The sequence below is a fragment of the Arachis hypogaea genome, chromosome 2 (genome assembly GCF_003086295.3).
Source record: "Arachis hypogaea cultivar Tifrunner chromosome 2, arahy.Tifrunner.gnm2.J5K5, whole genome shotgun sequence".
Taxonomy (NCBI): domain Eukaryota; kingdom Viridiplantae; phylum Streptophyta; class Magnoliopsida; order Fabales; family Fabaceae; genus Arachis; species Arachis hypogaea.
Window position 1 is genome coordinate 76886287 of NC_092037.1, and position 72089 is coordinate 76958375.

At 36.4% G+C, this 72089-nt stretch overlaps 2 protein-coding genes and 1 non-coding gene across 11 annotated transcripts; 2 read left to right on the top strand and 1 right to left on the bottom strand.

The window, feature by feature from the left end:
• Nucleotides 1-18517: 18517 nt before the first annotated feature.
• Nucleotides 18518-18621, top strand: LOC112765485 (small nucleolar RNA R71). Its single transcript, XR_003183795.1, has one exon. It is a non-coding gene; the product is annotated as a small nucleolar RNA R71 (small nucleolar RNA).
• A 1969-nt stretch (nucleotides 18622-20590) lies between these two features.
• LOC112743081 (uncharacterized) lies at nucleotides 20591-24867 on the bottom strand. Of its 9 annotated transcripts, none has more exons than XR_011873366.1 (7): nucleotides 24453-24763; nucleotides 23646-23696; nucleotides 23484-23526; nucleotides 22198-22317; nucleotides 21826-21888; nucleotides 21305-21394; nucleotides 20591-21041 (listed from the first exon to the last, which is right to left on the bottom strand). XR_011873366.1 is itself a non-coding variant. In XM_025792312.3 (7 exons), exons 2-6 carry the CDS (start codon nucleotides 23674-23676, stop codon nucleotides 21350-21352), a joined length of 312 nt encoding a protein of 103 aa, XP_025648097.1. In that variant the 5' UTR covers nucleotides 23677-23696; nucleotides 24453-24767; the 3' UTR covers nucleotides 20591-21041; nucleotides 21305-21349. The 9 variants fall into 9 exon arrangements, 6 of the variants coding, with proteins under 6 accessions (XP_025648097.1, XP_029147722.1, XP_025648094.1 ...); XR_011873365.1 differs by having other exon boundaries at nucleotides 23646-23712; XM_025792312.3 differs by having other exon boundaries at nucleotides 21816-21888; nucleotides 24453-24767.
• Nucleotides 24868-37962: 13095 nt separating this feature from the next.
• On the top strand, nucleotides 37963-48759 carry LOC112743099 (pre-mRNA-processing factor 19). Its single transcript, XM_025792325.3, has 18 exons — nucleotides 37963-38232; nucleotides 38354-38439; nucleotides 39893-39964; nucleotides 40110-40172; nucleotides 40446-40532; nucleotides 41575-41719; nucleotides 42589-42710; nucleotides 42904-43020; nucleotides 43133-43228; nucleotides 43304-43363; nucleotides 43872-43946; nucleotides 46279-46383; nucleotides 47039-47158; nucleotides 47242-47319; nucleotides 47397-47493; nucleotides 47580-47631; nucleotides 48130-48200; nucleotides 48295-48759. The coding sequence occupies exons 1-18, from the start codon at nucleotides 38220-38222 to the stop codon at nucleotides 48408-48410; spliced, it is 1575 nt and encodes a 524-aa protein (XP_025648110.1). The 5' UTR covers nucleotides 37963-38219; the 3' UTR covers nucleotides 48411-48759.
• The last annotated feature ends 23330 nt before the right edge of the window (nucleotides 48760-72089 follow it).

Here is a 72089-nt window from a genome sequence, read left to right on the forward strand (position 1 = left end):
AAATTCACATTTCTGGACTTTACTATGAGTTTGTGTGTTTTTCTGTGATTTCAGGTAATTTCTGGCTGAAATTGAGGGACTTGAACAAATCTCTGAAAAAAGGCTGACAAAAGGACTGCTGATGCTGTTCGAATCTGACCTCCCTGCACTCGAAATCGATTTTCTGGAGCTACAGAACTTCAATTGGCGCGCTCTCAACGGCGTTAGAAAGTAGACATCCAGAGCTTTCCAGCAATATATAATAGTCCATACCTTATTCGGAAATTGACGACGTAACTTGGCGTTGAACGCCAAGTACATGCTGTTGTCTGGAGTTAAACAGTTAAACGCCAGATTAACGTCATGATCCGGAGTTGAACGCCCAAAACACGTCATAACTCGGAGTTCAACTCCAAGAGAAGCCTCAGCTCGTGGATAGATCAAGCTCAGCCCAAGCATACACCAAGTGGGCCCTGGAAGTGGATTTATGCATCAAATACTTACTCATGTAAACCCTAGTAGCTAGTCTAGTATAAATAGGATGAGTTACTATGGTATTAGACATCTTTGGTCTCAGTTTTGTTTTATTCTTCATCTTAGGAGACTATTGATCACATTCAAGGGGGCTGGCCATTCGGCCATGCCTGAACCTTTTACTTATGTATTTTCAACGGTAGAGTTTCTGCACACCATAGATTAAGGGTGTGGAGCTCTACTGTACCTCAAGTATTAATGCAATTCTATTTTCTTTTATTCAAATCTCTCTTACTCTTATTCCAAGATATTCATTCGTACCCAAGAACATGATGAATGTGATGATTATGTGACGCTCATTATCATTCTCACTTATGAACGCACGTGATTGACAACCACTTCCGTTCTACATGCAACAGAGCTTGAATGTGTATCTCTTAGATTCCCCAACAGAATTTTCGTGGTATAAGCTAGATAGATGGCGGCATTTATGAGGATCCAGAAAGTCTCACCTTGTCTGTGGTATTCCGAGTAGGATCCTGGGAATCCAGAAAGTCTAAACTTGTCTGTGGTATTCCGAGTAGGATTCCGGTAATGAATGACTGTGACGTGCTTCAGACTCGCAAGTGCTGGGCGTTAGTGACAGACGCAAAAGAATCAAGGGATTCTATTCCAGTAGGAGCGGGAACCAACCAGTGATTAGCCGTGCTGTGACAGAGCGCGTGAGCGTAGTTTTCACTGCGAGGATGGGATGTAGCCTTCGGCCAGTGTGATGCCTCCAGACGATTAGCCATGCGAGTGACAGCCGCAGAGGACCATTTTCCCGAGAGGATTCAAAGTAGCCATCGTCGAATGGTGAACCCCTATACACAGCTTGCCATGGAAAGGAGTAAGAAGGATTGAGTTGAAGCAGTAGGAAAGTAGGCGTCCGTGAGCCATACAGTATCTCCATATGCTTATCTGAAATTCCCACCAATGAATCTGCATAAGTATCCCTTTTATTATTTCCTTTTATTATTTGATTTTCTAAATTCCATAATTTTATCTACCTAACTGAGATTTACAAGGTGACCATAGCTTGCTTCATACCAACAATCTCTGTGGGATCGACCCTTACTCGCGTAAGGTTTATTACTTGGACGACCCAGTACACTTGCTGGTTAGTTGAACGGAGTTGTGTCCACTCGTGCCAATTTCAAATTCCATAAAAGTACAACTTAAAGAATAGTGATCACAATTTCGTCCACCAGTATACATATGCAAAAATTAAGAAAATGCAAGTAAAAATCCTAAAATCTTAAAATGAAATGCAAAAGTGTTGGGATTAGAATTTTGTCACCCAAAATCGCCGACCGGTCAGACGACCTCCCCACACTTAAAAGTTTGCACCGTCCTCGGTGCACTCAAAGATGAGTAAGGGGGTAAGGCGACTCTCCAAGTTGCTGTGTGTTCTTAGTCTTGATTCCATGTTTGCTTGTGGTGCATTGTTCATGAAAAACAAAAATATAACACCATAAGATGAGAAGATATAAAAACAAGGAAGCATACATTGTTGGAATGAGGAACTAAAATGAGTGAGTGGATTAGTGTGACATGAATGACAAATAAGTGTGTGAATTCTAAATTGTGCGGTTTAGAACACACATTAGCCTAAAAGTTATGTCACAAAAGAAGCATGCACTTCACTTATCCTAGTGTGCTTGAGATGCTTTAAGTAAACTTGTAAGGTAAAACAAGCATTAAAGAAGCATGGAAGCATTCAAGCTAAAACATATGGATGCATATGATCATGAAATACAATGCATTAAGGTAAATGCATAACATCATCCATCAAGAGGTTGCCTAATCACAGAATAAGGCTCAAATCATATGGTGGCCAAATCATGCAATTCAAAAAGAGTTACAAGCTCGAAGGCAATTCTCATCACTTGGTATTCTTAAAAGGTAAGCATGAAAAACTCAAAACCAAGTAGTAAAATATAACCTCAATTAAATAGTCCAACAAAGATTATCAAAAAACATTCATGCTAAAATAGCATTTAGGCAATAAGAGGCAACAATGTGTAGTAAACAAAGTCAATAATCCAACACTTGTAATGAAAAGAGAGAAAATAAAATGAAAACTAAACTAAAGCTATCTAACAAACTAACTAACTAACTAATTATCTAACTAAAATAAATGGTTATCCATGGTGTTTGGAAGTGTTGGATGAGGGGTAGAAGAACGGAAGAAGAAAGGAGAAGGAAAGAAATGGAAAGAGGAGAAGAAGAGAAATGGATGGAAGAAAGGACATCCACGCGTATGCACGCATGGCGCGCGCGCGTCGATGGCTTATTTCGAGAGTGGCGCATACGCGTCATGTGCGCGTGCGCGCAAGTGGTGTTTGTGCCAGAGGCACAACGTTGGCGCGGCGCAAGCACAACTCTCTGTAAAATGTATAGAGGGTGGAACTTCTCAATCCACGCGTACGCACACATGGCGCGCGCGCGTGGATGGTCAAAAATGCTTGATGCACGCGTACGCGTACAGTGCACGTACGCATGGGTGGTGCTCTGTTTTTTTTTTTTTTTTTAATTTTCTCTATGTTTTTGCACCAATCCAAGCATTCCAAACTTTCAAGCAACTACCAAAACACCCTAAAACCTTATTTAACATGATAAAATACTAATTAAACTCAACCAACTAATCTAAACATGAAATTAAACTAGTTCTACCAATATGTACAAAAGAGAAAATGAAAGGATTTTACCATGGTAGGGTGTCTCCCACCTAGCACTTTTGTTTATTATCCTTAAGTTAGACTTATGGAGAGCTCCTCATCAAGGTGGCTTGTGCTTGTATTCATCTTGGAACTCCCACCAATGCTTGGTTCTCCATTGTGCCCCAAGATTCTTCATGGATTGAGCCAAGTCTTGATGGAGTTCTTCACAAGCTTGGGGCTCCCAAAGTTGATCCTCTTCTTGTAATCCGGGATCCCACACTTTGTTTTCACACCCGTCTTGAGATTGATTATCATTATTAGTACATCCGGGTGGTAAGTAAGGTGAATTCTCTATATAGTGGCCAACAATCCTCCTAGACCCATCTATTTGAGCACTACTCCAACCTTTATATCTCATGTTTGATGCATCAACCATAATGAGCCTTGATTTGTAACGCCCACCACAAAACCTTTTCTGCTTACGCTTCATCCCACAAACTTTCCTAAGTTGGCCATCCGTTTCAAGCAAACCATATTCAAGTGGGATAATAAAGCTAATAGAAATGAATTTCACCCACTCAAATGAAGGTGTAGATGGCAACCTAGGCAAAGATGCTTCCAAAGATCTTGACAAAGCATAACCGACCCTCGTTCTTCTATTTCTAGGGACTTCCACCTCTTCACAAGATCTCTTAATCTCAATCCTTTGTTCAACAATTTTATCTAAACCTTTTCCTTTACTCAAATCATAATAGGGAGGGTGAGAAAAATTTACCTCCTCAACGCTTTCAAATCCAACGGGAGAAGGTTCTTCATGCTCAAAGGATTCTTCACTACTAAGACTTGATGCTTGATCTTCATCACCAAGGAAACTCAATTCTTGTTCTATCACATCCAAGTCTTCATATGGAATATGCCCTGGAGGTTGTGCACATCCCTCCCTAGCATTAATTTCAATCATCTTGGAAGAGTTTTCTTCAACTCTATGTTCCCATGGAAGCTCCGCCTCTCCTAAGTCTTCTACCATTTCTTCCTTGTCTTCAACAATTAAAGCTTCCTCCAATTGTTCCAATACAAAGCAACTTCCCTCATTTCCCACCGGAGTTTCCAATCTCTCCTTCATGCTATGTTCTTCATTTGATTCTCCACATGTAGCCATGGGAGTTCCTTGAGCGTTCAAGCATTGGGAGGCCAATTGAGTTGTTACCACATCCAAGGTGCCCATGAAATTTTGCACATCCCTTTTCATCTCTTCTTGCCCTTGAACAAGAACACCAAGGATGTCATCCATTGGAGGTTGGGGTGGATGGAAGGATTCATCATTTTGGGGGAAGGGTTCATAGTAGGAAGATGGTTCTTCTTGGTAGAGTTGTGGTGGTTCAATATTCTCCACTCTTTCCACTTGTTGCACAACACACTCCATGGTTGCTTGAAATTAATCCAATGCTTCCTTGAGACGATCCCTTGACTCTTGTTCCGCTTGGATATCATGATAGGGATCATATGGGTCTTGGATCGATGGACATGAATATTCTTCCATGTGAGGTTGTGGTGGAAGGTAGAATTCATCTTGTGGTTGAAAACTTTCATATATTGGGGGTGGTTCATCTTGGTAATAATGTGGAGGGGGTGGCTCTTGAAAATGTTGGTGTTGGAATTGTGGTGGCTCTATATGTGGTTCATATGGCTCATATGGTGGTTGGTAGGATGGATATGGATTAGGGTCATATGAAGGTGGTTGGTAAGAAGGGGCTTGTGAGTATGGTTGGGAGTTATGTTGAGGGTATGGATCATAGGCATATGGTGGTGGTTCTTGAAAGTCACAAGGAGATTCACCATAGCCATTGGGTTGATATGCATCATAGAATGGCTCTTCTTCATAGTGCGTTGGTGGAGGTTGTTGCCATGAGGATTGATCATATGCATATGGCTCCTCCCACCTTTGATTGTTCCATCCTTGATACACATCTTCATTGTAATCTCCACTTCCTACAACATAGTTGTAATCACACTCATAGCCAAAATGAGAATTCATGGTGAAAAGAGAAAATAAAAACAAAACTACTAATAAATAATGAAAAAAGTCCTACTAGCAAGCAATCCAAAAAAAATCAAGCTATTCACAATATTCACATATATACAATAACCAATAACATAACACCATTGCAATTCCCCAGCAACGGCGCCATTTTGATGATTGGATTTTTGACGGTTTAGAATTTCACTAATGAAGTCTCGTTGTAAAGTATAGTTCCTAAACCAAACAATAATCCTTTCATACAAAGAGTTGTTTGTCACTAGTACAAACCCCTAAAATTTATAAACCGAAGTATTCAAACCTCGGGTCGTTCTCCCTAGGAATTACAATAAAGTGTCTTGTTATTGGTTAGAAATGTGTTTTGGGGTTTTTGGATAAGAAGCATGAAAAGTAAATGGCAATGAGAATAAACTAACAACTATAAAAGGCTCTTCGCAAGGTATGAAAATTAGAAGTCCTATCCTAGTTATCCTTCTCAATTGTGATGAGAATTGTTCATTGCTACCACTTAGTTAACCCTTACTAAATAAAGGAAGGTCAAGTGGATGAATTGACTTGAGCCACAAGTCCTAGCCAACTCCCAAGAAAAGACTAGCTTTAGTGCACTCCAAACCAATTAGCAATATCTCCAATTACCAATCAACAAAGGAATTAGATAACTCAAGTGTCATTAATTACTCTACCTAGGCCAAGAGGAACAAAATCTATACTATATCTAGAAGAGGCATTTCAACAAACACATAAAAGGAAATAAAAGTAAACAACATAAATTGCAAGAATTAAAGAGAGATCTAACTACAAAGGCAAGAGATCAAACAATAGAAAAGCAAAGAAGAACAATTATTATGAATTACCTCTTATTGAATTGAAAGAAAATGGAAGGAACAATAGTACATCTATAATAAAGTATAAGAACAACATAAAGAAAATTACAATAAAAGAATGGAAGAAGAATGAATGTAACAACAAGGAATTGAGAAGATAGAAGTAGAAGAAGATGAATTAAAATCTAGATCTAAGAACTAAACCTAATCCTAATCCTAATCCTAGAGAGAAGTGAGAGCTTCTCTCTCTAGAAACTACTTCTAAAACTAAACTATGACTAATGGTCAAAAGTATGTTGATTCCCCTTCAATCCTTGGCTTAAATAGCATCAGAAATGAGTTGGATTGGGCCCACAAGGCTTGTAAATTTGCTAGCCACGAGTTTGCATGAAGTGAATCACGTGCACCAACGGTGCGTACATGTACAGTGCGCGTACACGTCCTTATACATATAGCAACTATGGCAAATCTTATATCGTTTTGAAGCCCCGGATGTTAGCTTTCCAACCCAACTGAAACCACATCATTTGGACCTCTGTAGCTCAAGTTATGGTCGATTAAGTGCAAAGAGGTCGGCTTGACAGCTTTTGCGTTTCCTTTATTTCTTCATGAGTTCTCCATTTCTACATGCTTTCCTCTTCACTCCTTTGATCCATTCCTAACCTTTCCAATCTGAAATCACTAACAAACATATCAAGGCATCTAATGGAATCAAGGAGAATTAGATTTAGCTATTTTAAGTCCTAAAAAGCATGTTTTCACTCTTAAGCGCAATTAAAGGAGAAGTTATAAAACCATGCTATTTCAATGGATAAATGTGGGTAAAAGGTTATAAAATCCCCTAAATCAAGCACAAGATAAACCCTACAAATGGGGTTTATCAATACTCCATCACTACAGACAATGGTACCCAGTTCACAGATGCAGGCTTCAGAAAACTAGCAGCCGACCTGAATATAAAACAACAATTCATCTCTGTTGAGCATCCCCAAGCCAACGGGCAAGCCGAAGCTGCTAACAAAGTTATATTTGCAGGGATAAAATGGAGATTGCAGGATGCAAAGGGAGCCTGGGCTGAGGAGCTCCCACAAGTCCTATGGGCATATCGCACGACTCCACATTCCACGACAGGGGAATTACCTTTCCGATTAGCTTACGGAATTGAGGCAATGATCCTAGTAGAGATTGAAGAAAGATCCCCCAGAGTGATCTACTATAGTGAAGGCGCCAATTCCCAGCTTCAAAGGGAAGAGCTCGAATTACTCCCAGAAGTCCGAGAAAGAGCTCGGATAAGGGAAGAAGCATTGAAGCGACGAATGACTTCCAGATACAATCAAAAAGTAATACAGTGGACCTTCATAGAGAATGACCTCATTCTAATCCGAAATGACATTGGAACAACTCGACCTGGAGAAGGAATGCTGGCTGCAAATTGGAAAGGACCCTACCGAGTCATGGAAGTACTAAGGAAGGGCTACTACAGGCTTTCCGAACTCGACGGGAGAGAGCTGCCAAGGTCATGGCACGCCTGCAACTTAAGAAGGTACTATAGCTAAGGAGGATAAGGGATCTTGGGACAAGGCACACTCTTTTTCCTGAAAAGGTTTTTTAACGAGGTGCCAGGCCCAAGACATACAAACTAACCCCGCATGTATATATTTGTATTTCTCTTAATGAAATTTTTTCAGATTTTTCTACAAATGTTCAAGTTGTATTATTCTAAAAACAATCATCGCCCGATTATAAAGCTACAGATCGACAGAAAGTGAAAAAACCAGATTCACTGTGCGATCATGATAAAAACGAGGGTTAAAACCCAAATTCTACAAAATCGGCAAAGATGAAAATAGAATAATACAAGAAGCTATAGAAAGTGATCCATAGAAAGGACCTGACGAGGTCCTAAAAAAATGGATTGCTATAAAATAGCTTAAAGGCTGGCCGACACCTAAAGTCGGACCAGCCCCAACAAACCAAGTTATAAGTAAAGCCCTAGAAAGAGGTCTGGCCAACCCTATAAAAGAGGATTACTATAACTTTGAAGAGCCCGACAGGACGAAGTCGGACTCCTACAAAAGTTACAAAAGATAATCCCTGAAAGAGACCTAAATAAAGGTCCAAGAAAGAGGATTATCAAGTAACACGACAGGGTCCGACGTAACAAAGTCGGCCCGGGAAGATAAAGTTACAAAAAGGTGATCCCTAAAAGAGACCCGAACCAGGTCCAAGAAAGAGGATTACCAAGTAACTCGACAGAATCCGACATGACAGAGTCGGTCCAAGATGTAAAGCTACAAAAGATAAATCCCTGAAAAAGACCTAAACAAAGGTCCAAGAAAGAGGATTATCAAGTAGCGCGACAGGGTTTGACGTAACAAAGTCGGCCCGGGAAGATAAAAGTTACAAAAAGGTGATCCCTGAAAGAGACCCGAACCAGGTCCAATAAAGAGGATTACTAAGTAACTCGACAGGATCCGATATAACAGAGTCGGTCCAAGATGTAAAACTACAAAAGATAATCCCTGAATAAGACCTAAACAAAGGTCCAAGAAAGAGGATTATCAAGTAGCGCGACAGGGTCCGACGTAACAAAGTCGGCCCAGGAAGATAAAAGTTACGAAAAGGTGATCCCTGAAAGAGACCCGAACCAGGTCCAATAAAGAGGATTACCAAGTAACTCGACAGGATCCGACATGACAGAGCTGGTCCAAGATGTAAAGTTACCGAGATAAATCCCCGAAAGAGACATTAACGAGGTCCAAAAGATGATTATCAAGTAACTCGACCAAAAGTCCGACATGACAAAGTCGGCCCAAGACACAAAACCACGAAGGTAATCCTTGAAAGAAAGAGCTTATTACGATAAACGACAGTTTAAGATCGATGAGAGCAACGTCAGGCCAAAGGATCAAGTTAATCATGTCAGATAGAAACTTACGAAGGCGCCAAGACAAGTGCAAACAGACATAATATAGAAACTACCGAGTTATGATAATAAGCTCCATAGGCCATTGGTGCACGAAATTGCAATCACACTTTTGCAATCCGCACAACTAACCAGCAAGGGCACTGGGTCGTCTAAGTAATACCTTACGTGAGTAAGGGTCGAATCCCATAGAGATTGTTGGTTTGAAGCAAACTATGTTTATTTTATTATTCTTAGTCAGGAGATCAATTATAATTATCAGTTTGAATTACTAAAAAAATAAAAGAGCGTGAAATAATTACTTGTTGTGCAATAATGGAGAATATGTTGGAGTTTTGGAGATGCTTTGTCTTCTAAATTCCTGTAATATAATATTCAACTCATGCAAAAGTGCAAAGATCCTTCCATGGCAAGCTCTATGTAGGGTGTCACCGTTGTCAATGGCTACTTCCCATCCTCTCAATGAAAATAGTCCAAATGCTCTGTCACAGCATGGCTAATCAACTGTTGGTTCTCGATCATGTCGGAATAGAATCCATTGATTCTTTTGCGTTTGTCATCACGCCCAACACTCGCGAGTTTGAAGCTCGTCACAGTCATCTAATCCCAGAATCCTACTCGGAATACCACAGACAAGGTTTAGACTTTCCAAATTCTCATGAATGCCGCCATCAATTCTAGCTTATACCACAAAGATTCTGGTTAAGGAATCTAAGAGATACTTATTCAATCTGATATAGAACGGAGGTGGTTGTCAGACACACGTTCATGGATTGAGGAAGGTGATGAGTGTCACGGATCACCACCTTCTCCATAGTTAAGCGCGAATGAACATCTTAGATAGGAACACGCATGTTTGAATGGAAAAACATAAATAATTGCATTAATTCATCGAGACGCTGCAGAGCTCCTCACCCCCAACAATGGAGTTTAGAGACTCATGCCATCAAAGAGTATAAAATTCAGATCTAAAAATGTCATGAGGTACAAAAAAAAGTCTCTAAAAGTTGTTTAAATACTAAACTAGTAACCTAGGTTTACAGAAAATGAGTAAACTAAGATGGATAGTGCAGAAATCCACTTCTGGGGCCCACTTGGTGTGTGCTGGGGCTGAGACTTAAGCTTCTCACGTGCTTGGGCTATTTCTGGAGTTGAACGCCAGGTTGTAACATGTTTTTGGCGTTGAACTCCAACTTGTAACCTATTTTTGGTGCTGGACGCCAGACTACAACATGGAACTGGCGTTGAACGCCAGTTTATGTCATCTATCTTCGCAAAAAGTATGGACTATTATTTATTTCTGAAAAGCCCTGGATGTCTACTTTCCAACCCAATTGAGAGAGCGCCAATTGGACTCCTGTAGCTCCAAAAAATCCATTCCGAGTGCAGGGAGGTCAGAATCCAACAGCATCAGTAGTCCTTTTTCAACCTAAATCAGATTTTTGCTCAGCTCCCTCAATTTCAGCCAGAAAATATATGAAATCACAGAAAAACACACAAACTCATAGTAAAGTCCATAAATATGATTTTTGCTTAAAAACTAATAAAATTCTATTAAAAACTAATAAAAACATGCTAAAATCTATATGAAATTACCCCCAAAAAGCGTATAAAATATCCGCTCATCAGCCATCAAGGACCAGCCTAGGAAGCTCAAAAGCCAGTTTGTTTTTTCAAAAAACAAGTTGCTAAACAAGCAACGGAAGTATCAATAGTCAAACAAAATACCCTTTACAAAATAAAAAGAGTTCAAAGCCCACAAGCCGAGCTATACACAAATACATCAGAAATCAAAGAGGATCCAAAGGTTTCCCAGTAGCAGCATCTTGGGGAGAAAGAGGGCGAGTCTGGAGAGGTACCACATCCACTGTTCCGTCGCCTCGATTCAAGATCTGACAATCAGGATCTGGCTCAACCACGGTCGAGGGGGCTGAAGAAACTGGCATAGCAGAAGCTTTAAGAGAAGGCGCAGGAGGAGGTTCAATGTCATCATCGAGATCATCCGGGACAATCTTGCCATCCTTTACTACGTTATCAAGACTAACAAGAGTCAAATCGGCATCAGGGGCAACAATCCGGAACTGCTCCACCAGATTCTCATAAGCAGCAGTTACACTGCCTATAAGATGACCTTGGAGCTCGGCATAATCAGCTCAGACAGACTCCAACTCCTCCCTAAGACCCATCAGCTCCTTATAAGTGGTAACATAGCTATCCTCATGTTTTAGTGCCGTATCTTCGGCCAGTTGCGCAGCAGCCGCTAGACCAACAAACCGGGCCTTCTCCCCCTTCAGCTCCTTTTCCAGCTCGAACACCTTCACCTCGAGCTCCTCCTTCAAATCCTTGATTTGATCAAACTCTGACTTCGCCTCCTCCATAAAAGCCTTGGTAGCATGAATAGGAAGATATTGAGCAGTTCGGTATAGAGCTGCTCCCATATGTGCCAGCGTAATACCGCTCCGGGTAATATAATCCAAATGACAAAGAATGGATACATCGTCAGTAGACATGACACCATAGGGAGCAATCTGTTGATCCACAAATCCAACGGCATCAAAGTCAGGAGCACCAAGATTAAATGGCTCGACAGTCCGAGGTCTTTTTGGAGGAGGAGCGACTGAAGGAGCAGAGGTACCAACTGAAGTTTGAGGCGGATCAACCAAACGAACCCGAGGGGTCGGGATCATCCTCCTCGGCCCAGGAGAGCTCGGGACAGACGGCTTCGATAAAGCCTGGGAAGACCCTTTCCCGACCACCTTGGCTGGGACGCTCTGAGCCGCGGTAGCTTTCCTCGCCTTCTTAAAGGCCTTCAGTGAGTCATTATTCTTTGACATCTCTGAAAAACAAAGAAAAATACAAACAACTTATGAATACCCAGAAAAGAAAGCAAGAAAACAAAGACAGGAGAGCATAGTCTATAAAATACCCAGCACAGCACGAATCAAAGACGGATTCCCCGGAAATTTCTTGGTCTCAAGATGAGGAGGTTCCCCCCAAATATCCTCCAAAGCAACAACAAAAGGCCTGCTCGACCTCATCTAGCATCTCCCAGGTATACCTAGACACAACTACATTTCTCTGCCACTCTAAGGGAAAACGAGGCTCGTCATTCTCATCCAGGAAGAAAGGGCGAGCTCCTTCAATAGCTCGGATCTTGAAAAAGTAATTCTTAAAATCACGGAAAGACTCATCATACATGGAGAAGACTTTATGCCCCTGGGCCGACCTAAAAGAAATCCAAGAAGCTTTCTTCTTGGTAGTCCCAAGTTTGGTCAACACAAACAAATACAGAAAAAGAGTCAAAAAGGGCTTAATGTCGAATTCATGACAAACCATCTGAAAAATATTAATAAAACCCCGAGAATTCGGGTGAAGCTGAGATGGGGCCACATTACAAGACCACAACAACTCGGTCTCAAAGGAAGAAAAAGGAAGAGTAATATCCATCTGGCTAAAAAAGAAATCATATGCATAGAAGAAATGACGCTCCCCCTGGGTCAAAGTAGGAAAGCAGACCCGGTCATCAGAGTCAGGTGCTACCAACTCATAATTGCATTCTTGATTCTCACTACTACATATCTGATGGTGTTTTCTAAGTGCCGCACAGAACTCCGAATTAGCCAAAGATACACATAATAGCACAAGGGAGCCCAACCAGTCAGACATTCCCTTGGGGACTTTAGAAGATGCCTCGACAATATTTTTGCGAGAAGACATAGTTAACTAGTCCTACAAGAAGAAAAGAAAATTGGATTACGCAAAAAACACCTCGGACACTAATTGAACAACTCGGGCATAAACGGAGGCAACAAACGGAGAAAACTCGCAAAACTAAAACATATAGGTGACAGAGAAACCAGGAAAAGTAAGAAAAGGAAACCCCAGGACCCAACCCAAAAGGTTCCAGGGGCATCCTTTGGAGGCAGAAAGAAGATTCAGGGAAGCCAACAAAGCCTACATCCTTTCACATCCCAACAAAAGTCAAAAGAAAGTCATCAAAAACCATCATCTCTATTGAAGAGCAGTCATCAACCAGTATAGCAAAATCATCAATGAAGCAAACAAGTTATCAAAAGAGCAACCTTTTTTAAAACAGTAGTACGGAAATCAACCCTAAAAAGAAGCCAGAACCAGGAAAATCACCCAAAGCATACATAAGGACGAAAGAAGACCAGGAAACAGGCATCACAGCAATAAACCAAGCACATAAACAAGAAAAAGGTTCAAACTTTCTAAACGTACAAAATTAGAGCGTCATCAAATCAAAAACAAAAGTAGAAGAAATAAAAAGGTGAAGAGAAAAGCAAAGCCAACCTGGAAGAAGGAAGAAAACTTTGAAAAAGAGCAAGCGGAGATTCGACCACAAAGCGAAAGTACCAAGCGAATGCCAAAGCATCACAAGAGAGAAAACGAGAAATACAGGATAGGAAACGGCGAAAAAGAAGGGAAGTTACAGGGAAAGGAAAACCGTCTCTTGGATAAAAAATTTGAATAAAGGAAAACAAGAGAAATGGGGCATTAAAACCAATTAATGAGAGCATTAAAACCCTCGCACATTCCAAGACTAGGGCACTAAACGCAGAAGCGCGCGCTTTCAGAAGAAACGAAACAGAAACGTTCCGCATTCAAAAGAAGGAGAACTCTACAAAAAGAAATCGACAAAATGCTCGAGTTCGGCTTCACCAAAGAATGATCGAAGTCCTAAAACTAAAGACTCGACCTCAAAGAGAAGACCGAGCTCGAGCAGGGACACTGTTCATACCCTGGGTCGAGGTGTCCGACCCGGGACGTTCTATAGACAAAGCGACCGACCTCTTCCGGTCAGGATGACCCGACCTCTTCTTAAAGAGCTCGGCCAAGGCACAGGAAAGCCCAATAAAAGGGCCCAAGCAAAAGAACACGACCCGAATCCCAGGGTGGCCCAAGCCTATAGAGATAAAGGCAGTTCCCTTAAAGATAAGATGACCTCACTCGAAGATAAAGATAAGATACGATAACTAACTTATCTTATCTAAGAAGGTCACTCTACACCATTATAAATACACTGGAGCACCTAGGTATAACTCATACTCTAATTCTACTCAATACCTGCTTAACACCTTTGCTAACTTAAGCATCGGAGTCCCTTGCAGGTACCCCCACCCTCCGGGGACGAAGGAATCAGCACCGCCACCAAATCCAAGAAAGTCGGACACAGCAACTCTGACCGTTACAGAAGATCTCATCCGAGATCGACCTATAGTTTCAGGTAACCCTCGGAACAATTATGCTGAAGCAAGGTGGAAGTATGCCTTTGGCTCAAAATTGTTCCACGCGACTGCGTGCCCCACGCGATCGCGTCATTTGCGGAAAATACTTCCCACGCGTCCGCATCACTCACGCGAATAAACACTGAGTGACTAGAGAATAAACACAAAATCCAGTGAGGGTTCAATGGCTCATCACCATATATCTCTACTTCTATTGTTAATTGCCTTGCAAGTTTGAAAAATATATTATTTACCCATCTCAATTGTAAAAATGCTTTAATATTATCTAAGGTTGGTTATGCGTATATGATTCCTTGAGAATGTGAATTAATTTAACTACGTGTAAAGCTTTATATATAGGTGAATAATAACTAGATTTGCATGACTCATTTAGGTAGTTGCATCTAGGATAGATTGCATTGCATGAGATCCCACTATTTCACCTTCACTCTTTTCTCTTGGATTTAGCATGAGGACATGCTATTGTTTAAGTGTGGGGAGGTTGATAAACCCATATTTTATGACATATTTTGTGCTGAATTTAAGTGATTTATTCAATCCTTCACCCACTTATGCATGTGAAATTGCATGGTTTTACTTTCCCTTCTTATTATGTGATGTATGTGAAAAACATGTTTCCTAGACTTTAAAAATATTAATTTTAATTACCTTGTATTGCCATTCGATGCCGTGATTTGTGTGTTAAGTATTTTCAGATCTTCTAAGGTAGGAATGATTTAAAGGATGGAAAGGAGACATACAAAAATGGAAGGAAAGCATAAAATTGAGTTTTTGAAGAAACTGGCAGTGACGCGTCCGCATGGACGACGCGGATTAGTGTTGAGAAGTGTTGAGTTGTTCCCAATAGTTATGAGGAGGAAAATGCATCCCTTGAGGTATCTTAGGAATTTCTTGATGAGGGACTTCCTCATGCGTTTGTTGAGGTCCACGAGTGGGCTCTCTTGTTTCCTTCATCCTCTTTTTAGTGATGGGCTTGTCCTCTTCAATGAGGATATCTTCTTCTATGACAATTCCAGCTAAACTGCATAGGTGACAAATGAGATGAAGAAAGGCTAACCTTGCTAAAGTGGAGGGCTTGTCAGCCACTTTGTACAATTCTAAAGGTATGATCTGATGAACTTCCACTTTCTCTCCAATCATGATGCTATGGATCATGATTGCCCGATCCACAATTACTTCGGATCGGTTGCTAGTAGGAATGATAGAGCGTTGGATGAACTCCAATCATCCTCTAGCCACAGGCTTAAGGTCAAGCCTTCTTAGTTGAACCGGCTTGCCTTTGGAGTCTCTCTTCCATTGGACTCCTTCCATACAGATGTCCATGATGACTTGGTCCAACCTTTGATCAAAGTTGACCCTTCTTGTGAAAGGATGAAGATCTCCTTGCATCATTGGCAAGTTGAACGCCAACCTCATATTTTCCGGACTGAAATCTAAGTATTTCCCTCCGAACCATTGTGAGCCAATTCTTTGGGTTCGGGTTCATACTTTGATCATGGTTCTTGGTGATCCATGCATTAACATAGGACTCTTGAACCATTAAGATTCCGACTTGTTGAATGGGATTGGTGAGAGCTTCTCATCCTCTTCTCCTAATCTCATGTCGGATCTCTGGAAATTCGCTTCTTTTGAGCTTGAAGGGGACCTTGGGATCACCTTCTTCTTGGCCACTACTTCATAGAGGTAGTCTTGATGGACTTTTGAGATGAACCTCTCTATCTCCCATGACTCAGAGGTGGAAGCAATTGTCTTCCCATTCCTCTTTCTAGAGGTTTCTCCGGCCTTAGGTGCCATTAATAGTTATTGAAAACAAAAAGCAATGCTTTTTCCAACACCAAACTTAAGAAGTTTGCTTGTCTTCAAGCAAAAGAAGAAAGAAGAGAGTAGAAGAAGAAGAGAAGTGGGAGATGGAGGCTTTACAGGGTTCGGCCAAGGGGGTTTTAAGTGTGTGTGATGTGTGAAAATGAAAGAGGGATGAGGGGTTTATATAGGAGTGGAGATAGGGGTAGGGTTTGGGAGGGAAAGGATGTGAATTTGAATGTTGAGGTAGGTGGGGTTTTTGGGAAAGAGTGGGTGGATGTGAGTGGTGAAGAGGTGAGAGAGTGAGTTGAGGTAGGTGGGGAACCTATGGGGTCCACAGATCCTGAGGTGTCAAGGATTTCTCATCCCTGCACCATTCTAGCATGTAAACACCCTCTGAGTGCTAATCCTAGCGTTTAAACACCAGGCTGATGCCCTTTTCTGGCGTTTAAACGCCAGTCTGCTGCCCTTTTCTGGCATTTAAATGCCTAGAAAGGTGCCGGACTGGGCGTTAAACGCCTATTTTTATACCTTTACTGGCATTTAAACGCCAGTTTACCTGCCAGTTCTGGCATTTAAACACCAGACAGCTGCCCATTTCTGGCGTTTAAACGCCCAGAATAGTGCCAGGCTGGGTGTTAAACACCCATTTTGGTATCCTTACTGGCGTTTAAACGCTAGTATGCTCTTCTTTCAAGGTGTGCTATTTTTGATGTTGTTTTTTATTTTACTTTAATTTTTGCAGTTTTTTTTTTGTGACTCCACATGATCATGATCCTAAAGAAAACATAAAATAACATAGATAAATAAAATAAAATTGGGTTGCCTCTCAATAAGCGCTTCTTTAATGTCAATAGCTTGACAGTGAGCTCCTTTCAGAGCTTCATAGATGCTCAGAGCATGCTTGTGGCCTCCCAACACCAAACTTAGAGTTTGAGTGTGGAGGCTTTGTCTGACTCTGTATTGAGAGAAGCTTTTCATGCTTCTTCTCCATGTTTACAAAAGAAGATCCTTGAGCCTTAAACACAAGGTAGTCTTCATTCAATTGAAGGACTAACTCTCCTCTGTCCACATCAATCACAGCCCTTGCTGTGGCTAGGAAGGGTCTTCCAAAGATGATGGATTCATCCTCATCCTTCCTAGTATCTAGGATTATGAAGTCAGCAGGGATGTGAAGGCCTTCAACCTTCACTAGGACATCCTCTACAAGTCCATAAGCCTTTTTCAATGATTTGTCTGCCATCTCTAGTGAGATTCTTGCAGCTTATACTTCAAAGATCCCTAGTTTCTCCATTACAGAGAGTGGCATGAGATTGATACTTCATCCTAGGTCACACAGAGCCTTTTCAAAGGTCAGGGTGTCTATGGTGCAAGGTATCAAGAACCTTCCGGGATCCGGTTTTTTTTGAGGTAATGTCTGCTGAATCTATGTATTCAGTTCATTCATGAGCAATGGAGGTTCATCTTCCCAAGTCTCATTACCAAATAACTTGGCATTCAGCTTCATGATTGCTCCTAGATATTGAGCAATTTGCCCTTCAGTAGTAACTTCATCTTCTTCAGAAGAAGAATATTCTTCAGAGCTCATGAATTGTAATAAGAAGTTCAGTGGAATCTCTATGGTCTCTATATGAGACTCAGATTTCTTTGGTTCCCCATTAGAGAACTTCTTATTATTGGTTAGTGGACGTCCATTGAGGTATTCCTCAATAGAAATCACGCCATTCTCCTCCTCTATAGGTTCGGCCATTTTGGTCATATTAATGGCCTTGGACTCTCTCTTTGGATTCTCTTCTGTATTGCTTAGGAGAGTACTAGGAGGAGTTTTAGTAACTCTTTTACTTAGTTGACCCACTTATGCCTCCAAATTTCTGATGGAGGACCTTGTTTCATTCATGAAACTGAGAGTGGCTTTAGATAGATCAGAGACTATGTTTGCTAAGCCAGAGAGGCTTTGCTCAGAATTCTCTGTCTGTTGCTGAGAAGATGATGGAAAAGGTCTGCTATTGCCAAACCTATTTCTCCCACCATTACTATTATTGAAACCTTGTTGAGGCTTCTGTTGATCCTTCTATGAGAAATTTGGATGATTCCTCCATGAAGGATTATAGGTGTTTCCATAGGATTCTCCCATGTAATTCACCTCTTCCATTGCAGGATTCTCAGGGTCATAAGCTTCTCCTTCAGAGGAGGCGTCTTTAGCTTGCGATCCAGTCAGACTCTGAGAAATCATATTGACTTGTTGAGTCAATATTTTGTTCTGAGCAAATATGACATTCAGAGTGTCAATCTCAAGAACTCCTTTCTTCTGAGTCACCCCGTTATTCATAGGATTTCTCTCAGAAATATACATGAACTGGTTATTTGCAACCCTTTCAATGAGTTCTTGGGCTTCTGCAGGCATTTTCAGATGAAGATATTCACCTGCAAAGTGGTCCAATGACATCTTGGATAACTTAGACAAACCATCATAAAATATACATATGATGCTCCATTTTGGAAACATGTCAGAAGGACACCTTTTGGTTAATTGCTTGTATCTTTCCCAAGCTTCATAGAGGGTTTCACCTTCCTTCTGTCTGAAGGTTTGGACATCCACTCTGAGCTTACTCATCTTTTGAGGTAGAAAGAATTTGGTCAAGAAAGCATTGACCAGCTTTTTCCAAGAGTTCAGGCTTTCTCTAGGTTGTGAGTCCAACCATGTCCTAGCTCTGTCTCTCACAGCAAAAGGGAAAAGCATAAGTCTGCAGACCTCGGGATCAACCCCATTGTTCTTAACAGTATCACAGATCTGCAAGAATTCAGATAAGAACTGATGAGAATCTTCTGATGGAAGTCCATAAAACTTGCAGTTCTGCTGCATTAGAGAAACTAATTGAGGCTTAAGCTCAAAGTTGTTTGCTCCAATGGCAGGAATTGAGATACTTCTTCCATAGAAGTTGGAAGTTGGTGCAGCATAGTCACCAAGCATCTTCCTTGCATTGTTGTTATTATTTTTGGCTGCCATGTCTTCCTCTTTTTCGAAAATATTTGTCAGGTCCTCTCTAGAGAGTTGTGCTTTAGCTTCTCTTAGCTTCCTCTTCAGAGTCCTTTCAGGTTCAGGATTGGCTTCAACAAGAATATCCTTATCCTTGTTCCTGCTTATGTGAAAAAGAAGAAAACAGAAAAGAGGAGGAATCTTCTATGTCACAGTATAGAGATTCCTTTGTGTGAGTAGAAGAAGAGAAGAAGAGAAGAATGAGGTAGAGAGAAAATAAAGAGAATTCGAACATAGAGAGGGAGAGAGGGTTTGAATTTTAAGAAGGAGAGAAGTGTTATTAAATAAATAAATAAATAGAAAGAGATGAGAAAGAGGGAATTCGAATATTGAATAAAAGAAAAGGAAAAATATTTTTGTTTTTATTTTAAATATTGGTTAGTATACGAAAATTAAGAAAGGAATAAAACAAAATTAGAGTTTAAAACAATTAGTTAATTAAAAAGATTTTTGAAAAAGTTGTTAGTGGTTTTCGAAAATTGGAGAGAGAAAAGTAGTTAGGTGGTTTTGAAAAAGATAAGAAATAGAAATTTTTAAAATCAAACAAAAGGTCAAGTAGTTAATTGAAAAAGATTTGAAAATCAATTTTGAAAAGATAGGAAGTTATAAAAGATTTTGAAATTGAATTTTGAAAAAGATATGATTGAAATCTATTTTGAAAAAGATTTGAAAAAGAAATTTAAAAAGATTTGATTTTGAAAATTGAAGTTGATGACTTGACTAACAAGAAACTAAAAGACATGATTCTAGAATTTAAAGATTGAACCTTTTTTAACAAGAAAGTAACAAACTTGAAATTTTTTGAATCAAATCCTTAATTGTTAGCAAGGTTTTCAAAAATATGAAATGAAAATAAGAAAAAGGTTTTGAAAATCAATTTTTAAAATTTTCGAAAAACATGAAATAAAAATGAAAAAGATTTGATTTTTGAAAAACACTACAAAAAAATGGTTAAAATGGCGGTTTTTAAGGTAATTACGGTGGTTATAACCGCCATTATTACCGAAAATGGCGCCCCCAAGAAATGCCGGAATTCTGGGCGCCATTCTGGTTATTACGGCGGTTTTTGAATAGGATAAAACGGCGGTTCAAACCGCCGTTATTTCCAAGGTTAAAATGGCGGTTCTTGTATAGGTTAAAACGGCGGTTTGAACCGCCATTATTATCCTGACAGATTGACGTTTTGGTTGGTTAAAACGGCGGTTCAAACCGCCGTTATTTCCAGGATTTAAATGGCAGTTTTTGGATAGGTTAAAACGGCGGTTTGAACCGCCATTATTACCCTAACAGAGTGGTATTTTGGTTGGTTAAAACGGCATTTTTGAACCGCCATTTTTACCCTAACAGTAACATTTTGGTTGGTTAAAATGGCATTTTTGAACCGCCGTTTTACCCTGACAGTGACATTTTTTATCGTTTAAAAAAACAATTTTTACCATCATTTTTATCGCGTTAAATAAATAATTTTGTGATTAAAATTTCACAATAGCAAAAAATCATAATCCATAAATGAAATATTATATAACTCATAAACAAAATATTAATATAATATATAATTTTTTATTATTGAAAATCAAAAGTAATAACTCCTATACAAAACTTTGCCTTACTAAATTTTCCAAAATACAAGCATTACAATAAACATTAATCAGTCAAATCTACCATCTAGTTCCCTAAACTATGTTAATATCTAATAATGTATTTAAACCATCTAATAAGTGGTATTGTTACTACTTAGAATATGAATATACAAGACAAGTAGCTTAGCTAAGTAATGATGAATAAGATTTGGAGGCCAAAAGTTTCCTCCTTTTGTAATTAACTTTAAAACAAGCCTGCCTTAGTTTCTTGGTCTCTTGTGTGAGTTTTATCCCGAAAACTTGCTCCAACATCTTTGTTTCTTGCTCCAACACTCCATTTTCATTATCCAAACTCATCTCTTACAAAGATTTGTAGGAACCTCTCCTGTCAGAAAATTTCTATCTAGCCAGCTGTTATAAATTGAAATTTTAACAAAGAAAAGATGTCATTAGAAACAATATATAACTAGTTAAATAATATAAAGAGAAAAAATAAAATTAGATTCGTAGACCTGTCGCATTTTCTTTTTACCTACAATACATTTGTTCATTATCTTCTATCAAGAAGAAAATATTTTTGCTTCAAGTTAAAATTCTTAGTGATAATAAATATTCTATTATGTTTATGAAAATTCTCTGGTCCGCATAACAAAAGTGAAAATGAAAGAGTAAACCTTATTGCAGTTTGGTATGAGATCTTGCAATGCACACGCATCTTCTCATTGATCCTGTCTCATCAAAAAAGGCATGGAGCTTCCTACCACCTGTAATGATCACTATTAGAATGTGCAACTTCTAATATATTCCTAAACTTTAAAAATATATATGTTCAAAACTTCAAAAAAGGCATTGGACTATATGGGTCTTATTTCCCATAATTATTTTAATGCTGGCTAATTCAAAATAATACTACTCACATTATTTGATTGGGGAATAATCATGAAATGGGGTATCTAGCAGAACATGCTTATCATGGTTCATTTAGATTTCTAATTATGCCACCCACTAATTATATAATTATCACAGCTTGTTCAACACTTTTCAATGCCTGATAAATGGCAGAGATAAGGCATAAATAAAAAAAACGATATATTAAAACAAACTACCTAAGCAGTTAAAGGGCTTTTGCCAAGTTAAATTAACTAATAAGCAAATCTGCCACATCTAGTGAATTTAAATACCAACCTCCACATACAATTGGAATGAACTAATGGATGAGAGCTGAGGGTAGTATAAAATGCTGCCTCCTATAAGGTACCTGTAAGAGTAAAATAAGCAAATGTATAAATAATCATAGAATACAAAAACAAAGGTGAATAGGAAGATGGTGAAAATACAGGAATTTGATGGAAAAAGGAGAAATGGGATAGTCTATACGGTTTATTATAATGAACTGATGATCCAATGTTCATAAATACTAACCAAAAATACCTATTAATAATAATTATCTTGGTCAAGTACTACAACAAAACTACTAGTAAGCTCAGCACAAAGCTACTAATAATAAGATTAATAGAACTGTAAGAAACCTGACATTCTAAAGGAATAACATCAGTAGAAATTAAACCTGATGAAATCTTCCAGTGGATCATCAAGGGTATCAAAACCATTTGCCAAAAGGAAGGACCGTGTACTTCTTCCTAAAGCAATAAAGAATCCAAATATAGCCCAAATCCTTATCCAAAACCTGCACCATGAAAAAGATTTATTGAAGCTCTCTGTTACGACAAAGTAAATACATGACAGGAAGATGATTTAAATACATGGCACTCTACTTGCTAAGCTAGGTTTGCATAAATGAGGTCTTTCTTTAATTAATAAAAGAATATATCGGCGGTGGTTCTAACCGCCGAAATCACAAAAACTGCCATATTCAACATGAAAGTTACGACAACAACATGTACCGCCGAAAATAAAGAAAATTATGGCATTTATAAAGAACCGCCCTAATAACAATGTTGTTTTAAACCAGTTTTTTTGTAGTGGTCTTTGCTGACTGTACGTTGCAAGTTGTGATTTTGTTGGAAAAAGAAAAAAGAACAGAAGAGCAGCTTATACTATCTTCAGTTGTATCTAACTATCTATTATTGGGGAAAACATTGATGGTTTAACCCCATCAGAGCTAAGAATGAATAAGTGACAGTCAAGATAATGGAGCTTAAATGTATCCAGCCTAAAGGAAAGAGTGATAAGCTGTCTTAAACTTCAAATATTTTTTCTTCATTCAATGTTGAACACTGAACAAGAAATTAAATTAGACATACATTGCTCAACTGAAAATAATTAAAATTACAACAAACAGTTAAAAAAATCATTAATGAATCATGAGAGAATTACAGCATGTTAATCAAATCTAAGTGCAAGGATATGTTAATCAAATAATGAGCTGCACTACATGTTTGATGTTGATGACCTGAGACTGAAATGAAACAAGGACTACAGCATACACTAATGTGTCTAAGTGCAAGGGTTAGAGGTGTTCTTGCACTTGCTAAAATAAGTTTGGCTCCTCTACCATGAATACGCAATACAAAAGGCACAAACCTCAATAAGTAAGATCATAGTGAAACATGACATGATCAGTCCCAATTATTAAGTTCCGATTTCTAACATGACTACTGCTGTACCGCATGTATAAAATATAAGTACTAGCCTTCAATAGAGCAACTCAGATTGCTAGCAAGAACGGATGACTCGAACTCATTTACAGAGCAAGGGCATATTTTGATTTCTAGAATTTATCCAAAATATATAAATGAATAAAAAAATAAATGTTCAGTTAATGCAAAAAATATTGAACAGAACAAGGGCAACAGAGCTAAATAACTACAGAAATTACTCATTTATAACTACCTAGGTGAGCAGATCGTGTGGTCAAACCCAATGGTATTTCCTTCTGCAAACACAAAGCAGCTAACATTTAGTTTATTAAAATAGAAAGAAGCAAATTCAGGATGACTGCAATCATGTTGATGAATTATTAGAAGTTTAAAAACAAATTTAAATCAAAACTACCTGCTGTTAGTGTATTAAACAGTTTAGGCATTTGGCATTTGGCAATCACTACTGCATCAGGAACATTCTTAAAGTAATAAAATTACAATAATGATGTTAATAGTACTTGATTTAGCATTCATGAAAATTAAACCTAAAATATGGCACCACAAAGCTTCACATAGTTACTAACTAATAAGATATATACTATTTATTGTTTTCAACAATTTTAATGTGCTAATTGTTACATATTTCTTGAGAACACTTAAGAAATTAAATGTAATATTATAGATGAAATTCAATAATCATTCCTCTCTGTTTACAAAATCTTGAAAACAAGAGATACTACTTTGTTAAAAATCAAAGAAACCATGTTCAAGTAAATTTGATCTGTTGCACTTATTTAAGCCTAAACCTGTTTTAGATTCCAACTGTGAACCTTTCAGCAGATTTAGTCTTCAATAAAACAATTGAACGAGCTCATCAATTTAAACTTTGAATTAAAATGTCTTGTAACATACAAATTAATTTATGATATTGAACTAACCTAACAATTTTTGGGGGAAGGCGACAAATAATTTTAGGTCTGCAACATAAATCCCAATTCAAATATCCCCTGCGAGAATACTATCAACTAAATTTAAATGTTTTTGCTTATTCTTACAACATTCTTCTTCCCAGATTATCCTCTACGACATCATTAAATCAAATATAACCTCAAAAGGAAGTGCGAAGTGCGAAGTGCGAAGTGCAGAAAAGGAAAATCAAAAGGAAAAAGAGATGTTAAGTGAAGATTCGTGAACATGCAGCATAAAACATTAGAATAACCTCAAAGAAGCTGAGTAGCAATGGCGAGAAAGAGCCGTCGGCGGCAACAACGAGCTCGGCGGCATGAAGGAGTGTAGTAAACTAGTGGCAATGAGCAGCGTCGATGGAAGATCTGAGATCCGAAAGAAGGGAGGATGAAAGGTTGAGATCTGATATCTGAGATCAGAGATCTGAGGTGAGTGTAGCCTAGAACAAGGGATGGTGAAAGGTTGAAGAGGAAGCGACAGTGGAGGTTGAAGAGGTAGCTACGGAGAGAGATGAAGGAGATCAGGGATAGAAGGGAAATTGTAAAGCGAGCCCTCATCTGTTTCAAGCTAGGGTTACTGTAAATTTTTATATTATATACGTGTGAAAACGGCGGTTCAAAACCGCCATAATCACTTGAACCGCCACCAAACTCAAAGTTCATTATGGTAGCAACTAAAAATGACATAATAACCGGTTATTAAGGCGGTTCTTTAGAACCACCATAATATTAATGCCATTTTAAACTCTTTTTTTGTAGTGAAAGTTTTGAAAAGATAGGATTTTTAAATTGAAAATTTGACTTGACTCATAAGAAACAACTAAATTTTAAAAAATTTTTGACTGAATCAATCCAAAAATTCAAAATTTATGAGAGAAATAAGGGAAAGATATTTTTTATTTTTGAATTTTTAATGAGGAGAGAGAGAGAAACACAAAAATGACTCAAAATATGAAAATTTAAGATCAAAACAAAAAAATACATGCAAGAACACTTTGAATGTCAAGATGAACACCAAGAACAACATCAAGAACATATTTTTGAAAATCTGTTGAAAAGAATGACATGTAAGACACCAAACTTAAAAAATTTTAAACTTTTGATTCTAAGAATCCGAAAATACATATGAAAAATAAGAAAAGACACAAAACAAGAAAATTTTAAGATCAAACAAGGAGACTTTATCAAGAACAACTTGAAGATCATGAAGAACACAATGCATGATATTTTTTGAAAATTTTTTTTAAGGAAAATTAAAAATATGCAATTGACACCAAACTTAAAATTTGACACCAGGCTCAAACAAGAAACACAAAATTATTTTTGTTTTATGATTTTATTAAATTTTTTTTGAAATTTTTCGAATTTTTTTTGGAAAAACGAAAAAGAAGAGAAAAATTTTTTTGAAAATTTTTTGAAAATAAAATAAAGGTTGAAACAAGAAGAAAATTACCTAATCTGAGCAACAAGATGAATCGTCAGTTGTCCAAACTCGAACAATCCCCGGCAACGGCGCCAAAAACTTGGTACACGAAATCGTGAGTTCACACTTTTCTCACAATTCCGCGCAGCTGACCAGCAAGTGCACTGGGTCGTCCAAGTAATACCTTACGTGAGTAAGGGTCGATCCCACGGAGATTGTCGGCTTGAAGCAAGCTGTGGTCATCTTGTAAATCTCACTCAGACATATTCAAATGGTTATGAAGTTTTGATAATAAAAAGAGAAATAAAACATGGAAGCAAGACTAAGAACACACAGCAACTCGGAGAATCGCCGTACCCCCTTGCTCATCTTTGAGTGCACCGAGGACGGTGCAAACTTTTAAGTGTGGGGAGGTCATCCGACCGGTCGGCGATTTTGGGTGACAAATTTCTAATCCTAACACTTTTGCATTTCATTCTAGGATTTTATGGTTTTTACTTGCATTTTCTTATTTTTGCATATATATACATAATAAGCTTAGTCAAAATAATGAAATTTTTTCAAGATTTCTATCTATAGGGCACCTCAATTGATTTGAGTGAAAACTTTTCATTAAACTTGCTTGAATTATATATCTTGTGGATCATGTTTTTGAGCTAAGAACACAAGCAAGTGAGTTTTGAGCCTAATGGTGTGGTTACATCTTATAACCACTTATTTTTCCTTCTTGTGTGCATTATTCTCTTTCTATGAATGTGATCTTTGATTTGTTTGATTCTTTATGTTCATTATTTTATGTATTCATGCGTTTATATGATTGTGGCCATCATTTCATTAGCTCACTTATCCAAATAGCCAACCTTTTATATTCCTTTGTTAGCCAATTTGAGCCTACGCTTAACCCACTTGTTCTTATTTTAGCACATTACAAGCCTTAAAGTGAAAAACAATAATTGTCCTTTATTTGGATCTTTGATTAGCTTAGGCTAGTGTGTGTGAGTTCCATTCAAGTGTGGGAACTCTTGGGACATTGGGGGAATAAAAGGGTAGTTTTGTATTTTTGTTGTAAATATTGGGAATTGGGTACATGCTCGTGTATTGATCAAATGTATAGACCTTATGCATTGATGCTCTTGTATAAAAAAAAATAAGAAAAACAAAAGAAAAAGAAAAGAAAAAAATATAGAAAAAGAAAAAAAAGAAGAAAAAGAAAGAAATAAAAAGGGGACAAAATGCCCCAAAGCAAAGTGAAGCTCAATAAAGATCAATGCATAAGTGTTGTGAAATGAAAAGGGATACATGAGTATGTGAAAAAGTGAGGAATGGGTAGTTAGGTTAGAACTTAATTGTATAGGATGTCATAGGCTAGGTGGGAAGTTTAAGCTTATCAAAGATCCAAATTTTAAGCTCACTTGACCAAATATGCATCCTACCTTGACCCTAGCCCCATTACAACCAAAGAAAAGACCTCATGATAGATGTATGCATGCATGAGATATATGTTGATTGTTAGAAGAAGAACAAATCTTGGAAAACATGATTAGGGGAGAATTGAGTGAATCAACCCTAAACACTTGAGCGAATAGAGTGCAAACACATCCGGTGAGGGTTTGATACTTAATTACATGTTTCCACCTATGATCATCTCTTCTCATGCAAGTTTGTAAAAATATTTAATAACTCAATTCAATTTTGGATTAGACTTGCTAGTCCTTAGCCCTTGTGCATATATGCTTCTTGGGAATTGATTTATTTTGACCAAGCAATTGCATTCATTTAGATAGGGCATATAGGTAGATTGCATTTAGTTAGCTCCATTGAATAAATGCCATACCCTTTACTTCATTCTTGGTTTAAGCATGAGGACATGCTTGGTTTAAGTGTGGGGAGGTTGATAAACCCCGTTTTGACGGTTTATCTTGCATTGATTTTAAGAGATTTTAATACCTTTTACCCACATTTATTCAATGAATTAGCATAGTTTTGTGATTGTCTCCTTATTTGTGCTTAGATGTGAAAACATGCTTTCTAGACCTTAAAGTAGCTAAATTCAATTCACCTTTGATTCCACTAGATACCTTGATATGCTTGTTAGTGATTTTAGATTGAAAAGGCTAGGAATGGATCAAAGGAGTGAAGAGGGAAAGCATGCAAAGTGGAGAAATCATGAAAAGTCAAAGAAGTTGAACTTGCCCATGGACGCACGCGCGCACCTGGCACTTGCGCGTACCTTGCGAATCACCCCATGGACGCGTACGCGTACGCGTCGGTGCTGGTTTATGATTTTTTAATGAAAATGTGACCAACGAATTCTCAAGGGTTGTGGGGCCCAATTCCAACCAACTTTGGCGCCTAAACTACTATTTAAAGCCAAGGATTGAAGAGCAAAGAGAGATTAGTTCATTTTTCACTCATTAGGATTAGTTTTAGAAGTAGTTTCTAGAGAGAGAAGCTCTCACTTATCTCTAGAATTAGGATTAGGATTAGGTTTAGTTCTTAGATCTAGATTTTAATCTTTGCTTTCTTCTACTTCTACCTTTCAATTCCTTGTAGTTACATTCATTCTTCTTCCATTCTTTTGTTGTAATTTCCTTTATGTTGTTCTTATGTTTTGTTGTAGATCTACTATTGTTCCTTCTACTTTCTTCCAATTCAATAAAAGGTAATTCATAATAAATGTGTTTCTTTTAATTGTTGTTGTTAATTCATTGCCATAAATGTTGTTAGATTCTATTCTTGTTGTCAATTTTCTTTGCTTTTCTTTTGTGCCTCCCAAGTGTTTGATGAAATGCTTGGTTGGATTTTAGTGTAGGTTTTGTTCCTCTTGGCCTAGGTAGAGTAATTAGTGACTCTTGAGTTATCTAATTCCTTTGTTGATTGATAATTAGAAGTTGCTAATTGATTTGAATGCCTCTAAAGCTAGTCTTTCCTTTAGGAGTTGATTAGGACATGAGGAATCAAATTGATTCATCCACTTGACTTTCCTCCATGGTTAGAGGTTAACTAAGTGGGAGCAATACACAATTCTCATCACAATTGAGAAGGATAACTAGGATAGGACTTCTAGTTCTCATATCTTGCCAAGAGTTTTATTAGTTGTTAGTTTATTTTTGTTTGCCATTTATATTTCTTGTCTAAAATCTCAAAAACCCCAAAACAACTCACAACCAATAACAAGACACTTTATTGTAATTCCTAGGGAGAACGACCCGAGGTTTAAATACTTCGGTTTATAGATTTTAGGGGTTTGTACTTGTGACAAACAAATTTTTGTATGAGAGGATTATTGTTGGTTTGGAAACTATACTTTACAACGAGATTTCCTTAGTGAAATTCTAAACCGTCAAAAATCAATTCATCAGCTATCATCTGTCCTCTTAGTGAAAACATGTCCGCTACGGTTTCCTGCATGGCTAATCAGCTGTCGGTTCTCGATCGTGTCGGAATAAGATCTATTGTTCCTTTTGCACACTGTCACTGCACCTAACAGTCACGAGTTTGAAGCTCGTCACAGTCATCCCATTCCAGATCCTACTCGAAATACCACAGACAAGGTTTAGACTTTTCGGATCTCAAGAATGCTGCCAATTGATTCTAGCTTATACCACGAAGACTTTGATCTCACGGAATGGAAGGCTCTGCTGTCAGGAGAGGCAACCATGCATCGTGAACCAGGAGGCCAAGAGATACACACTCAAGCTCTTGCAGATAGAACGGAGGTGGTTGTCAGGCATGCGTTCATAAGGGAGGATGATGATGAGTGTCACGGATCATTGATTTGAATAAGCATGATTTGAATAGAAAAACAATAGTACTTTGCATTGATTCATGAGGAATAGCAGAGCTCCACACCTTAATTTATGAGGTGTAGAAACTCCACCGTTGAAAATACATAAGTGATGAAGGTCCAGGCATGGCCGAATGGCCAGCCCCCAAAACGTGATCAAGAGATCAAAAGTGATCCAAAGATAGTCTAAAAAATGATCTAAAGATATGAATACAATAGTAAAAAGTGCTATTTATACTAAACTAGTAAACTAAGTTTACAGAAAATGAGTAACTAAGTGTAGATAGTGCAGAAATCCACTTTCGGGACCCACTTGGTGTGTGTTTGGGCTGAGAATTAAAGCTTTCACGTGCATAGGCTCTTCTTGGAGTTTAAATGCCAGTTTTGGTGCCAGTTTGGGCGTTTAACTCCAGCTTTGGTGCCAGTTCTGGCGTTTTACACCAGAAAAGGGTCTCTGACCGGCGTTTTGATGCCAATTTGGGCCATCAAATCTCAGGCAAAGTATGGACTATTATACATTTCAGGAAAGCCCAAGATGTCTACTTTCCAACGCGATTGAGAGCGCGCCAATTGGCTTTCTGTAGCTCTAGAAAATCCACTTCAAGTGCAGGGAGGTCAGAATCCAACAACATCTTCAGTCCTTTCTCAGCCTCTGAATCAGATTTTTGCTCAGGTCCCTCAATTTCTGCCAGAAAATACCTGAAATCACAGAAAAACACACAAACTCATAGTAAAGTCTAGAAATATAATTTTTGCATAAAAACTAATAAAAATATACTAAAAAGTAACTAAAACATATTAAAAAATATGTAAAAATAATGCCAAAAAACGTATAAATTATCCGCTCATCAGCACCTTAACTATATTTTCCAAATTTTCTTTTATTTTTCCTCAATACAATTTTTCTCAAATCAAAATTTCAAATCCTAATCTTGTCCTCCATTACTATTACTAACTGTTATTAGTTTTACCATCATTAATGAATTCACCAAGTCTTATAATACGAATCAACTATAAACTCCCCTACACATGTTCACAAATCATGCAAAACACATCACATGGTTACTTTAGCCACTCTAAACACTTGTTCATTACATATTATTATTATTATTATTATTATTATTATCATTATTATTATTATTATTATAAGAGGAAGAAGAAGGTATTACTAGTCAAAGCAAGTAAGAGAGAATTACTTACTAAACATGAACCCTTCATCCTCTTTAAGTTCTTCTGAACCCATACATCATTCTACTTCTTTAAGCATAGATTGTTTACCCCCTAGTCTAAAGAAAACTCTTGCCAATAAAATTGATCAATTGGTAGAATTCACCCATGTCCCAGAAGACTCCCAAACTCCAGCCACTGAATACCCACTCATTAGTCTCTATTCCTTTTACCAAAGACAAAAGAAATCAACCCTCACCTCCATCCGCCATCTTATCACTAGAAACCCTTATCCTCCACCAAAAGAAGTCATACATTCTTCTCATCTACAATAGTGTGGTTTAAAAGCCACTACTACTGAACAATATACAACCCTAGAAATTCCACAAGAACTCATAAAAAATTATCAAGACCAAGGCTACACCCATCTACATCTAGGAGTAGTTAGGCTTATCCTAAACCTTCATGAAAGAAGATCCCTTCTAGTGACAGCTAAAGTTGCTTTTTTGGATTCCACTTTCAAGGAATACCAACATGCCTTGGTTGGAGTATTAGTTACTACACACTCAAATAGAAGTGTCATCCTTACTATAGCTCCTAATTTTACCATGAGGCTATCAGATCCAACGATATCTCAAAGATTAAAAATCCAAATACAGCTAGTTAGGGTAATTCAAGACTTTAATGCTGAACAGGCCACCTTGCATCACCAAGTCCTTTATAGAGTTCAAGACCATACTCTTGATCTCAATCTCCCGAATACTACAGGAGAAGCATTATTCATGTTCATAGATAATGCCAGAGGACCAGCAATCGTGAACATTCTAAGGATGATCACTACTGAAGAACTTTCTTCTATCATTCCATTGGAATGGATTACTGATTATGAGAAAGCTTTTTCAAAGAAATAGGTTGATGTTCACACTACAACACCTCCAACTATTACCCACAATAGTGATGGAACGGTGACTACTATTTTTCAGAAACCAGGAGTAATCAAGCAAACGTCCCTGCGAGGATCATCCTTTAGAATGATTAATATGATCTCTCCTGTTCAGGTGCAAAAAACCCATGATCAAGATGATATCCCACCATCAAGATACAGGGAAAGGTTGAATGAATTTGATACTTGGATTGAAACCACCATGGCTAATCCAAATCTTTCAAGCAGCCAAGTCCTTGCAAATTTCATAAATCGAATTACTGACAATTTTCGAGAATGGGTTAACAATCTTTCTGAATATGAAAGACTTCAACTTATTAATAGTACTTCTTCCCAGTTTTTGGGGATACTACACTAAGAATTCTTGAGAGACATTACAATCATCCAAAAAATAAATTTTTAAGAATATTTTGAAATGAAGTGCTGCTCACTCAATAGAAAGGATTTAGAAAAATATTACAAGAGAATGGCTGCTAAATATTATCCTCTTGGAGAAAATAATAATCCACCACTCAAACAAGTCTTCATTGCATCCTTGTCAGATGAACTTCAGCCAAAATTACAATGAATGATGATGACTATTCACAAAGAAGTAGCTACCACCACCATTGGAGAGATATATCAGCTGACTCTAGCTGCTTTAGATAAACTGTGTGAACAACAATAAATGTTCAAATGGCTCAATCAAAATTCAAGCAAACTCAAAGGAGCATGCAGTAAATTCTATTTGAAAATCAAATGCAAAGAACCAAGCATGTGTGAATGTAAGCCAAAAAAGAAGACACATTGGCAGCCACAATCCAGAATCTTCCAACAGAAGACATTTAGAAGGGGTAGAAGAAAACAAAGATCTTACCGTTATTTCAAAAGAAGAAATCTCCATACCAAAAAGTCAAACAAATGCTTCATTTGCGAAAAATCAGGTCACTTTGCCAAATCATGTCCCAATAAGACAAGGAAGGAAATAAAGATGCTTCAGTCTCTAATGGATGCAGCCTCCATAGAAGATGAAGAGGATGTTGAATCAGTACTTGAAGAACAAGAAAACAAAGATGATGAGACCCAATATGTTTTCCAAGATTTTGATTTAGGAGGAAGTAGTTCAGAAGAAGACCTCCCACCAAAGAGGTCAATCTTTACCATAACTTCCATCGCTTCCATCACCACAAGAATTCCTAAAGGATCAAACACCCCAAAAGAAGAACTTGGATATCTTGGATCCTTAGGAATAAAGTAGATTGATGGCACTCCCTGACCTCATTTGGATTTAAAGGTCAAGACGTCAATCTATGACAAGCCACTAAGAGCTGTTGCACTAATGGATACTGGATCTTGTGCCACTGTCCTAAAACCACATCTCTTACCAAAAGAAATGTGGGCACTTTTTCATAAGAGGTTTGCAGCAGCCAATACTGAAGTCTTCATCATCAATCTCAATTCCAAAAAACGTATTGGATTGGAAATATTTGCAGGCTAGTCCACTTGGCTCAGGGTATAGGGAAGTTATCTCCCAAACAAAGATGTCTTGTTTGGATTCGATGCCTTTTTCCAAACCCATGGACTACACATTAAACCCACTGGCTTAAGTTACAAAGGGCAGTTCTTGCCTTCTACAGGAATACAAAGCATCCTTGAAATTCAAGAAGCTCCAGAGGAATATAAGGAGGTCCAGCAATAACTCCTTAATGTCTGTTGTTACAGTCATGATCAATTCAACCATCCTACACCTTTGTGGGAAAATCCAGATTTTTATGTGTGCCCTTCCTTTTAAAAAGAATGAGGACATCAACCCAACGAAGGCCACGCACTCATGAATGAATCCTGAAGATCTCAGATTGGCAAAAGCTGAATGTGCAGCTCTCCTTGTTCAAGGACTCATTGAATCAACCAATTCCAATTGGGCGTGTCAAGCCTTTTATGTTAAAAAAGGGCCGAGCAAAATAGAGAAAAAAAGAGGCTTGTTATTGACTATAAGCCACTTAATGCCTTTTTGCAAGATGATAATTTTCCTCTAACAAGAATCTCAGTCATTACACAAAAGTTAAGTACAGCAAAAATATTCAGCAAATTTGACTTAAAGGTTATTTTTTGACAAATCAGGCTCCACCCTGAAGATAGATACAAAACAACATTTTGTATCTCTGAGGCCCAATATCAGTGGATAGTAATGCCGTTCAGACTCAAAGTAGCCCCATCTCTCTTTCAAAAGGCAATGACTAAGATCTTTGAGCCCATTCTATATACCACACTTATTTACATTGATGACATCCTACTGTTTTCAAAGGACAATAAAGCCCATAGGGCACACCTGGCCCAATTAACTCAAATTGTTAAAAATTAGGGATTCATGCTATCATAAAAAATAGCTCTCTTGCTAAACAAAAATTGAGTTCCTCGGGAGGGTTTTTGAAGATGGATTTTTTCAGCCAGGAAATCATATTGCCAAGGAGTTATCCATTTCCCTAACAAAAATATGACTGACGAACGGACTCTTGCGTGGTCTAAAATTTCACAATTAAGTTCTCGTTGAGAGTATAGCTTCTAAACTAACAAGAAAATAAAATGGCAAGGAAACAAAATAATAATTAAGAAAAGTCTTAGCAAGGATTGATAATTAGAATTCCTATCCTTATTATCAATGTCAATTATGAATGGTAATTGCCTTTTATTATCACTTGGTCAACCTCTAACAATTGAAGGTAAGTCAAGTAAAGAACATCAACTTGAATTCACCAGGCCTAATCAAAGACTAAAGTAATAGAATAAATAAAAGTAGACGAGAAACTAAATTAAAGGAACATTGAACCTGGAATTGGGAAGAAACAAACCTAAAACTAATAGAAATCCTAAATCCTAAAACCTAGAGAGAGGAGAGAGCCTCTCTCCCTAGAAAACTACATCTAAAACCTAAAATTATGTGAATGAGAAGTGTATGAATAAATTGCTGGATTCTCCCACTCTGTAGCCTCTACTCTGTGTTTTCTGGGCCGAAAACAAGGTCAAAAATAGTCCAAAAATCGCCCCCAGCGATTTCTGATACATCCAACATGTGGCTCTGTCACGCATACGCGTAGGCGTTGCCCACGCGTATGCGTTACTTGTTTGTGGCACAATCTATGCGTACGCCTGCTTCACGCGTGCGCATCACCTAACAGCAAGGAAACTATGGCAAATTATATATTGTTGCAAAGCCCCAATGTTAGCTTTCCAACGCAACTAAAACCGCCTAATTTGGATCTCTGTAGCTCAAGTTATGATCAATTGAGTGTGAAGAGGTCAGAGCTGACAGCTTTGTAGTTCCTTCAGCTTCTTGTATTTCTTCCACTTTTGCATGCTTCCTTTCCATTCTCTAAGCCATTCCTACCCTGTAATCTCTGAAAACACTTAACATACATATCATGGCATCGAATGGTAATAAGAGAGGATTAAAATTAGCTAAATTAAGACCAAAGAAACATGTTTTTAATCATAGCACAAAATCAGGAAGGAAAATATAAAACATGCAATTTACATGAATAAGTGTGAGATTAGTGGATAAAATCCACTCAATTAAGTACAAGATGTACCACGAAATAGTGGTGCATCAATGATGGTCAAACAAGTCCAACAATTCTTGGGAATTGTAAACTACATCAAAGACTTGTAAACTACATCAAAGACTTTATTCCAGATGTGACTAGACACACCAGCAGTTGTCAAAACTCTTGAAAAAGAAACTCCCACCATGGGGACTTGAACAAACCATAGTTGTCAAAATCCTGAAGAAGATAGAACAAGACCTTCATCCTCTAAAGATTCCTAGCACAGGAAAAACGATATTGCAGACAGATGCTAGTGATGAATTCTGGGGAGCTGTGTTACTTGAAGAAATTGATGGGACAAGACAGTATTGTGCGCATGCTAGTGGATAGTTCAAAGAATCAGAGAAACACTACCATGCCAATTACAAAGAAATCCTTGTTGTCAAACGTGGGATAGAAAAATTCAATTTTCACCTCAGTTATTATCATTTTACTATGGAGATGGATAACACCTCTTTCCCATCAATGCTGAAAATCAAGAAAAAGATGCTGCTAGACTCTCAGCTCTTGCAGTGGAAAGATTGGTTTTCCCGTTATAAATTTGAAGTAAAGCACATAAAGGGACACCAAAACACACTTGCTGATTTCCTATCCAAACCTACCAAAGAACCAATTCCAAAACCAGTCTATTATATTTACACTATGAGTACACACAATCCTTCATACACCATTCCATTTCCTGATTGTCCTCTTCAGAGAAGCCCATACAAAAGAAAGATTGGTCCTTTTCCCCTCAAAGCAAAATCGCAGATTGAGTTTCAGTTAGATTGCCTAGCCAGACAAACCATGTTCTACTGGTTACACCAGCTTCTTATCATAACTCAGATCCATCCAAATCAGCTTAGGTCCCTCAATTTCAACCAGAAAATACTTGAAATCACAGAAAAACACACAAACTCATAGTAAAGTCCAGAAATGTAATTTTTGCGTAAAAACTAATAAAACTATACTAAAAAGTAGCTAGATCCTACTAAAAACTAAGTGAAAACACCCCCAAAAAGCGTATAAAATATCCTTTCATCAACTTGAATTATCACTAAAGCTGGTCTTTCATCATGATTAGACTAGGACTTGTGGTCTCAAGTTGATATCCACTTGACTTTCCTTCATAGTTAGTTGTTAACTAAGTGGAGTAATGGGCAATTCTTCTTGTCACACTTGAAGATGATAATTAGGATAGGATTTCTAATTCTCATACCTTGCCAAGAGCTTTCTCAATTATTAGCTCATTTTCTTTGCCATTTATATTTCTTATCTCTTACCACAAAAATCCCAAAATATACTTCATAGCCAATAACAAGAACATCTTATTGCAATTCCTGGAGAGAACGACCCAATGTTTGAATACTTCGGTTATTTTTATTGGGGTTTGTTACTTGTGACAACCAAATTTTTGTATGAGAGGATTATTTGTTGGTTTAAAAACTATACTGGCAATGAGAATTTATTATGAAATTCTAAACCATCAATTTTTCCCTCATCAGGGATACCCAATGACACTGAAGGCCCATATTTAGACCCATATGACCCGTATCTGCAAGATGCCCAAGATCCTAATGAAGGAAATATTGAAGACCCATTTACCTATTTACAAGATCCGGATATGGATCTTAGAGCAGTCAATTTGGCCTCTGATGATACATCATCTTTTTCAGATGGTGACGGGACCCTTCCAGAAGATTATTTTAAGCCGTCCCTTTATTAAGATAATGTCCCCACTATGTATAATTATTGTATGCACTAAAATAAAGTGACCTCTGTCATTTGTCTAGCTAAAGTTAGAGAGAGATAAGGCTTATCCTTATCTTTCCAGCTGGCATTGTATGATAGATTTGTTTAAATTCTATAAGATATTGTCATTTGGAGACCTCTATAAAAGGAGGAACTCACCCTACCTGTAATCAGATCTCAAGAAACATTGTAATATATCCACTTTTTTTATCCCACAAAATGTTCTAAATCTCTCTTCTCTCTTTGAAAGCTTAGCTAATGTTATTTCCTTCTTCCTTATCTAGTTTTATTAAGTATGCTTTGAGCTTGCCTCTGTCTTCAGAGGATCTTGCTCACCAGAATATGGCATGGATAGGATCCACATGAATTTCTCATAGTGAAAAAAGACTCGATGTTATAATATCAAGTTTTACTCGGACCCTTCAATCTCACTCGATGAAATGTTTGATAGAGTGATAGGGATAAGCATTCAAGATATTATAGTATCGATCTCCTGAAGTATGGATTTAGCAAAAAGATATCCTAAAGCATTGGTTAATAGGATGAAAGTCGAAAGTTTGATATTTTCAATACATTTTAAAATTTATATGATAAACTTTTTATGAAAGACTTTTGTTTTTAGACGTTTTGGAAGGAAGACTTTTTATTTATTTATTTTTTTGGTATTACCTTTATTATTATTATTATTTGGTATTTCTCCTTTATTTATTTATTTTTTGGTTGTCCACAGTATTTTTTAATCTGACAGACTAAAGACTAATTTGTTACGGATCTGCATTTCATTTAAAAGTCTGTGGTCAATGAGTTGCTGTATGCAGAAGGTAGAATTCAAATCTCTGACCTTTAAATAGACAAATAAACTGATCACTGGACCAATCTTAATTGGTTTAATTTTTTTTTGATCAAGTGGATTGGACAACCTCCAATCCTAGGTATTATATCTATGCACTACACACTTACACAACACACTCATACACTATATAAGTACATACTATTAGTATGATTCTATATTCTTCCAAAAGAATTTAAACCCGGTGTAACTCGATGTGAGACAAACAAAATTGCCATTTGACCCATCCCTCGGCTGCGTTTAAATTTTAAAATGCGCACTGCACACACTAAATAAAAGCCCAAACAAGACCCAAGGAATACTGCCAAATAAGCCCAATACTGTGGTGAGGCGGTTTTTTTCCGGATACCTTGAATTAGGTTGAAGCCGTGAACCCCCCCCCCCTTCTCTTTCTCCCGCATTCTGTTTCTCATTTTTTGTAGTCTCCCGTAATCTGTTAGCGTAGTTTTTTAGTTTTTACTTCTCTTTTGCTCAAAACCACAAAACCCTAGCTCCCTCCGTCTCTCTCTGTCTCTCACTCACTCACTCGTGTTTTAACTATGAACTGCTCCAGTAATCTCCCTCCCTCTCTCTTCTATCATTCGATTGCTCTATGCTTCATAGTTTTGTTCTTATTTATTTCCCCCTGATCTGGCTTCTTGTTGTTGTTGTTGTTGTTGTTGTGCGGTTGCAGTTTCCGGCGAGGTGCCGGAAGACCCAGTGGTGTCTAAGAAATCCGGTCTTCTTTTTGAGAAGCGGTTAATTGAGACGCACATAGCGGTATTCTCTATCTTTCTCTATAGATGTTTTGCTGTTCAAATTATTGGAAGACACGATTTTATTTTTTAATTGTGGAGTAGTAGAAGGTGAATGTGGAGAAATGTTGTGAGTAAAATGGTATAGAAAGGTTCGCTCTTTCAAGTGGTTTTTGTTCAAGGGTTTGGTTGTGACTTGTGAAATTGAGGAGCTTCTGAAGTGAGAAATTGACTTGTTTATGTTTATATAGTCCATCTTCCCATGTGTCCAATATTTGCATTACTATTATACTTCGCTGTTGCATAAATTTCTATTTCTTTTTTTTGCTCTATTATTTACCTGCTGTTTTGTTTCTATTTTAATGTGATTTCTCATGTGGAGCACAAAACTTTGTTGTTGTTGCGTATGTGGTCCTTTGCACGAAGAGTTGATGGGAATCCTTTTGAATCTGAATATCTTTTATGTTTTTAGTTTGTTTTGTTACATTTTTATTTTGTTTCAGTTTGGGCAGCTAAACTTGATATGAACTTAAAAGAATCATCTGTTATATATTTCTTTTGATATAAATTGAAATTCATTCAGATGAAGAGAAGAATAATACAGGTTAGAGGAGGACTAGAGTTCCTATAGAGAAGAGCAAACAACCAAAAGAACCTTAAAGCATAGCTTTCCAATCTCTCAACATGTCTGAGAGGAAAAGTCATCTATAAAAATCATGAGTTTTATACCCAAATAGTAACCAGGAATATCATCTTATCCCGTAAAACATGCTTGTTGGAAATTTGTCATTGAAGTGTGTGTGCATTGTTTTCTAGCCAAATACTCCAAATAGTGGTGTATGCTATACAGCACCATAAAGATTTTTCTATTTGTTTCTTTCCTACTTCCAAAACCAACAAATCTAATCAAAGCTAACTGATCTAAGGTTGCAGGGCACCCAACATTCCTCAAAGATTCCGAAGAAATTGTTCCATAAAGTACATCCCCAGGACAGCAGAATCAGATGTGAATTTGATTCTGAATTTTCCCTACAAATAACACGCCTGGGGAGATAGCCTTTATTTTGCATTCAAACCAACAACATGTCATTGGTGTAAATCATATTATATATTATATCTTTTATAACAAAATTTTGTTATGTAGATGACTTCACCAATTTTAAAAGGCTTTTGTTGTTTTCTTGTTTGATATAGGGGTTTTATTCTTGTATATTTTGATGCACTGTAGCTTTTTCTTTGCCTTTGTTCTGTTTATTATTGGAGAATAAGAGAAGTGGAGCATTTGCTTACACATTTACCCATTTAACATGTTTGAAGGTCCTTTCTGTTCTATATATGTTTTTGTTTATTCATTTGTAATTGGTTTTATTAGCTACTATAAATTTAGTTCTATTATTGATGTTTTGTACACCATTCAATACATATATTACTAATTACATTACAACATTTAATTCAATTTTGTTTACATAATTGAGTAGGATTATGGAAAATGTCCAATAACTGGAGAACCCCTTACGTTGGATGATCTTGTACCAATCAAAACAGGCAAGGTATGTCATAATGCATTATTTGTTGTGTGCCTTACATTTTGATTCTGGAGTATATTATAGACTGAGCTACCCATGTTTGTTGTGTTATTTTCTTCAGAAGATATGACATGCTATGCTAATTAATTTAGGATCATTTGTCATGCAGATAGTGAAGCCCAGACCAGTGCAGGCAGCTAGCATCCCTGGCATGCTTGGAATGTTCCAAAATGTATGGTTTTTAGGCTGCTGTGCATGCTATAAAGTTTGGTATATGATGACACTGCTTAAATGTTTGCTACATTTTTTGAAAATTTATTTTCTTTTTGCTCTACATTATTGTATTTGGAATTAAATGATGATTACTTTTAATTAAATTTTCAATTGATTAAATAAATAGAAATACATAGAGAAGTTTATTCTTATTTCAGAAAGAAATTATACGACTGTCCAAAACAAGAATGCAGTCTTCTGAGAGTGACTGTTTATTTTGTATAACCTACAGGAATGGGATGGGTTGATGCTATCTAATTTTGCATTGGAGCAACAATTGCACACAGCCAGGCAAGAGCTAAGTCATGCTTTATATCAGGTATGTATTGTCAAGTATTTGATTTATTTATTTATTTTAAGATTTGGTCATAAAATCTTGATAAACTTTACAGCATTCCCTTTACAATAAAAGACACTGGCATTGTTTAATATATGTAGCCAGTAGTAGAAAGAGATCTTGTTTTTGTTCTGTGCCAAAGTATGTTATTTATTTATTTATTTTTTAACTTTTTATCCCAAATAATGACGAAGGTCGAATATAAAAGTAACCTCGTGATGTTAAATTATAATGTGATGACAACTATGCTTTTGTACCATTTGAGAAGCATGTCTTGCATATGTAATGGTAACAGATTTTTCTGCTTATCTGAGAACTTATCATAAAAAAATGTTTTTCAAATGCTTTGAGCTTTTTGTTCTCCTTAAATTGAATTACTGTTGTGAAATTGTTGTAGATATCTTTCAGAACCAGTTTCTCAGTAAGGAAACTGTTAGGGACTTGGGTATTATGGGGTGCTCAGTCCCACATCGAGTAGTATGGGATGCTTGATGTTGTATATAAGGAGAGTGGTTCTTCCCCCTTATCAGCTAGCTTTTAAGGTGTGGTTTCCCACTTTCCTTAGATACTTAACAATGGTATCAGTGCGTGGTTGTTGGCGCCATGGAAAGGGCTACCTATAGGCTGGATTAAGGTGAATACCGAATACTGAGTCTGAGCGGTTTCCCACTTTTAAAGTCCCACACCTTAAAAGCTAGCTGATAAGGGGGAAGAACCACTCTCCTTATATACAACATCAAGTATCTCATACTAGATGTGGGACTTTGAGCACCCCATAATACGCAAGTCCCTAACAGAAACCTTTTCTCTTTTAACTGCACTGAGTCTGAGTTGCCAGATGCAATTGCTGTTAAAGACTTAAAGTTATACTGTTATTTTGTTTGTCTGATCTAATATTTTTTTTGACAAAGTCTGATTTAATATTTTTAACTATGATATATCCATTAGTTTTTTTGTTATATGATTTTGGTGTAAAATATTCTGTTTCGAAATGTAACTTATTTGTTATATTTTTAATCTGTAGCATGATGCTGCATGTCGAGTGATTGCAAGACTTAAAAAGGAACGTGATGAAGCTAGGTCATTGCTTGCAACAGCGGAAAGGCCATTCCCAGTGTCAGCGAATGCTATACCGGCAAATGTCTCTGGCTTGAGCAATGGGAAAAGAGGTTTTTCTTTTTATTATTCCTATGTTCTGTGTCTGAAAGTTTACATGATAGATTCATAGAGGTGTCATCCTTAGTCAAGAACTTGGAGTTTGGATTTTCGGTTACTCAGGAGTTTTGTCTTATATATCTTATTTTTATTTCTCAACTTCCCCTCCAAATAGAGAAATATTTCTATTGGACATAACCAGGAAATTTTAACCTCAGTGATTAAAGATTCTGTTATTCTCAGCATCATTAACGTAATTAGCATGCTCCTTAGGATCATAGGCCTCTCCCTGCTGTGCCCTAAGTGTGTTCTGTGTTTTGTCTTCTGAATCGGGGTTCATCTCTTTCTACCGTTCCCTATTGCATATTCTGTTTTTTGTAAAGACTTTCTGTATCGTTGGTGTTTTGGGTTCATCTCTTTCTACTGTTCCCTGTTGCATATTCTGTTTTTTGTAAAGACTTTCTGTATTGTTGGTGTTTTGGGTTTATCCTGTGCCATGGTGTATTTATTTGCAAAGAAATGCTGGAATTTGTAATGTCTCTTTTTCAACCTAGGCTTAACCTTGGATAGGAACTCTTTTGGCATCTCTTTGATGTCCTGCTCTTGGTCTGTTGCATGCTGTTTGTTTATCTGACATATAGAGAGACAGCATGTGATCTTGCATGGCTTAATAAATTACAATTTTGTTCTTTCTCTCTCCCCCCAAAAGTTGTGTGTTCATATCTTTTATTTGTTTTCTTCTCCTGAATGTCTTCTAGTAAAATAATATAAGATTTCCTATAAAAAGGAATTCTATATCAAGGTTTTAGACAAAAAACAAAGCTTGGACACTACTTATTTTATGGATCTCAATTACTAATTTAAATTACTTTCCACATTCAAGCTGCTGAGGATGATGAGATGGCACATGGTGGAAAGAAAATGCATCCTGGAATAACTTCTGCAATAATTTCTGAGCTAACTGACTGCAATGCTGCTCTTTCCCAGCAGAGGAAAAAGCGACAGGTATTCTTTGTGATGATATTGATACAGTGATCTCCTTAATGCCCTTGTTTCTGTTATTTGTTGGTATCCATTTCTGGTGTTAACTTTTGTAGTCCGGAGTTCCAGACTGGTGTTAACATACGATAAATCTGAGCTTATTTGTTGGACCCTTTCTTTTTGCACTTGCTTATGCATGTTCTTGGGTATATTTCAGATTTCTACAACATTGGCTCCTGTTGAATCTATAGAGGCTTATACCCAGATATCTAGCCACCCCTTCCACAAAACAAGCAAACCGGGCATTATATCTCTTGATATCCTGTATTCTAAGGTATAGCATCTAAATTTTGTCAATCGGAATCATGCAACAAGGATGTTTTAACTTTTTTAACTATGCAACTACTGTGTACTGATCAAGGGTCATGTTATTACCTGGTTGACAGGACTTAATTGCAACTGGCGGTATTGATATGAATGCTGTTATTTTTGACAGACCATCAGGACAAATATTATCTACACTCAGTGGTCATTCTAAAAAGGTTTTACTTTTCTTGGGATTGGTTAATTATATTATCTTCAAAATATATTAGCTGATTGTGTGTACTTTTTGGTAGGTAACCAGCGTAAAGTTTGTAGCTCAGGGCGAATCGTTATTAACCAGTTCAGCAGATAAGGTAATGTGCCATCCCTTTTAATTCAAAGGTAACTGGGTTTCATACCTCTGGTTGATCACCTTTCTCAACCAAAGATAAGGTCCTTAGAGTCACAGACTGATGGAATGAATCAAGAGATCTCTAATTTTTTCCATGCATCTCTAAGATTGACTTTGCACAATATAGGAAATCCAAATGTGGGAAGTTGGATGTTAAATGTGGGAACACACGGTGCTCGTGTTTTTTTCAGGCACTTTGTGCTTCATTGTGTTCTCAAGATGGAATTTTCTTTGTCTGCGAGTCTCATTTGGCTAATTGCTATGTTATTTGTTACCCAAGTTTTGAAATATGCTGACAGCTTTTAGGCTGCATAGAGAGATAATTATAGATCCAATTTGATCAAAGTAATATTCCTTGAACAGAACAATTAAAATAAAGATTTTATGACTGTCAATCACTTTATCTTATTACATGTTAGCTATTTTCTTTATGCAGTTTTCAGTTGTCACTAAATTTATTTTATTTGCAGACGGTTCGTGTGTGGCAAGGCTCGGAGGATGGTAACTATAACTGCAAACACATCCTGAGGGATCATACAGCTGAGGTATTGGACAGTGTCCTGTGTTTTACCATCCCACGTTTTTTTTCTTTAGGTTATTAAATTTTTCTGTAGAAACTTAATGGTATATTTTATATCTCTACCATTGGTGTCAGGGTTGGTATTCAATGTTTTACCATATGCTTTGGTTTTCTATATTGAAATTGAGGCATAAATGTTTTGTGATTATAAATGAGTTTTGGGAGGAATGATTTGTGTTGAGTGATTACTGATGAGGGTATTCTATTATTATTTGTACAATTTAACAGATGCTGTATTATTTGTCAATAGCAGAATGGCGGCTCATCACATTTTGCTGAAAATCTGATATACAGTTATAGTGGAACTATATATAATACATATCATCAAATTTGAGTAAAAATATCATGTCACGCTTAAAACCAAAAAAGACACAAGAGTAATAAATACAAGCATAAATTCATGAGAACATAATTTAAAGGCATCAAAAGGCAAAAAGCCATTAAGTCATGAACATAAAGATAAAGAACCCAGCATAAATCATAAATCATAAATCATAAACACAAACACAAACAGCCTAAAATCTAATAATCCTCTAATCTATTCCTCATCATTTTCTTCAATATAATCATATTATCGTCCTTGATATCTAGTGGGGCATATCCTTCCTTCCTCCTCTTCTCTGCTTGAATTGTCCAACTCATCATCATCTTGTTATTCTTCTCCTGTTTCAACAATATCTTCAAATTCTGGTTCTTATTCTTCATTTTCAATCGATTTTTTCTTTTCTCTTACTCTTGGAAGCTTTGGAAGCTGCTGCATTGTTCTACCACCACCACTTGAAGGTTCTTTTCTTTTCCTAGATTGTTGCCTAGTGTTTGCTCTAGGCTCTCCTACTCCATATGGCCTTATACACACTTCCCCACTCCAGATCACCATCACCTTCAAACACCAAACCATTTCCTGCTGCATCTTCAACATGCCACTCATCACTCTCATCAATATCATTGAGTGAAACAGGGTCAATTTCATCCTAAAATTAATATCTTCCCTTTAGAGCTTGCTTATATTTAATATAAACCAAGTCTGCATCCTTTTAAGGTAAAAGCTTATTCCTCCTCTTAGTATGAACTTGAGACATGAAGTATAATGTATGTGTTAGTAATATAGGCTAGGCCTAGTTTCCTATGAATTAAAATGATAAGAATGTTTATTACATGCACAAACATACTGCAAATAGATTTGCAGCTAGATGCACTACATGTCAAGCTTAAGATCTTGATGGCTAGCTTTTGTAGGTTTGGAGCTGATTGTCCATAGGACCTCCACCATTGAGCTACGATTCCAAAGAGTGCAATATAAGAAAAAGTAGGTAAAAAATATGGAGAAAACTAAGCAACTAAGCTTATTCACTAATCTAGATCACAAACCAACATATTAAAATGGTTACATTGCAGTAATTACTGTGTATGGGTTTGGAGAACCATTGTAAAGTGAGCATCCCTATTCAATTGCTTTGCCTGCAAAACTCCCACTTAGGCTGCAAAACTCCCACTTAAATCCTTCAAAGTAGCAGCTTCACTAATCTGGTCAAACGATTCCATCCAAATTCACTATCCCAAAAAAATATATCAAGTCCTCATCCACAGAACAAATGGAGTGGAATCTGCAATATCTTTTAACAGCTGGCAAACACATTTACCTGTAAGATAGAAGTCTACCTGCCCTAAAAGCATAACTTGAATCATGGAGTGGCTGTAGTATCCTAATTTTGCATGCTTAGTCTTGATATCTTTAATTTTTGAGAAGATTCAACAATAAGGTGTTTCCTAAGCAAACTATCTTTAATCATATAGATGATTTGATGGCTTTTCTTTTGTTTCCTACTGTCACCGCCAGCAGTCAACCTCATTTTGGTTTACACTTCGTAGGATTGAAATGTATTTGGTCATTGTCCTGGAAATCTTATTCCTGATACTGCTTTTAAGGAATTAAAAGTTAATTCAAACTGGATCATAGCCTGATTTCCCGATGTATTGCTAATTAATATTTTGGGGCTTTATATGGTTAGTACATTGTGTTTCAAATAGCATGACTGCTGACTGGTTAACTGACTGAACCATGTGATATCCCATCTGTTTGATTTATGGTCCAATAATGGATATTGTTTCTCTATAGTTGGTCTTGTTTTCGGTTGCCTCATTCCACTTGATTGCCCAAGCTTTATTCTGATTTTCTGCAGTCTGATATGATGTATCTTTATGTTACGATTGTTATCTTTCTGTGGTTCACTAGTCTTGTATAATCACTCCATGCCATGCAAGAGTAATTTGCGATCCCAATATGTTGATATATTCAGGTACAAGCTGTCACTGTCCACGCCACCAATAACTACTTTGTGACTGCTTCACTTGATGGCACTTGGTGCTTTTATGATCTGTCTTCAGGAACATGTCTGACTCAGGTTTGTTCTCTTCCCTTCTGTGCTTGTTTATAGGCAGTGAAAGGAAAGAAATTTGCATTCATTGTAAACTTTTAAGGCCTGTTTGGTTTGTGTATTTATGTTCTGTTTTCACTCGAGTGTTTTCTATTTTCATAATTTTGTAGAGAAAAATAAGAAAATAGAACGAAAACCAAACTGGCCGTTATGTAGTTCAAAAAGAACTAAACAAAAAGTATATTTGGTAACAATTATAATAATATGAGCTGATTCTATGGAAATAATCCTAACCAATTTTAATAACTTATCGTTAGAAGCAGAAGTTGAGTATTTCGAATTAACCCCAAATATCAATTGATAAATAATACACTCGTTTCATATCCCTTTTAATCATTTTATTTTGCAAAAGTAATTTTTTCATATGCAAACAAAACATGTCATCTTAAGATCACTTTTCAACTAAATGATCAAACAATTCTCATCTAATTTATTATATAAAGACTAAAGAGATTATACAAATAAGCCATTATTGAATAAGTCTGATCTTTCAGCTTTCCCAAACACACCCCATAATTTGGTCAATATTTCTTATAAGCATGAACTTTTGAACATAATAAATTAAAATGTAATATTTTAGTACTCTATGATTTCTGAATACAATGAATTTTTTTTTCTCTAGGTTGCAGACACTTCAGGTTCTTCTGAAGGCTATACTTCTGCAGCTTTTCATCCTGATGGGCTCATTATTGGAACTGGCACCACAGATGCTCTTGTAAAGATCTGGGATGTAAAAAATCAGGTAATGCATTTTTCTTGGCTGCATTGTATTTCAATTTTAATATTCATCACTAGCCTATGTTTTGTGCGTTTTTTTGGTTGCAGTCAAATGTTGCTAAATTTGATGGACATACAGGATCAGTAACTGCCATATCCTTCTCTGAGAATGGGTACTTCCTTGCGGTATGCGAGACGATGTAACCAGTAAAAGTGGGGTGATTGTTTTATATAGATATTCTTATGATATTTAAATTTTACAGACTGCGGCTCATGATGGTGTAAAGCTTTGGGATCTACGCAAATTAAAGAACTTCCGAAATTTTGCTCCGTATGACTCGGAAACTCCGACAAACTCAGGTATTTTATTTCCCCAATATTGACATTTACCATATACTGGCCAAGATGTCCCAGTTTTAAAAGTTTGTCTACTCTGTATCTTGCAGTTGAGTTCGATCACAGTGGATCTTACCTTGCAGTTGCAGGCTCTGATATCAGGTGAGAAGTACTGTAATCCGTGTGTTTCTGTATTTTCTCTTCTTTCTTCTCTTCCCTCTGTGTTATCGTGTATAGGGAAAACAGCTTAGTACAATGCCATGTGGTGCCCATTTGGTGCCCAGGTTATGGTGGGCGCTTTTTGAGTACTGATTTAATTGTTGAATATGAAAGAGCCTTTTCTATTTATTTATTTTTAATAGCAATTTTTGTTAGTCTTCGGTACTCTTTTTCACATGCATTCAAACCAACAAATGGATGTTCTGTACTTGGGGAAATTTAGGGGGTCTATCTGAATTCTGAAACTATAGTATTTATAGTTACTGTCATCATTGGTCTGGGTTTAATAGCAAATAGTAACTAGCATTGAATGCTAGCCATGTCTGTAATTAAATTTCTCTGACCTATACTCATATTTGAATTATTGCTTAGAGGTAAGAAAATTTGTCATCTCTTGATTTTTCCCCTCAACTTATTTCTAGTGCCTGTTAACGCATGCAGGATTTACCAAGTCGCAAATGTGAAATCTGAATGGAACTGTATCAAAACTTTCCCAGATTTATCTGGAACAGGTTTTCCGTCTGTTCTTGTTATTTTCCTTTAAAATGTCGTCTGCTAGTGTTTTAACAGTTGCTAATCCGTTACTTGCCATTTTTTTCTTCCCAGGGAAAGTCACCTGTGTAAAATTTGGTCCAGATTCAAAATACATAGCAGTGGGGTCAATGGATCGGAATCTTCGAATATTTGGCCAACCTAGTGAAGATACTCCAACCGAGTCGTAAGCTGCTGTGGTGACCACAGCCCGAATTGTATTTAGTTCATGAGTGACAGTTGCTGCATGCTATTGATGCCTTGGTCTAATTGCATGGATGAGAAAAATTGAATCAGTTTTTACTTCTTGAGCTTTAGTGTTGGTCCTTGATATGCCCATATGGGGGTATGGGATGGGGCAAATGTAGTTTCAGGCTTGACGCACCAACATTACCTCTGCCTTGCCCTGGAATACCCAGAGGACTAAGTTGCAATTTTTGCCATGTCATCGAAACCTAATGCATATGTTGAATATTAGGTTAATGGTCAAATTGGTTTCATATGTTGAATATTAGGTTAATGGTCAAATTGGTTTCGAAAGATCGCTCGATCATCATTTTCGTCCCCGAATAATTCTTTTAATCAAATTAGTCTCCGAAAGATTTATCAGTCGCATTTGTCCTCCTGTTTTTGTACTTACAGTTTGTCAGCAGCGTTAACTCACACTTGTGTTAACGGTTTTCTCTTCTCACACCAAAAACCATCTCTCTCTCAGCTACTATTTCAACTGCTCCTTTTATATCAAAAACACCAACACCAATTTACATCCCAAAAAAAAAGGTAGAAGAAAAAACCTCATCAACCAACTCATCCTCTTACTCTTCAACGGCAAAACCATCGTCACATTTTTCACATCATCCACCCTTCGTCAAAAATATCTTATTATTATGACCCTCGATTTTCTCTGCTAATTGAGGGTTTTGATTTCTTAATGCATGATTGGTGTTGCATTTTGGTAAATTGAAGAACCGGTGGTGCCACAAGAAGGCGTCGGTGTCGTTGCTTCAGACTTTCTTTGACACTTGCAAACATGTCTTCTCCTCGGCACCTTCGGTTCCTCTGCTGCACCCTTCCCTAAACAAAACAAAAATTTCATCTACCTACAAAAATTTCATATGAAAATAGAGCAACTACCTCATCACAAAAACCCTAACCCAAACCAACAGAAAATTCAACCCTAACACCAGTCATAGTTGTAAGAACTGAATTAGTAATCAAACCGATCAAGTTATTGGTTCATTAGTTCATTGGTTCAACTAATAAATCACAAATTGAACTGGTAAAATCGATTTTACATAAATAAAAAATGTAATAGCAAAGTATAAAACACAAGCTATTATAAAATACAAATTCACATCAATTGTTCAATGTTGGGAGCATAACCTATTTCCAACCGTTCAATTCAAAGGGTTCCTAACTAAGACATACAACCATGAGAAATTAATGAATGAATAACAAGCACTTAACTCACAAGTAAAATAGTTTTATTCAACTTGAAAATAACCATTCAATTCAACACACATTTAAAAGCAACACCATAGTAGTTCAACAGCAAATAACTCGACAAAAAGACTCAGAATCACTACACTAAACAGATGCACAATGCCATAATAGTTAAACAGCACATAATTCAACAAAAATTGCTAGAAAATCCAGCAATCCTTCTTCTAAAGCAAACATGCATAATGACATAATAAAAAATTAATAAAAAATTCAATAAATTCAGTAATTTCAAATTAAGACACTAAATTCATAATCAAGAATCAACAAATTCAACCAATTATAATTAAACATTTAACATAAACAGAACAGAATAACTACAAAAACAGAGATAATGGTATAACGCGAGGAGACCACCAACAGACCAACCTGTCCGACAGATGAGGCAGTGGACAGAGAGGACGCGCCGACGGAGCAAGGAGTTGCAATAAAGAAGACGACCTGCGAGGCTACGAGCCAAAACGCGACGTGCAAGGAGGGGTTGGAGCTTGGAGGGGTTGTTGGCTTGCTGCCTTACTGGGAAATGGGTGCCATTGGGGAATAGGGTTAGGGGAATGGGTCAATGGGGATGGGGATGTGGCTGGTAGGTTCGAGTGTTTTGTGTGTTTATTTTATTTTATTTTATTTTTTTTTATAAAACCTTAAACGATGTCATTTTGGCTAAGGGAAAAACAAAAAGAGAGCTTCGAACCGGACGGGTTATTCAAAATTGCCGGTTCGTTGGTTTTTTACAAAACCAGACGGTTCAACCCGGTTTTATCGAATTCTGTTTCTTGTCTAGTCTGATTATTCAACTGGACTAGCTAGGTGATCGGTTCACTGATTTTCAAGTCAAACCGATCGGTCCCATCCGTTTCTTACAACTATGACACTAGCAATTACACACTCACAAAAAAAAAATAGAAAAACACCAATGAAAGGAAAGAAAAATTGGCACACAGGTTCTTAACTCTAACCTAGAAATAGAAACAGCACTGCAGTGCAATGGTGTCCTACTCGGACGAACAACTGCAGTTGCGCTCTTCCCAGTGTCGCCAATGACAACACCTCTGCCCTTCCAATGATCGTTGATTCTTCGTCTTCTCTCTCTGTTTCTCTTGACTGGGAGGAGAAGACCAAGCCTGAGACGCCCAAGCAATGGTGGCCTAGAGACCGAGCCACCCAAGCGCAATCGTAGTCAATGAAGTGTCGCCGATGAAGGGGTGCCTCCACCATTCCTCCGCCGTTCCTATGATCGTGGATTCTTCCTCTTCTCTATATTTGTTTTGTTTGTTTTGAGTGAAGAGTAATGGGGGGGCTGAGGAAGTAAGAAACGACGTTGTTTTAGGCATAACCCACTATTACCACAAACGGTGTCATTTCACTTAATGCTACACATGAAACAACGTTAACATCATGGGTTAAACAGTTAACAGAAGGACAAACACGATATATGATAAATCTTTCGAGGACTAGTTTGATTAAAAAAATCATCCGGGGATGAAAATGACGATCTCGCGATCTTTCGGGGACCAATTCGAGAACGTTAATAGCATGGGTTAAACAGTTAACGGAAGGACAAACGCGACTGATGTTAAACCTTTCTCAATAGTTTCTAGAGTTCGATATTTTGAGTTGAGATTGTTGGGAAGGGAAAGGCAATGATTTATACCGTTTTTCCCATTGGGTTTGCTAGTGTGATCCGGTTTTTGGTGACTTAAATAAACTAAAGAAAGAAAAAGAATAAGAAAAACAAAGAAACTACTTATATAGAAGGACAATCCCGTTTAAGACTACTCTTAAACTCCTCCCAAGGAGAATGAAGCTCCACATGATGAAGTTGTAACCTCATCGCCATCTTTGCCAAGGTGTCTGGCACCGTGTTTGCATCTCTCATAATCAAACGAAAGTCAACACGCTAATTCCAATGCATAATATCCTTTATTTTGAGCTCCAACGGATTAACAAACCAAAAACCATCTTGGTGATTAGTAACAAGATTAAGTGTTTCCACACAATCCGTCTCACAAATAACATCTCGCTGACCCATATACCAAGCTAAGAGATATCCTCTCCAAATAGCAAAAAATTCTCCTTGAAGAATACTGTTACTCTCAATCATTCCCTAACATTGCCTTTGCCAACTCCCATTACAATCTATAATAACAGAAGCAAAATCAATACCATCACCCGAATCAGGATAACTAGCATCAAAATTAATCTTGAAAGTACCAATGGATAGGAAATTCCAGAAACCATTTAGAATAGAGGGAAGGGATGTACGTTGTAATTTAGAAGTATCTCTAAGCTCCGTTTCTGAAGCTAATGCCAGATAAATCACTTTTTCCGGAGGCCAAGTCTCATGAGAATTAAAGATGTTATTATTCCTTACTCCTCATATCCACCAAAGTCCCGAAAAGAACCTGAACGAAATGCTATACAAGAACCACTTCTTTAAATTAAGAGGATGACAAGAAATATCCAACTTATACCATATAAGCTGAGTTTTTGGACAACCTCAAATAGAATGTAAAACCGATTCCTGGCTAGAAAGACATCTTGGGCACCTATTCGATGATGACATTCCTCTTCTAAAGTGAAAACTTGTAGTAGGAAGAGCCTCCTTAAGACATAGTCAAGCTAAAAACTTATACTTTTTTGGAACAAGCTGGCGCCAAAGCCAAGCCAATTCTTCCGCTCCTTGCAACCAAACAGCTGCTTACACAACCACAAGTAACCATTGCGTGAATCATAGACTTTGGCAACAGACCCAGGCCAATACCAACCCACTTCCGGGCCTGCTTGCACATCTGGATTTTAAGAAAGAATATTACCTTTCAGATTTTGAGATAAAGGAAAAAAAAGAGTATCCAAATGTCACCTACCAACCGACAGATATCTTGTATCTGGAAGTTCAAATCAGAAATGTGAACATAATCCATCTCATTAGATAACTGCCCTTCTCTCCTCCAGCTAGAAAACCAAAAATTCTAGTTCAAATCCCCAATACACCAAGCAAACCCATCCTTCAACACTTTTCAAGCCTTGCAAAGACTTCTCCAAATGGAAGAGCCTTTGTTCTTAGGATAACCAAAACAGTCATATAGAGATGATCAGTATTTGGCATCCAACAATTGGACCCATAACTGGTCTGGCTACTGAAAAAAAGTCCAAACTAGCTTCCCAAGAAGAGCAATATTCACACAATAACGATCTCTAATCCTCAAACCTCCATATTTTTTTGGAGTAACCAGTACCTTCCAACTAACAAGATGCAATCCTCTTCCATCAAATTGTCCTTTCCAAAGAAAATTTGTCATCATAGACTCCAATTTACTAATAATTCTTTTGGGAAAAATAGATACCTGTATCTGGTACGTGGGAATAATGGCTGCAACAGAATTAACCAAGCAGAGTCTATTAGCCTGATTGAGTAAACTCCCTTTCGAGCTTGCTAGTCTACCTTGAATCTTATCCAGGACAACATTTAAAGCTGAACGGGTCACCCTATAATGGCTAAGGGTAACCCCAAGATACTTGCCCAAGTCCTGGACAAATCTGATACTTGCCCTAGTGAAAACTTCTTCCTTGTTGCAGAGACATTCTTGGAGCAAAGCTCTTTAGACTTCTCCACATTAATCTTCATCCCAGATGCTTTGCAAAAAGTCTCTAAAACCAGTATCACATTGTACACTTGTCTCTTTGTAGCTTTGCAAAATAAAAGTAAGTCATCCGCAAACATTAAGTGGAATATTCTTGGTCCCCTCTAGAAAGAGCAACCGGCTCCTAGAAGTCCAAATCAACCTGATGACTAATAAAGCATGCCAATCTCTCTATACACAACACAAAAAGATAGGGTGACATAGGGTCTCCTTGTCTAAGAATGCCTGCTTAACCATCTTCCAAACATCAAGACCAATGATCTCCCAATATTCCTTGAAGAAGAAAGCTTGAAACCCATCAGGACCCAGAGCTTTAAAAGAGTTTATGTAAAAAATAGCTGTTCTGACTTCTTCCATAGGAACTAGTGCCATAAGATCATTACAAGCTTCCTCATTCAGAGAAGGAAGAGGCATGATACGTGGCCTAAAGTGGGTTAGGAATTTTTCTCAAAATAGAATTAGCATTGCAAGTATAGTCCCAAACCAACAATCGACCAACATCAAAGTTTAATTTCAAAAATAAATGAGAGTAATTAAACCTCGGGTCATCTCCCTCAGACAATGCAATTAAGATGTCACACTCTTGGTTGTGAGGAAAATGGGGTTTTGAACTAAGGAACGAAAAATTAAAGGAACTAAGAAATAAAAGAACTAACGAATGATCACAAAGGATATTAATGTAATTAAAAAAGAAACTAGATCAAAATTAGTGAAAATGTTATAAATGCATGAAAGAGCCTTGACTTGGGAATGAGAATTAAGAACTCCTATGATCATCATAACCATAACTATGATGAGTCAATCTCACTTCGTCAACCCCTAACATCGAGGAGTAAGTCAAGCAAGCATAATTGAACTTAATCCATAAGTCCTAGCTAACTTACTAATTACTTAGTAAAAAGCTAGCGTCAATAGAAACAAGAGCCAACTAACTATCGAAGAATTACCACTAAATTTTGGACATTATGACTATAGTATCCTAGGAACTAATTTTCCAAGCTAATGTGTGAAAATCAAATCAAAATTACTAAGTGGCATTTTCACAAACACTTGGTGGGCGTAAAAACAAAACATAAGAAATTGCAAAGGAAAATGAAAACTATAACCAAACTATTCACAAAATCAACAATAAACATTCAATCAAATAAATAGAAATCATAAAACACCAAATTCATAAGCAAAAGATTCAAGAAAGCAAAATTGCATATATTAACAAGTAACTTGAACTAAGAGCAAAATGTAGCAAAAGTAATGTAATTAAAGAGGAAATTAAGAAGTACTTACAATAAAGATGAGCAAAATCCAAGATCAAAACATAACAATAAATTGCTACAATAAAAATTTAAGTAAACCTTAATAGAGAAATTTTCTACTTTACCCTACTCCTACTCCTAATGCATTTTCTAATGTCTAAGTGAGCTTCCTAAAACTAATCCTAAGCTAATGCTTTGATATATGGTGATGTCCCCTTCATATAGCACCTCAAACCAGCTTCAGCACACTCAAAATTGGGCCAAGAATTCCCAAAAATCGTGAGTGACGTGACATTTTAATGAAGTCATGCACTGGGACTTGTGCGTACGCACAAATGTGTGCGTACACATACTTGCTGATTTTTCTACTTATGCGTACGCACACTTGGCTGTGTGCTTCTCCTTTATTTTCTTCATGTGTTCTCCCTTTTTGTATGCTTTCTTCCACTTTTGCCTAGCCATTCATGCCTCTAGGACCTGAAATCACTCACAAAACAAAAACAAATCACAGTATCGAATGGGATAAAAGTGAAATTAAATTGCTCAATTTAAGCATAAAAATACATGTTTTCACATTTAGGTCAAATCTAGAGAGAAATCATAAAAGTATGCTATTTTAGTGATTAAGTGAGTTTATGTGATGAAATCTGTCCAATTTATGCCAAAATTTATCGTCAAATATGGACTCATCAAGGCACATCACGAAGGCAATCCAAATCAACATAATCCAAACGACAGAATAAACTTTTTTAGAAAGACTCTGCTTCTCGACTTAGAACCTCCGGATCAGTTTCCCACACTCCATCCTTGAGAAAAAGGCCATGAATCTTATTATGCTTCCTTTACACAAGAGTTTGAACATGAAAAAATCTTGTATTCTTATCTCCGAACCTTACCCACTGCTCTCTGGACTTTTGGAACCATAGGAGCTCTTCTTGCACTAGTGTATTATTATAATCATCAAGCAACTGTTGCTCTTTCTAACACAAATAAATGCTATCCACCACTTCCAAACGCTTCTGTAAATAATTAATCTGCCACTCTAATTCAGATTTCTTAACAAAAATATTACCAAACACCTTCGAGTTAAACTCTAATGAATTCTTTTGCACTTTCGAAAGTTTGCCATGAATCCCTCTATTACTAGACCACCATGACTGATTCACAATATCCTTATACCCGGGATGAGTAGCTCAAGCAGCAACAAATTGGAAAGGTCGATTCCCTTTAGACTGAGGACGACTTTTACAACGCACCAGAATAGGGTAATGATCAGACTGAAGCCTATTTAAAACTTCTGCATAAACCTTTGGAAAGATAGATAACCAACCACTATTTATACAGACTTGGTCAAGCTTTTTGGCCACGTCAACATAATTTTTTACCCTCGTGTACCAAGAAAACTGTCTCCCAATAGTCTTCAGATGAAATAAACCACTATCACCTAATGAAGTAGCAAACCTGTCTGCTCTTTGATGAGAAAATTGATAGCCCTTAGATTCATGGGAAAATATGACTTCATTAAAGTCACCAAGAACAATCCAAGATCCTTGAAAAACCATGGATTGTGCAATAAGATAATTCTAAAGGAGAACCCTTTTATTAAATTGAGGGCTACCATAAATACCACTACACCTCCAAATTAAATTATCAGATTGAACCTCAACAGTAACACCTTGATCAAAAGCATCGATGACCTTACAACAAATACCCTGCATAGAGGATAGAAACCAAATACTTCCCTTATGCCCCTCTGTTTTTACTATACCAACAGAGTGATATCCGAACCTTTCCAGAACAATTTTAAATGCTGAAAAGGGGAGTGAGTTTCAACCACAATAAAAAAAAACAGGTCTAAATTTTTTAACAAGTTCCTTACAATTCACCTGGGCTAAAATACGATATTTTTTTGTGTCGTACATATTTTAAATACGATACATATTGACGCTCGTCTGATACGCATGTTTTATGTGTCTAATTACATTTTAATATAAAATAATTTTTTTGAACACATTTAGACACACTTAAATATCATTACATATTAAGTATATTCAATTTTATCCTTAATATGTATTTTTAAAATAAATTTAAAAATAATATATATTATTAATTATTAAGACAAAATATATTTTAAATACTGTATATAATTAAAAAAATATTAAAAATAATTAAAAAATTAATTTGTATTTTAATATTAATAAAATATTAAAATATCATTATAATTTATCTAAAAAATATTTTATATTATATATATATATATATATGTCTTCGTATTTTATAAAAATTTTAAATTCACATATCAATATTCATACATCATGGATTTGGATCAAGCAAGGCTTTCATATTCATTCGATTAATAAGCAACGGGAAAGCATTTAAACTAAAAAGTATTTCTTTATTTGAGAAAAGAACATAGACGGTTTATTTTTGTTTAACAAATTAAAGATGCCTTCAAATAATATAGAAATCCCTTTCGTACACTGATGAAATTAGAGATTAGTCGGTTTATTTTGAGTCATGGAGACTTGATGATTACCTAGTAGTAGACTCTAAAAAGAATAACCTTTTGTATGGCAAGGAAAAGAAAATATGAAAAATGTTTCCTTAATGTAGAGGTAAAGTAATACATGATATGCAATACCCAAAAAAAAGGTATAAATGATATGATATTCGTTGGATTTACCAGCACGAGTATCTGAAAATAAAAGGAAAAGATTGACATTAGTGGTATTTGAAATTTAGGGGTTTACAATTTTTATTCTAGAACATTACACATTTTATCTATAATTATGATATATCCGCTACCATTAAGCCACTGTGTATAGAAATACATTTTTAAAATCTCATCACTTTTTTTATTCTACAAGTGTAGACAACTTCGATTATTTTGTCTATTACAGATTTAATTATTTTAATGTCAAATTTGATTATTTTAGATGCTAATTAAGTAATTCAATATATAGAAATACACGATGATTAATTTAATAGTTGAATTTAGTGCAGATAGAGCATTTTTGTTTTTAAAAAGTGGTGAAAAAATAATTTGAATGCAGGATAACGAATTGTATTCATAATGATTCTTATTGTATAATATATGATATTATATGAGATATGATGGGGAGCTGTTTGTTTCATGTATAAAATTGAGACTAAATTGAGTACCAAAACTACCTCAACCCCCTTTATTGTTTTTATAAATTTTGGAAACCAGTAGTAACCTTAATTACTGTGTCTTTGTCGGTTGTAAGGAAAAGGGAAAAAAGAAAACGTATTGAAGCAAAGGAATGTATAATAAATGAAGGCCATTTAGGATGCTTAAACCATAACATGGTCAAAACTTAAAAATAGAAAAGGGGTAAACGTAACTTATTATGATTACTTTTTTCACAGTAATATACTTTTCTGTTTTAAAAGAAGTTTTCGGAAAAGAATACCATTTTTCTACAATTTTATGCAAATCTAAATTTTCTCTTTACTTTTTTTTTAAAAGAATAAAAGGGTAATAATCACTTTTTAAGGAAGAAATAAATGTAAAACTTCTAAGCTTTTAGTTATATTAATGAATGGATGAAAACTTCAACAAAACTCAAGGGCAGAAACAGAAAAAAAATACCTAATTATATGAAACCAACCATAAGATATTTCTAGCTATTGTTCCAACCATTAATAATTATTTTCAAATGATAATAATTATTAGTTAGGTAATATTGTCTGTAAATAAAGAACACAAATAAGCTCTATATTTAATCTGAGAATAATTGGAAGCTCACAGGGAAAAAAAAAGAAAAAACTTAAAAAGAAAAGAAACAAAAAATGTCTAGCATAAATGACGCATTCATGGCACGATCTAGCAAAAGATTGGCATACATCGTAAGCAAATATTCTTTCTATTATGAAAAGTGGCAATATTACGAGCTTGCTTAAGGTACCATAGCCTTATTTGGTGAAAGGTTCCTGGCTCTATAGTGTTGGGACTAGTAGATTGGTTAAATAATTTCAAATTGAGATAATATAGGAAGAAACTTTTAGATTAACCTATTTCAAGTAACTTTCTCTTTTAGTTAAATGATATTTTAAACCCTCACCTTCATCCTTCATATCTCTGTCCTCTTCTTCTCACACCAACAAACACCATACTTAATACGTGTTTAGAAGGTTATTTTCATCATTTTAGATTAATCTCATCACATTCAAAGATTTGAATACTAAGAATCATACCATGTCGATTTTGGACATCAAGAAGAGCTCTCAAAAACAGTGGTGCTGAAATGGCGACAACTTATAAGACCTATCAGACTAAGTCAGGACAACAAGAGGCTCAACGTTGTTTTTAAAGTCCAGTAGAAGACATAAATTTAATTTTATTTTTGAATTTATTAGGCATTTATTTTAGTTTGTTTTGCTGTTAGAATTTGTTGGAAGATTTGATTTACTTTTGATGTACTTAATAGTATTTTTAGAGATTTTAAATTTAAATTTAATCTAATCTAATATAATAAGATCAACTCTGATTTAAATTAGTTATTATATATCTTTTGGATTTTAAATTTAAATCAAATCTTATCTAATCTAATCCAATAAGATCAAATTTTATTCAAATTAGTTATCTTATCTTTAGGAGATTTAAATTAAGTTATCATATCTTTTAGTTAGTTTGTTACGAGCCTATTTAAATACTTTTGGTGAGACAATTTACACAACTTTTTGATGAATAAAATTTTTTTAGTGCTTTATGTACGTCTTTTTAGTGTGATTAAGTGAGGTGAGTGATTTGCTTTGTTTGTTACAGGAAGAAGATTGATGGATCTAGCACTAAGGTGATCTGCGTGGTGGTTTCTTTCAGTTTTCATCCCTCTGATATAGGATGTCAAGGACAGGTTCTTTGAAGGTCTAGTAGAGAAAACCCTTCCGGTGACCTAGGTTGCTAAGAACAAGTTTCTTAGAGGTTTAATAGGAAAATCCTTTCAGTGACATAGGTTTCTTAGAGGTCTAATAGAAAAATCCCTTATTTATCCTTTTATTCTTCTGTTGTGTCTCTTCTGTTGCGTCTTTTCTCCATTTATCCTTATCTATCCTTATCTATCCCTTATCTAGACACTAGAAGATTTTTACTTTTTTGTTCATAGTTATCAAAATCGAATTAGATTGACCAATTCAACCAAAAAAAGAGATAAACAAAAAATCTAGCCATTCTATTTGTACTTGAAAACGTCTTTATGTTTAACCTGTCAAAAATAGTCAAAACCATTGAAATTGGTTAGTTCGATACAATTGGGTTTGCTGCAGATCGTATCAAAATAACACACAGTCAACAATAAACCTATGCTGCAACTGAAGTACAGAAGGCAAATCCTCTACAATAGCAGTCCACCCACATGTGACCTATATTACACCTTCAAGAATTATAAACATTTTTTTCTTTCTAAATCAAAAAGCATGCAGTCAAAATTGAATTAAACCTCAAAGTGGTCCCTGAGATTCATGGATTGCACCAATTTGACCCTGACTTACCAATTGCACTATTGATGTCCCTGACTTTATAAAAAAATGCCCCTAATTGGTCCTTCGCTCCAACTCAGACCAATTTGCCTACCGCCGTCTGTGATATGGCATTGACTTACCACGCTAACAATTGAAACTATTTGACCCATTATGGTCCCTCAGCAGCACCTTCTTTATCGTTTTTTGTTAACCTACGTTCTTCTTCTGCTTCTTCGTGGTTATTGTTTAAAATTGACAGAAAAATCATGATTGAATGTCTAAGTCATGATCAAGGAATCTCTACAAGATCAACAATGAGAACTACAAGTAAGAGTAGAGGTTTGCGGGTGCCAGGGCATTGTGGCTGCAGCTGCCGCCCCGTGGTCCGATGGTCCGAAACAAATACCAACCCAGATAATCCCTTCTTTGGTTGTCCCAATTACAATATGAGTTTTTGTGTTAATTGATTTTATATTTGTAACTCCTAACCTTATTTCATACAGACCTGGGGCAAAACATGGTGTGGATTTTTTGTCTGGACTAATGATGCAGAAATAGAAGAAGAAGAACATGAAGGAAGACTAGATACTGCTGCAAATGACAATGAGCAAGTGAAGGTCAATTTAGCTTGGAGGATTGGAAGGTTGGAAGTTGAAGTGAGAACCCAAAAATGTTAATCCAATCGTTAGGTATACTGTGTTTTTTCACTTTGGTGGTTGTGTTAGTTGTGACTTTAAAGTTCTGACAATGTCGTATGTAATATGCTAATAGATGAATGAAAATAAGTTAGAGTTTTCTTTTTTCACTTTAAATGTGTAAACCTTTTTTTATTAGTGTACCCTGTTTTGATAGAATAGTTATCATAAAGAAAAAAAAACAATTAAAGATCATCTAAATTTATCACAGCATAATGTATAATCATTGGATTTGATAAATATGATAGAGTAGCAAACATTAATGGAACAAAACAAGTGCATTACAAAAGAGCTTATGTCTTGCAATAGTAGTCAAAGTTTGGGCAAGCCAAAAAACGAAGTTTGGAATAGAATAACTGTCATTTACAAAATAAAGGCCTATTATCCTAAACACCCTAATGGATTAATGTGTTTTGCATTCAATATCATGTGTTCTTCTTCCTTAGTGCTTTGAAATTGGGAGTTGAAATAAAATTTAGAAAATTAGCTAATCTTAAAGTTGTTGTTGCATTGGCTCCTTGCATTGGATCTACATCAATAGATTCAGGTGGTGGTGAGTTCCTCTTTTTAGTTGGTAACTTCTCTAGCTTTCCTGGTGCTGGTGCAACTACTCCTGCTAGTGCCCATGATAGATAAAAAATTCAATCTTATATGAGTCTAGTGTGGCCAACTTTTGATAGAGTTATGTTGCAACAGAAAGAAGTGCATTACCTGTTATTCATCTTGTATCCTTCATGATTTGGTTAATATAGCTCAATCTCTGCAGCAAGAGGTGCATCCATAGGTGATGGAGGTTATTGATTAGCCTTAACATCAGCAGTATTATCAACCTGAGCAGGAGGATTACAACCAAGTGTAGCAGTAGTAGCAGGTTGAGGGGCATCCCTAGAAGCTGAAGCAGTAGCCTTGGATTTGGCTTTAGCTGCAACAACAATAGCTACTTCATCTGTTCTCTACTTTGAACATCCTCTCTTAGTATGCTCTTTTACTCCACAATATCTACATGTAAATATGTTTAGTTGCCTTTTCAAACTTTCACTTGGTTTGGCCTTCTTGTTACCACCATTGCCTTCATCAGCATCCTTTCTCCTTTTATTTGTTAAAGCTCCTGGCTTCGTCTTAACGTTAGAAGCTTGTGGCTGACTGTACACAAATTTCTCCCATAATGATTGGCCAGAATGTGATGGGCATAAGTCTTGTTGTATGAATCCATAGTGATTAGATTGTGACAAAACTTTTCTGGCCTATTGTTCACCCTTGAAAGGTCACCAGTTAACATCCAGAATTTCCAAGTTCATAATCTTTTTCCAAGATCTACCACTATGTTTGTTGGATGGCCATATACTTCAAAGTTTTCATAGGCTTCATCACCGGTCCAAATAGGGACCTAATTCGTTGATTCTTTTTTGACTTTCTCTGAACAACTTTGAATTACAGGGAGAACTTTGCCAACATGATTTGTCAACTTTACTTTATTTATTGCAATGGATCTCATGACAAACATCCTCACCTCTTCAAGTAATGTGATGATGGGTTTGCTCCTTACCTCTTTGATTCTTACATTGAACACCTCATAAGCGTTATTGCAAATATTGTGCAGCTTTGGCTTATGGCTGAATTGTAACTTTGTCCAGGAGTCTCTATGCCATTTGCTGAGATAAGCCCAGCTTCCTCATGCACCCTCTTAATCTTGTTCATATTCTCCATGAAATATTGGAATGTTCTTGATCTAGCACATTCCCAAAGAATTCCCCTCAGCTCAAGGTCCTTCCATTGTTTGTTGAAAATTTTCCATAGATGCTACACACCAAAACGATGATGAACTATTGGCATTACCTTCTAGAAAGTATGAATCGAACCCTGCATAACATTATAACACTAGATTTTAGTACTAGAATTTGTTTTACACACTTTTATCATGCTACATAATGGTCCCTAACTTTACGTTAATGACCCATATTTAGACCCCGACTTTCAAATTTTAATACAGTCGAGTCCATAAACTTTGTAATAAAATAACTCTTTAGCCCTTTTGCTATTTGAATGCAATGAATTGTGTATATTAGTAGACACAATCAAGTATTGTAATCAAATGCACTATTTATCCAACCTCATGAATGCATGATCAAGTACACATATTCAACTATGCATATCAGTACACTTAATCAGGTATTGTAATGAAATGCATTATTTATCCAATATAACATGAACGGAAAAACATAGTTAAGAAATCTACCATTTGCATATTAGATATGAAGCAATATCCATGAGTCTTATAGTCTCCAAGAACAGCATGAAGCAGCTCCAAGAACCATTTTCAGTCTTTCGTATTTTCAATTTCAACTATAGCCCATGCAATCACATAAATACAACGATTTGCAACTTGCGCCGTAGCAGAAAATATCTGACTTTCAAATTGTGTCTTTAGAAATGCCCCATCTAGGCCAATCATGGGACAACAACCTGTCTTAAATCTGTTCTTGCAACCATTCAGACATATGTACATCTTTCAAATATAACCTTTTCATCTGGTTAATGATTGGAACAAATCTGCACTGAAGATCCAGGATTACTCTTTAGTAAAGTTTTAGCATAATCCCTAAACATCGCATACTATGCCTTCTCATTCCCATATACAATATTCCTTACATCTGCCAAGGCTCTTGCAATTGAATTCCTATTGAGACTAAGATCACACTTTGACCTTAAGTAGACAACAGCCTTACATGGATTGAAATTGGGGTATTTCTTAACCTTTTTGACTAATTTACTAGCAAGCTAAGCCCTATTTGCTGCCCTATTGGTGTTCTCCCTCGCACATGTATGATCACCATTGAAAGTCTTGATTTTCCAATATGAGTCTTCATAGTTCCTTAAGGCATACACAACCTAAGCACACTCTTTCACCTTGCAAATAGCCTGGCATCTAATACTATCATTTTTTTGAACTTAATCCTCCTACTCTCTTAAATAGTATACTCTCTTACAACCTCTCTAAAGTCATAGTTGGTATTTAACTTCATTCTTATATGGAGTTGTAGCTCACCAAATCTTATACCGTTTCTAAAGATTGGAAATTCATCTGACTCCCTATCAGATTCTAGTTCATCCTCAAAATTAGGAGGAGTTTTCATCTCTTCTGAGTTTCAAGAATTAACAGCATCCGATTCTGCACCTGAGTCAAGTGTTTCATATACAATATCAGTTCATGGAGTTCCTAGAAAAACCAAATCTACCTCTCCATCTGACACATCCACAACTAAAGAATCATTCGGTTGCATTATTTTCTCTTTTTCTTTAGCGACAACAGATGCACTTCTCTTCCTATTTCTAAGCTCCTTGTTCCTTGGTATCGAAATAGTTGCAACAAAATTGTCTTCACTACTAGAACTATCCTCTTGCATTGACTTAAATGAACTATCTTCTAAACTATCATCATCACTGGAGTTATCATTCACAGTCAAATCAACATGAAGGGCTTCGTTGCCCTTATTAACATAACCTTTATATGTTCGAATAGCTTGTGATCTTGTAATCCTCCAAAGTGGGTTATACTTAAATTTGGACTTTAAATTTGGATTGACTTTGGCCTTTTCTTTGGAACTAGTATTCTCTTTCAATTTGGGCTTAAGATTTGGGTTGGGCTTTTTAATGGGCTTTTGGTTAAGTTTTGGTTTGGAGATAGATGTGGAGTTGGGCTTTGACTTGGGCTTGGGGTTATCTTTGGGCTTCAAAATGGGTTTGGAATTAGTATTAGGAGGGTTTGGAATATGGTCAGTGTTGGTATCAGGAGGGTTTGGGATAGAATTGGAGATAGGGCTTGTGTTGGCATTTGTATTAGCATAGCTTGAGTTGGAAAATGAAACATATTTTGGATTGGGTTTTTTGGTAAGAGTGGAGGTATTAGCATTAGATTTAGAACCTTTACTTGTATTCTTCTTGCTCACCAAGTCTCCCTCACCAGGATATTCTTCTCCATCATCAAGACATATAACAACTTCCTTTCCTACTAGCAAATCTAGTGTGGACATTCCATGCTCAAAATACACATCAATAAATCCATCATTCCTCTGTATATGAAAGCACATCTCTATTAACTCATCATCACTCATAAGAGCTCTCAGTTTGCCCTCTAAGCTCCTTCCCAGAGGTAGCCACCAAAACTGAACTACTTTGTCATACCCGAGCTCCTTATAATAGTTCCTCACGAAGAATACATCTAGTGTATCCTCATCTAAATCTCCTAAGTAATTTCTACTATCCAGTGAGTAAACCAGTATTCCATCATCATTCTTTTTAGACGTTCCTTCATGATGGAGCATGATATCCATCAAAGTCTCTATCTGCATTATGAACAAAAATAATTTAAAGCCTCAAAAAAATAGATTCACACATATAACAACAAACCATGGCACTCACCCACAAATAAAAAATCCTGACACAACCATCAACCAACCCAAATAAAATTGCATTGAATAAAATACCCATAAACAGAGCATAGAAAAAAATTCCTCCACTACCCACAAAACACAAAAAAACTCTAGCAGATAATGAACAACGAAAAATTTTCAACAACCTACATTAGATTCTGACCAAACATACACAGTAATGTATAGTTTTAGCTCTGTTTTTCGCGAAGAACCTTTTCTCCTTCCATCAATGACAACGATCGAGCACGAAGCTCAGAGTGTGAGCGAACTCCACAAAGACGAATAGTTTCACCCTTAAAACCCTAGACAGTAGCCAGGCTTGAGAATTTCATAGGCACAAAGTGTTTATGTCAAGAAGAAGAAGAAGAAGATGAAATGATCATAAATGTTAAGAGTTACAAACTTAACTCTCTAAATTTGTCAAACGACATCGTTCCAGAAGGTTTTAGCTCAAAAAATCAGACGACAGCATTTTATGCTGTATAGCGCAGCACGGCTTGCAGTAGGAAAATTGGCCAGAGTTAGGGCGAGGGACTAGCTAAGTGCATTTTTTTACAAAGTCAGGGACATCAATAGTGCAATTGGTAAGTTAGAGACCAAATTAGTGCAATTCATAAATTTTAAGGACCGTTTTTGATACGTACTCAGGAAGGCATTTTTGTCATGTTATAGACAAGGGGCTGAATGGTAATTTTGTCATATTTAAAGATCTGAATACTATAAAAATTATACCATGCCGGTCTTGGACATCAAGGAGACTAAGAGTTCGTCTCAAAAACAGTGGTGCTGAAATGACGGTAGCTCATATGGCTCATTGGGCTAAGTCAGAATAGCAAAAAGCCCAATAATGCTTTTCAAATTCAGTAGGAGGCATAATTTATTATTAATTTTTAATATTTTAGCCTTTTATCTTAGATTGTTTTGATGTTAGAGTTTGTTGGAAGATTTGATTTACTTCTGATTTGTTTAATAGTATTTTAGGAATTTTAAATGTAAATCAAATTTAATCTAATCTAATAAGATCAAATATGATTTAAATTAGTTATCATATTTTTAGAAATTTTAAATTTTAAAATCAAATATGATATAACCCATTAAGATCAAATCTGATTTAAATTTTAAAATCTTATCTTATCTTTTTGTTTGTTTGTTAGGGGCCTATTTAAACACCTTTGGTGAGACAATTTGGAATAACTTCTGATGAATAAAATTTTCTTAGTGCTTTATACACATTTTTAGTGTGATTAAGTGACGTGAGAATTATCATTGATCTAGAATTTCTCAATAGCAAAAGAACTTTGTTGTAAGCATAGTTCCAAACCAACTAATAACTCTCAATTAAGGTTTTAATTTATTTTTGTCACAAGTACAAACCCCAATAAAAATAAACCGAAGTATTTAAACCTCGGGTCCTCTCATAAGGAATTGCAATGAAATGCTCAATTATTGGCTATAAAGGAACAAGGGGGTTTGATTTGTTGATTGACAAGAAAAGTAAATAACAAGAAAGTAAGTGACAATTAACTAATAAAGGAAAGGAAAAGAACTCTTGGCTAATGCATGAAAATTGAGATCACCATCCTTGTCTGACAACCATATATTGACAATTATGAGGGACCAACCCATCAAGTCTACTTCTATGCTTGAAGTAAGTCAAATAGGCTTGATCAACATCAATCCATAAGTCCCAACCTAACTACTAATTGACTTAGTAGTAGGCTAGTGTTAATAGGTATCAAATTGACCACTAAGGATTCTCAAATCACCAATCCAATTAGACCCAATGACTCAAGGTCACTCAATTCTCTTAGCCTAGGCCAAGAGTAAAGAAACCTACTCTATAACTAGTGAAAATATTTTATCAAACACCTAGAGTGCAATAAAAGTAAACATCACAAAATGCAAGAATTAATGAAACCCATAACTAACACAAACAAGAAACCAACAATAGCAATTAAGATAAACATAAAAAGACATGGAAACATAAAATTGCATTAAAAGAAAATAAAAATCCATCAAGAGTTCATGAGAGTAAAAATAGCAACATAAAAAATCAACAAGAAAAACTAAGAAGATTAAGACAATAGAATAATAAAATATATAGAGAGTTAAACAAAAAACTAGAATTAAAACTTGGATCTAAGAAAAATTGACCTAAACTACCCTAAATTCTAGAGAGAAGGGAGAGCTTCGCTCTCTAGAATTCTAACCTAAAACATGATGAAAACTATACTATGACTACTTCCCCCCATTCCCCTACAATCCTTGGGTTCAAAAGCATCAGAAATGAGTTGGATTTGGGCCTCCTTGAGCTCAGAAATCGCCCTCAGCATGTTGCCTTTAATGAGGTCACGTGCTGCTTGTCACGCGTACGCCTAGGTTACGCGTATGCGTCGCCTGGCAGATTTCTTTTTCACACGCATGCATGGGCCACATACACGCGTCGCTGGGAAGATTACTAAATTCTCATTTCTTCATGAATTCTCCATTTTTGTATGCTTTTTCTTCATTTCTTCAACCCAATCTCTGCCTTCTAAACCTGAAATTACTTAACAAACATATCAAGGCATTGAATGGAATTAAAGTGAATTAAATTTATCAATTTAAAGGCCCAAAAAGTATGTTTTCACTCTTAAGCACAAATTAGAGAGACTTTACAAAATCATGCTATTTTAGTGATTAAATGTGAGATAAGTTGATAAAATAAGATAAATTTAACACAAGATAAATCATAAAATTGGGATTTATCAAACCTCCCCACACTTAAATTAAGCATGTCCTCATGCTAAACCAAGGAAGGCAAGAAATGGGGTATGAACATTTATTCAATGCAAATAAACTATATGCACCTATCTACATGCATGCAACTAAATGCAAAATGCTTCTACCTACTTGGTTAAAAAGTAAATCAATCTCCAAGAACACATATGAACATGTAGGGCTAAGATAGTATGATGATTCATGAACTCCACCAATTCAAATATCAAAATGAAGCATATGCAAACTTGCAAGAAGAAAGCTCGTGAAAGTAGGGAACAAGGAATTGAGCATCGAACCCTCACCGGAAGTGTATCCGCTCTAGTCGCTCAAGTGTATAGGGTTGATTCACTCAATTCTCCTCTAATCATGATTTCCAAGATTTGTTTTTCATCTAACAATCAACAATTATTCAATGCATGTATACATTTATCATGAGGACTTATTCATAGGTTGTAATGGGGCTAGGGTAAAGGTAAGGATATATATATGGCTAAGTGAGCTTGAAATTTGCATCTTTGATTAATCTAAGCTCTCACCAAACACATATAACAACCTATACAATTCTAATACAATATCTAGCTACCCATGATTCCCACTTTTTTATCCACATACTCATGCATTCTCTTCAATTCACATTCCACATGCATTGCTATTATTACTTTGCTTTGGGACATTTTTGTCCCCTTTTTATTGCTTTTCTTTTTCTCTTTTTTGTTTTCTTATATATATATATATTTTTTCTTTTTATCTTTCTTTTTCTTTATCATTTTTTTCACACTAAAGTATATACAAACGTACCAATGCATATGGTTTTAAATATTTAATGCATGAGTATGTACCAAATTTTCAAGATCTTCAACAAAAAAACAAAAACTCACTTTTATCTCACCCAATGTTCCCACTTTTCCCAAACTTGAATGATAAATACTCTCACTAGCCTAAGCTAATCAAAGATCCAGATTAAGGACATTTATTATTTTTCATTTAGGGGTAGTGATGTGCTAAAATTAAGAACAAAAGGGGTTTAGCATAGGCTCAAAATTGACTAACAATGGTAGATAAAAGGGTAAGGCCATTTAGGTAAGTGAGCTATTTGAAAAGAAGGCCTCAATCATATAAATGCATTCATACATAAAATAAACAAATCAAGGATTACAGTCGTAGAGAGAGAATAATACACACAAGAATGGAAATAAGTGGTTATATGACGTAACTACACAATTGGGCTCAAAACTCACATGCTTATGTATTCTTAGCTCAAAAACCATGTTCCAAAATTAATTCCTTCAAGAAAGTTCAACAAAATTTTTTTAATTCAAATTAGTAGGGTGCCCTAAAATAGTTTTCTTGGAAAAGAAATCGTCACTTCAACCAAGTAGTCCTAGCAAGAAAAAAATGGTAATATATGTATAGATTCTAACTAACATGCAATCTATCATGTAATACAACAACTAACTAACAAAGAAAGTGAAGAATTGGTGTTGGAAAAGGAAGTAGTTACCTACGGAGGTCGGTCTCGATGTCCCCACACTTAAAGATTACACTGTTCTCGGTGCATTCAAAGATGAGCAAGGAGTGGATACGGAAAGTTGAACTCATCCAAGGTTGGTTCTCACAACTGATGAGCTTCTACAAAGAATTGTGCGTAGAGACTTGTTTAGAGGCCTTTTTCATTCCATTCTAGGTGGTTGGCTTAAAAGGAGAGAAAAAGAAAAATATTAAGCCCACAAACAAAGATTTCAAAACAAATAGAACACAAGTAGGGACTAATGCCAAATAAGAGTAGGGTTCTCAACTACATGGTAGCTACAACATGTAAGTGAGAAAGAAATATAGGCAAAGGGCATATCAACTAACACTTGATGTAAGAGTAAAGTCAAAAAATAAGTAAATGACATGAAGAGTACTTGAGCATCAAGTTCAAACAAGAATTGACACAAACAAGATTAGTATAAGCATGAGAGCATTTGGTCCCATCCTAACTCAATGATAGTGTAGTATAAAAACAAATAATAATAAGTTTGAAGGGACTAAAGTACTAATCTTTTGTGTGGGACAAAAATTGCAAAAGTACCAAACAAGTCATGAAGCACCAAAATGATCTAAGAATTTTCAACAATTGCGTAGGAAAATTCAACACCAATAGTAAAACAACAAAATTTAGAAAAGAAAATAAGAACAAGTAATAAAGTTAAAATGCAATGAATAAAAGTATGCAAATGTAACATATAAAAGAAAATGAAAAATAAGAAAAATGAGAAGTGAAATATTGAAGAGAGGGAGAAGAAGAAAGTAAGAAAGGAAGAAGAGAGAAGAAGAAAGGTAGAAAGAAAGAAGAGGGAGAGAAGAAAGAAGAAGAAAGGAACAAAAACAGGGCAGCTTAGGCGCGAAGGTGATGCGCACGCTTCATGCACGCGTACGCATGGCCAGCAGAAAAGAGAGGGGACGCGATCTAATCGTGCTTCTCGCACAAAAGTTGCACAACTCCAGCACAACTCCAGCACAACTCTCTGGTCTTTGTACCGGAAGTTCCAACATAAGCATACGACGTGTGCGCTTCGTCCATGCTTACGCGTGGATGTGAGAAAAAACAAATGATGCGTACGCGTCACCTACGTGCACGCGTGGGTTGCATTGTGCTCCTGGCACCCCACCCACACAGTTCCATCACAACTCTCTAGTTTTTGTACCAGGAGTTGCAGCAATGAATTCGATGCGTACGCGTTGTCCATGCACATGCGTGGAGCGCCTCTTCTTTTTTTTGAAGCATAAAATAGAAACAGGGCACTCTCCTAACCTATAAACACTCTAAAGCAACCAAAATTCAAATTTAACAAAAATCTTTTAGCTTTTGAAAAATTTTCAAAGACAAAACAAACAAAACTTACACTTCAAGCAAAATGCAATTCAAAAACAACTATTCTAATCAAAATAGAAATCTAATAAGTAACCTAACAATCAAATCAATATATACAAAAGCATGGAAAAAAATAAAACTACCTAATAATGGCAACTCAATTCATTCATTGATTATAACTGCAAGAGAATGGAAAGAGGTTACCTTGGTGGGGTGTCTTCCACCTAGCACTTTTATTTATTGTCCTTAAGTTGGACAATTGATAGGGTCCTTCCTATGGTGGCTTATGCTTGAACTTTTCCTTGAATCCCCACCAATTTTTGCATTTCCAATAGCCTTCAGCATCCCAAATTATGTGCCTCACTTTTCTAAGAACTTTCAAGCAAGTAGTAAGGCCCTAAGATTGATGATTGTTGATGTGTATTCCGGGGTCCCATACTTTGTTTGTACACCCATCTTCAAGTTGATCACGACAATTCCATTTGGGTGGGAAGTGATTCAAATTCTCAAGTAAACACTAAATTCTCCTCCTAGATCCATACAATTTAGCATTCCTCCAACCATGGGACCTATGACTTGAGGGTTCAACCTTGATGAGCCTAATATCATTTTGCCAACCACTACATAACTCTCTATTACTCTTCAATCCACAAAGAGCTCTAAGTTGATCAACCATTTTAAGCAAACCATATTCAAGTGGGAAAGTAAAGCTTAGCGATAAGAGATTACCCACTTGAATGATGTAATGGGTGATGGCGACTTAAGAAGGGGCGGTCCCAATGATCTTGCAAGTTTTACTCCCTTGTGCTCTTCCTTGAATTCTTCCACATCTTTGCAAGCTTCTTCAATTTCAATTCCTTGCTAACCAACTTCTTCTACACATTTCTCAATGCTCAAGTCATGCGTTGGAGGTTGTACATGGTCCTCCTTGTCCTCAAATTCACCACACGATGAGGAAGGCTCAACAATCTCAATTAACATATTGGTTGGTGTGGAATTATTTTCAATAATAGGACTTATCACTTGCTCAACTTCTTCCAATCTTTCATCATCCATAATATGCCTAAGAGGTTTCACATTATCCTCCTCAACATCAAATTCAAGCTCAATGGAAGAAGGTTCGACAACTTCCACCAAGTCATCAACAATATTACTTGGTGTGGAAGTGTTCTCAAGCTTGGAATCTACCTCTTGTTCAACTTCTCCTAGGTCTTCAACCAGTTCTTTTTCAACAATCTCCATCCTTTTCACTT

What these genes read in the sequence shown, in the direction of transcription:
- LOC112743081 (XM_025792312.3), bottom strand. Translation starts at nt 23,676, where the DNA reads ATGCCTAAACTGTTTAATACACTAACAGCAG. An exon ending in GTTTAATACACTAACAGCAG is followed by an intron (nt 23,527 to 23,645) that starts GTAGTTTTGATT and finishes TTGTGTTTGCAG; the next exon opens with AAGGAAATACCATTGGGTTT. An exon ending in CCACTGGAAGATTTCATCAG is followed by an intron (nt 21,889 to 22,197) that starts GTTTAATTTCTA and finishes TTACTCTTACAG; the next exon opens with GTACCTTATAGGAGGCAGCA.
- LOC112743099 (XM_025792325.3), top strand. An exon ending in TACCAATCAAAACAGGCAAG is followed by an intron (nt 39,965 to 40,109) that starts GTATGTCATAAT and finishes TTTGTCATGCAG; the next exon opens with ATAGTGAAGCCCAGACCAGT. An exon ending in TGAGGGATCATACAGCTGAG is followed by an intron (nt 43,947 to 46,278) that starts GTATTGGACAGT and finishes TGATATATTCAG; the next exon opens with GTACAAGCTGTCACTGTCCA.